Here is a 52,204-nt window from a genome sequence, read left to right on the forward strand (position 1 = left end):
ACTCCAAATCAACAAGGAAAAAAGGACACTTGTCATTCAGATTCCAGGGAGGAAAATGAATGGTCCTTGCGGCAGGAAACATGGCTTCTAGAAGGGGTACATGCGGCTGCTTTTTAGGGATAGGGCTTTGGCTTCTAGAAACCTAATTTGCAGTTATCCTAATGCCATTTAGATATCCTCCTTGCAGCTATAATTAAGGTTGAAAGAGATTAGGTTAGGATAAGATAAAATAAGGTGATAAGGTTGGATAAGATAAGGTTGTTTGGATAATGTTTCCTTCTTTATAGCTGATTCCTTATCTTCCAAGTCTTGAATTAATTCTTCCAGATGTTTAAGCACATTCCTAGCCTCTCTTGAACTTCAAATTTGTCCATCTACCTTGCTCCATGCATGTGCTATCCATTCCTAGCCCAAAACTGCTCTAGAATGCTCCAAATTGCACTTTCTTGCCAACTATACCAATTGGACCTACAAACACACGAAAATAGCTTAAATCACTATAATAAATAGAAACTAACTAAGTCAATGCAAGGAAATAGGCTAACAAAGTCGTATAAATATGCTCCTATCACACACATTTGAGTTTTTTTTTTGGAAGTGTTATTGGCACTCCAAAAATCTTATTCTACACTTCTCACAATTGTCATTTTCTTTCCAAATATAGAAAGTTTGGAGTGTAGAATAAGATTTTTGGAGTGACAATAACAATTCCTTTTTTTTTTTTTTTTTTTTTTTAGTACAATGATATATTTTACACTAAGGCGGAGGGGATGGAGGTTCGGCTAGGCCATACAATAGACAACTTAATTTGGTATCGAATTCGGCATCCACAAGATTCGAACCTAATACCTGACATTTGAGTATTGACTTTTAGGTACATTAATTCAATATACTATATTTCGGTACATACATTTCGGTACGCACATTTTGGTACATACATTTCGGTATTGACATTTAGGTACATTAATTCAATATAATACATTTCGGTACATACATTTAGGTTCATTATAATATATTTCGGTACAATCATGTAGGTACAAATATTTCGGTACAAAAAAGTCAATTTTATATATTTCAGCATAGTCATTTTTGTACACTTATGTATTTATATATTTTTGTATCACAAATTTCTTTTAATATTTTCTCATTTATGTCCATTTATAATTAAAGAACTAAATATGTGCATATTAATAAAATTAAAATTTAATGTGGAAAGATTAAATAAAAATACAGATTAAATAATAAAAATTGAATATAAATTTGGGATGTTTTGATATAGCCCCCTCGTTTTTAGGCTTCTTAGACTAAACATCTATTTGTTTTAACAATTTGATTAACCATTCTTTTACAATTTTGGTGCCATGTGTATCTTAATTTACCCATTTTGATGTACCTAAATTACATGACTTGCCATAGCTTTTAACAAATCAGATTTCGGTATCCAGTTTCTTCACGCCAAAAGAGAGGAGGTTCCTAAATTCTTGCTAAATGATGTATTAGATTTTTAATTTAAGAACAAAACTGATTGTTCAAGATAATAAGAATTTGAATTTAAAGATATTAATCTTGTAAATTTAAAGAATTACGTACACAAGTTCCTCATTTAATTTGTCGATTTGGAAAACTAAAATTAGAATTCACTATTGTTCACCTAGGCTATTAAGATGGTCGACAATGATAAACTTCTGAACCCAACACCCCTACAATCAACTCTAAATCATGAATGAATTGTTTTTCTGAACTCAACGTACTGTAAGTTTTAAACGCATTCTTTCATAACAAATTTGCAACGTACCAGGAGTTTGGTATATTAGTGAATCTTAGGTTGACACATATTGATTGTTGAGTTCATAAAATAATATGAATTTAGAACGTATCAGGCGTTTAGTACATAAAGTTTTTATTATTGAAATGTATCCTTCCAATGAAACGTTATACAATGTGCGTTTGAGACGTACCTATTGTTTGGCATGTCTCTATTTATTTCGACAAGTAATGATTTTTTGGTATTAAACTCCCAACTAATTGGTACGTTAATTAGTGTTATGTTAATACATATTGATCATTTGCTTCGTGAAATAATATTGATTTAGAAGGTACCAGACGTTTGTTATTTAAAATTAATTATTTTTGAAACATACCCGTCTGATGAAACTTGTGTGTTTGAAAAGTACCAATTATTTGGTATGTCATTTTACGTTATTTCAACGAATAATGATCATATGGTATTAAACTACCAACTAACTAGTACATTAATTCATGTTAATTTGACGCATAATGATCATATGGTTAATGAATAAGATTGATTTCCAATGTACCTGACTTTTGGTACATAACCATGCCTTATTTGGTAGCTCTTTTAACGTTATGTTAATTTAAAAGATACAAATCATTTGGTATATAAAGTGCACATCGCACCAAGTAAAAACATGGTACACTTTTGACAACAACTGGTACGTAAGGTGCACTTTTGACAACAATTGGTACGCAAGGTGCACATCTCTCCAAGTTTGTGAGCAAGAGAAATCTTTAATCTACCAGTGATGACATGAACAATACCAATTTTGTCCACCATCACCAAATCATCACTATGTACTTCAAATACAAACTCGCTTGACCGGCTAATATATGTGCCAATGTCTTCCGATCTCCAATAACTTATCCAATTGGTTCTCCATCTCAGGACATAATTAAGAGTTCCATTTCTCTGCAGCAATACATCTCTTCTTATTCACCACCATCAACTTAACTCCTATGCTTTCTACCAACTGGAATTGAATGACTCGGCAACGTTTGACCACTTCTCACCCTACTTGCCAAAAAAATATCAATCAAAACACTGCATAATCCTAACATTATGTTGTTCAATATTATACTTTTCATACTTAAAACTGAAAACCCCTAAAAACTATACTGTTCACTAAAAGCATAAAAAGAGAAGGGAAAAAAAATGAAGAAAATGAATAATGGTGGGACGGCAGGTCTTAAATCAAACCATGTACACAAGCACCTCTTACTTCTTCAAAATTCAACATAGCAACCGTACCTGGCACCTAAGAAGAATGCATCTGCATAGTTCTGTTTGGGCAAGTCCTCCAAGATTTGTCAATTAGTCCACCACCATTTTTTCTCAAAATCTGCATGTTTAGCTCAACTACTTCTGGAGTGGACTTGAATAATTTCACCATATTCTTACGAAATTTTGATAAAAGTTCACTTCAAGAGATTAAATTGAATATGTAATCCAGCATCAGTTTTTTTTTTTTTTTTTTTTAATTTTTAATTTTAATCTTTTACAAGGACTAATATTCAAAAATCCCTTAGGTTTTCCTAAAGTATGCTCCACCTGGACCCCCAATTTAGAATGTATATCAAACATGCAACTTGTCTATGGTATTCAGATCCAATCTAAACATGCAAGACTCATTAAGTTTTGTGAAAACCTTTTGAAACCATGCAACCATTAAGATGTGTTATTTATCTTAAGTGAAATTACAATTAAACCACAAGAAGCCTTCGTCAATTTCAGGGATTGCCCCTCCAACCAAAATTGCATCAAATTACTTTTCTAAATATCCTAATAGTCGCGAATCAATAAGACACTTAGATAGTTTAAAACAGTGATTAATAATTCAAAACCAGCATGCATAATATTAAAAGAAAATTGAAAAGAAACTACATATTCTTACTAAGGCTCGTGGCCTCACCCTAACAAAAGAGATTAGTTACGCATATTCATAATTAAAATCTAAAGGAATTTTATTGAAATAGAAAAAGATTGAAAACACCTTGATTGTAAAAGTCTGAAATTTCTAAGCTTTGGCCGAATTCCTTTCTCGAAAATCGCATAGACAAGAAGAAGATTAGGGCCAGCCAAAAGGCTTATTATACTACTTAGATTGTCAAATCCTTCCTCGAAAAGGTCTTAGAATAAAGTTGGGAAACAAAATAAATTAAAAGAAACTAGGAAACATCATCCATAGTTGACAAGGAGAATCTGCTAGCAGAGAAAACATCCATGTTTTGGTCCCTAGAATGCTTCAAAACAAGCCCAAAATATCTTATTTAAAAGCTGAAGACATTCTCAACATATCTTCAGAAGGGTCTGAACCCAAAATAGACCATCTTGGACATCAAAAAGTCCAAATAAGCCCAAAGATGTCACATTGGCTGCACTGCACGTTGGATCTTTATTTCATTGCAGTAAATGCTTAGTAGAAAAATCTGAAACTTGTACACGAACAATGTGAGAGACCCACAAACATCCTTCGATTGGAATCACTCCAAAATTTATCAGTTTGATCACTTTTCACTCAAGAGGAAGTTGCATATCCTACATTAAAAATAGATAATAAAGTATCAAAATTTCATCAAAATAATTACATAAACATATTAAAAATAGGATAAATATATAATATAAACTCGACTCATCAAAGATACAAGCAATATTTTGATTTCCTCATCTCCAATATCGCAATCAAAACAACATTTGCACTCAAAGTCACAATATCACTAGTTTGCGAGTCATCCCATTCCCGTTGGCGATGCATGCAAATTAACCGGGTAGTGCAGAGTCCATAAATATTATCACAGTCAACAATTTTTTATTTTGTCTGGCAGTCTGAGCTACCAATTTCAAAATCTTGATTAGTATTCAATTATAAACACTTTCAATATTTACGATCGAAAGTTAAGTCGTTATAGAAACTCAATTGACTTTGTATCATGCAATCGAAAGTTAAGTCGTTATAGAAACTTTAATATTTACAATCGAAAGCTATGAAGTTCGATTCCTCCAGCTGTACTCTCACAACATGTCCATAATGAATTATGTGTAGCATACATACCTAGAAAAAAAATAGATAAAGCCAGGATCGATGGTCATGTTTTTTAATTACGTGTAACATAAGTAATTATGTGCTAAATATAATTTGCACACTACTGCTAGGGCATTTAATTTTTAGATTTTGCTAACCAAACAAAAAACCCTACCCACCCCAACCAATCTGTCAACCTCCATTTTTTCTCAGGTAATGTGTTCATTCATCACCTAACACATGGATCGGAGTTTAGAGGAAACAGAAAATCTTGGAGAAAGGATATTGGGAGTAGAATTGGGACTAATTAAGGAGAAGTAAGAAAACCAGTGGTGGAGAACTCAAATCTATACATGACTCCGACCAAACCATAACAAGAGAGTTTTTCTCACCGTGACGAAATCTATATAACGAAGAAAAATATAATAAACTATTAGGCAAAGAGGCTCTCCGTAACACACCACCACCCCACGCCGCGCCGCCGCCCCCCCCCCCCCCAAAAAAAAAAACCAACAATCTCCTTTCTTGGGTAGGGCTTTTCAAGCAAGAATAAAATACAGGTTTATTTTTAGCTACACCCCTTATAACTTTATTTTGATTTCACTTTGCCTCCTATCACTCAACAGTCATCATTTTACTTCCTAAAACTCAAAATTCATTCCACTTTAACTTGTGGACTCTCTCTTGTCTCTGAAACTTATAGGTCGCCTTCTGAAAAATATGTAAGACCCAATACCCCATAAGACTACGCCACATGTGCAATAAATTGATTATAAATCTCCATTATGTGTTAATATTCAAGAATCAAATAATATTAAGTTTAAAAGAAATTGAAGAGATGAAAAAAAAAAAAATTTGATTAGCCTAACACACCCAAATCAAACCCACTTAAGAAATTAACACATCAAAGGCAATTTAGAGCGAATTTTGAGCTTTATAAAAACTACTTTCAAGTTTTAGGGGGCAAATGGAATCAAAATCCAGTTTCTAGGGGCCAGGGGGGGTGGTGGAAATATGAGCGAACAATGAGTTTCAAGAAGTAAAGATGTGATGTTTGAGTTTAAGGAGTTAAGTAAGATTAAAATCGCGCTCCTAGGGCGTAGCTAAAAATAAGCTTAATATATATATATATATATATATATATATAAGAAAATACGATACTCATTAATACGAAAAACACGTACAAAAGGATATGACACACCTCGATCGGAGTTGAGGTGTGCTAGCCGTCATGTGAAAGTGACGTAACCAAGAGTGCAAAGGAAGCAATTAAAAATGTGAACAAATTAAAACCAAAACTAAAATTTACTTAAACTAAAATTAAGTGAGTATGTGGAAGTGGTCAAACCCAAATCACAAGCATTCAGAGCATAGGTTATAATAAAGTGCAGTCGTACAGAAAAGAGCACAAAATACACAACTAGCTAACCCTGCATAATTTAGTGGAATGTTAAAACCCGTCGGGTAATCCTCGTGTGCCATACATAAGAACAGCCTATCTAGTACCTGGAAGGGCGAAAAACAAAAGGGTAAGCAGGCAAAAAATGTAAGTCAGGTGTGAATTAATCTAAACTATCATGCCAGTCGGAGTCACCTAATGTGACTTGTACGACTGGACCTATTGCTCATCAGTCTATGCTTGCACACGAGTCGGAGTCACCTAGTGTGACCCGTAGGGCTGTGTGTAAATATGTACGCTCTAGTGCTACTATTATGTGAAGGCTAGTGATAAATCACAGGGTTACCTACGAGTCAGAGTCACTTGATGTGACCTGTACGATAGGGCTAGCACCAAACTTGGATCCAAGGCGAGTATGTGGTGCGGGAGGTGAACATGACATGAAGGACTGGCCCTGGCCCAGGGTGGGAGTACTAACACCGGGATGCAGCAATGATGAACTTTAAATGAATTAATGCATGCCTATATAATGCAACCATTTCATTACATAACAATTCACTTGAACTTACCTGCGCCTCTTGTAGGATCATGTGGCATAATCACATACTCATAACAATGCAACATTCAAAATACAACACATTTAAACCATGGCATGCTATGCACAAATCAATTTAAAACATTTCTGGAAACAATAAAGTTTATATATACACACACACACACACACACACACATACGAAAACAAATGCCCACTCATTGATATATCGAAGGGTGTAACCCCTTAGCCTCACTTTTCTGCATTCATCCTCAGGGTAGGTCTTCCCTATATGCGAAACAACTACTTCCAATTAATTAAAATAGCACATAAACCAAAATCTAGGGTAAACTTCTCATAGTTTGCTTAAATGGAAGGTTTGAATATACGAAAATGATCTACTCACAGTCACAAACCCGTACATGAAAACCACTCGCTGGCTGGAGGCCGAACACGCCGTCCAACCCATGGCCATACGCACGTGCACGTGCCGACGGAACCTTAACAAACGTTAAGAATATTCGGTTAGAATAGACGGAATATTATGTTAAATAGTAATGGAGTTACCTGAGGCCGTCAGAATATTCCATCAACTTTGACGGAATATTCTCCTTCTTCTTCAGTGCGCTTCCCCGTTCGCCAATTTCTAGAAAATCTCACCGGATTCTAGGAAAATTTTCAAACCTTTATATCTTTGTCATTTCTCAACCAAAATCCATGAAATTTATAAGGATTTGAAGCTCTTGAGGAGTAAAACAAGTTCGTACCTCTTGAGAGTCTAAAATCAAATGGAAAATGTCTTGAAAATCCCTCGAAAGATTCGTCCAAAACTGAAACTTCTCGAACTCACTTGATCCGACGTCAACTCCACTCCAAACTTAGTCTACGGTCCTTATGGAGTTGAATATAAGCTTCCCCACGTGCTAAAACCTTGCAACCTTGCTGGGATCATGTAGGAGCAAATTGCATCGAATCGGAGCTTCTCAGCTGGCGAGTCAAAACTCGTCCGTTCGACAATCAAGTGGTGTGACTGGGTTCGTGAGGTCAAGATGAACACTACGGTGGTCTTTGCAGGTTCGATCTATGATGATTTGATGTAAGAGTGTGGTGGTGGTGGATCGGGTGCAAGAAGGAAGAAGAAGAAGAAGATACGAGAATGAGAGAGAGAGAGAGTTCCTGATTAAGCAGAAGAAAGAGAGAGATATAATCTGATTGGATTAGAGAAAATAGGAAATAAAATAATTGTTGGATAAGGATAGGCATGTCAATGTTTCAATGAGAAAAGCGATACAGTTTCTTAAAAACGTAATCTAGCTTACTCTATCCAAACCAGTGTCTCCAACACTAATTAATTAATGCACCCATGAAAATAATTCTACCTGTTTGCGCACTTTAATTATTCGTAGCTTTTTGTTACGACTTCAATTCGGGTCTAACTCGTATTGACGCACTCGTAACGTCGAGGCCAATTTAACAACGATAGCGAGAAAATAATTTAAAACTGCATATGTACATCCATGTCACTTAGCCAACCAGGGCATTAACGTCACTTTACACACTCGAGGAGAAAATTACAAAGAAAATAGGGGCGGGTCGTCACAAGATAGGGTGCTAAAATGGTCCTCAATAAAAACCTTGCTTGGGATTTCAACCCGATCTTAGGGAAAAAGATTGTCCTGCACAAATAGCCACCGTAACATAAACGGTTACACTTGATTCTGCTAAAACTCATTTGATGCTGTTAATTATAGGTCCCAATAATGAACAATCATCCTTGGAACGATTCATGGCTGCAAGCACATGGACAAGTCTGTCGTTATTAAGAATCATTTAACGAAGGAGAGAACATTAAGAAAAGACTATGGACAATTCTATGGTTGTTAAGAATTATTTAAGGGATTATAAAACATTAAGAAAAGACTAACTACATACATGGAGAAGTCTATGGTTGTTAAGAAACATTTAAGGAAGGAGAAACATTAAGAAAAGACTAATTATGGACAAGAAGAAGTTTGTCAACTCTACTAAGTCTTTGTTTTTAATTCCTAATTACATGTGAACAATGCAAGTTATAAAGTTAATTGAATCCGTGCAACGCTCTTTTCCATATTGGTTTCTAGCAGCTGGCTAAGAATCCTAATTTTTGTTTAAAAGTTAGAGTACCCTACTTCTCCAATCAATTCTGCCTTACGAGTTCTAGTTTGTTGATTGTTTTCGTTTCTTCTTTTCGTTTCATTATCTGGGAGTTGATTGGTTCAAACAGAGTACTAGAAACAAAAAAAATGAATATTAGTAATGAGGATCTGGAAGATCGCGACATTAAACTGAGGTTAGTTTCTCTGAATTTACTTTTTCTTTTCTTGCGGTGTCTCTTCTTCGTGAAACTTGATCCTCTCCAAGAATGTTTTTATGGTGATGTACTTATGTTAAAATTATGTTCATTTGAGAATTAGTATAAACCTCTCCACGAATTATTAATTTTTCCTTTTTTTTCGTTACATTGAAGGGTATCGAACTCTGCACTTTAAATACTCTCAGTATTCTACACTCATCCTCACTATTATAACTCCAATGACTTTGATTTTTGCCTTTTGTATATCAGCTTTCGACGAACCGTGAATTCTACTCTCACTGAGGAGAAAAACCATGAAGAAAATATTCCATGGATGAATATGATATTTGTAATTGCATGCATGGTTGCAATCTCAATAGATCCCTTGTTTTTGTACATTCCTATCATCGATGGCGAAAGTAAGTGCCTCGGAGTGGACAAGAAGTTGAGGATTTTAGCTCTTCTTTTCCGATCACTCATAGATATCACTTACATACTGCATATTACACTTCAAATTCGTCAAGCTATTAAATCAGCGTCACCAGACCACCAGTCTCATCCCAACGAACAAGCAATTACTTGGAAGTCGAAGTGTTTCGATTTATTTGAAAGTCTTCATAAAATATTTGAGAAGTTGTCATGGCCCTCCATCATAATTGACGTTCTCGCTGTTCTTCCAATCCCACAAGTAAGATTTTTATATCAGTAAGTGTGTCAAATTTGTAAGTTAAAAAGTAAAATCTAATTCATTATTTATTTGAGAATTTTAACGAAAAGCTTTCAGTACTGTTCACTTTAACAAAAAACCACATTTTTGCACTAAAAGGTCAATCTTGGTACTGTTTAGTTTACTCTTTATTTTGTCCTTATTGTTAAAACTCAAAATTTTCAAGTCATTTTCATTAGTTTGTCTTTTTTTTTTTTTTTTTTTTTTTTTTAGGTGTTAATGGGAGCTGTTTATTTCAAAATGGGTGGCTCTAGATATTTGGATAAGATAAAGATTGTGAATGTCTTGCTTCTTGTCCAATATTTGCCAATGTTCTATGGAATTTACCTGGTGGATAGGAAGTTTAGAAAAAACACTTCGGTGTGGATTAAAGGTGCTTTCTATTTTTTTCTGTACATCCTTGTTAGTCATGTAAGTTTCATCCATATCTCTTCTACTTTCTTCATTGTTTTAATGGCTTCTATTCTGGTTACTAATGCCTTGTTCAATTTTAAATGAAAAGTGCTGACCTAGTAATTTAGGGTCTTTGCTTTTTTTTTTTTTTTTTTTTAGGGTAAAAGATTGTTTACTACCCTCATGTTTTGTAGTTTTCAATATTTAGTACATCAAGTTTTCTTCGTTCTAGAGTCATACCTAAAGTGTAAATTTTAGGACAGTCTAATACATCTGTTAGTCAAACTGTTAAGTCTTCCGTTAACTGATGACATGGTGCCCAAGTGGACAATGACTGGGCAGCACGTATCAATAAGAGTCCCACATGGATATTAAAAATAATTAAAAATTAAAAAGTAAACATTAAACAAAAAAAAAAAGAAAAAGCTGTCTTCTTCCTCAACCCTTCTTCCATTCTCCCTCCCTTCTCCTCGGGAGCACCACCCAACCTTTGCACCTTTCACAACTCTCCTTCGTCCCTTCTTCCCCTCCCTTTGACTTAGCCATCGATTCCCTCAACTCGCCTGAGTTCCCCTTCTCCGACTCCATACCCACCGCTTCTTTAGCCACCGAATCGGAACTTCCATTGCACGAATCCTCCACCACCAGATTACTCGACTACTCGGCCGACCCGATCTCCCCACCGGCTGGTTCAACTGGTTTATTTGGCTCCAAACCATTAACCGTACCCACATATCTGGGTCCAAGTTCCTCGGGTTTCCGATTTGTCGTGTTCGACTCATCAAACGACTATCGTCGTGCACCAAGAAATCAGAGAGAATGGAGGGTGCTCTCAGATTTTTCTACAGAGGGGAATGGGCAGGTGTGCACTCACCCACAGCCACCTCTTCTTCCATATCAGAGTTGTCAGCGCCTAGTCATGTCCACGTGGGCGCCACATCATCATTTAATGACTAATTGAACAGCCAGACTAACAGATATATGAAACTGTCCTAAAATAAACACTTTAGGTATGACTCTGAAACAAAAAACTTCATGTACCAAATGTTGAAAACCACGAAACTTAAGGGTAGTAAACTGATATTTACCCTTTTTTTTAATACATCGATATTTTTACATTAAGGGTAGGCGGAGTTTGATTAAGCCACACAATGAACAGCTTAATTTGGTATCGAATTTGCCATGCACGAGATTTGAACCTAAAACCTTTCATTTCTAAGCAAAAAGAAATACCACTATACCGTAACACTGAATGTCAATTTAGAATCTTTACTATTAAATTACCAGAACCCCCATAATGGCCGGCATTTGCTTGCTGTCAGATATCACATGTTATCTTATGAATGGTCCACCAATCTCAGAAGCTTGCTGCATATGTCACATCTCATAAGATTGCTGTCATAAGCTTGATAAGAGCACCAACCACATGGTCCAACAATTAATCTCGATGTCATAAGCTTCATGTCACTGTTGTCACATGTTAGTTTTAGGAAGACAGATTTACACATTACAAATTACTTCTTTAACAATTTTTTAATTTTTTAATATTTTTTATATATTATTAACACTTGATAGAAAAATATTAAAAAATTAAAAAAATATGAGAGAAATAATTTAAGATATGTAAATATAATCTCCTTTTTATGAATGATTTAGCTTGGACTAGAATTCAAACATTTGTTAGCACTACAATTGAGAAATTTCAGATCTGATTTGTATAGACTGTGTGACAACAACTTATTATCAATGATCTATTATTTATAGCTTATTTCAAATTCTCAACCCTTAGGATAAATATCATAAAAAATATTTTGTACCATCCCACTATTTACTCTTTTTTTGCCGATTGGAGTATTGGATATCAATTTACCTAACTGATATTTTTTTTCTAAGCTTTATACCTTTCTTTTTCTTGATGATCTATTTTTGTTACTTTTCTCCTTCGGTGTGGTACACTTTTTATTGGTTAACCATATAGTTTGTTGGCGATTTTTTCAGATACTTGGAGCCTTTTGGTACCTTTTCTCTATTCAACGAGAAACAGATTGTTGGCACCAGGCATGCAGAAATACTGCAGGATGTAAACCAAGTTTCTATTGCGATGACAATGTTCCAATCAATATCACAACATTGCTTACTGAATTCTGTCCCACAAGTCCCATAAATTCTACGGTATTTGATTTTGGAATGTTTTCCAACGGAATTGAGTCTGGTAACACCGGACCGATAAATTTTTTGACAAAGCTCTTTTACTCTTGGTGATGGGGTCTCCTAAATCTAAGGTTTGCTTTTTGAGCTAACGAAAATTTTATGACGTTCCAGAGTATTCAATATAGTATTGATGTCTTGAGTAGCCCTAGTTTTTTTTTCCGTTTGGCAGTAATTTTGGCACCAGTCTGCAAACAAGTTCGTACGTTTGGGAGAGCCTCTTTGCAATTCTGATTTCCACTATTGGGTTGCTACTAATTTCTTATCTTATTGGAAACGTACAGGTTGGTTATCGATCGATTTCCCTACGTGAATTGTTTTTCCCGCTGAGGGACGCATAGGTAGGGTTAGAGTTGTGAAATTAGGGTTTTATTGACCCAAATTACGTATGTTCTTTTTATTGTGAAAACAGAATTGTCTACTGTGGGAGGAGGAAAAAAAAGTGCAAGAACCGAAGCTGAAGATCATAGAGGAAGGTCTAAGATTGTGGGCCTTCAAAAATAATCTCCCTCAACATTTGGAGAAAGAAGTCATAAAAAACATAAAACAAGCAATTGAACTAGACAAAGATGCAGATGTCGAGAATCTATTCTCTCTGCTTCCACGGCGTACCGGGCGAAATCTAAAGCGTTTTCTCTTCATGAATCGAATGATGGCAGTATGTTCCTCGATAAAACTCAAACTCGTCTCTCCTCTTTCTCTCTACACACACATATCTATAGGCAGGGAGTCTTTCTTAAGAGGGAAATCAAACCAAATAAAATTAAAAGAAGAAGGTGCCGCCTAATCAAGAAAAATGAACTTTTGTATGATATGATCATTCAAACGATTGTCCCTTGGCACCTCATGCATTGCCTTCTTAGTTCACACACACGCGCACGCACGCACATATTATTGATCAGTTTATTAATATTGTAAGCGCTACTATGCAGATACCAAGGCGTAAAAATATGGATGAGAAAGTTCTGAAAATGATATGTGACTATCTCAAGCCAGTGGTCTACCCTCAGGATAAAATCATCCGTCGGATGGGAGAACCATTTGATAGCATTCTCTTCGTTACTTAAGGCACTGTGTGGGTTTACTCGACTACTGACAGAAGTCAGCAGATCGGAAAGATGAAGCAATTCCTTCAGAAAGGTTATATTTATGGAGCCGAAGAACTTCTGAGTTGGGCAACATCCCACAGTAGCAGCCTCTCCTTTGTCGACCTTCCTTTCTCGACGGAAAATGTGAAATGTCACACAAAGGTACAAGGTTTTGCTCTCAGCGCTATGGACTTGCAAGCTATAGTTTCCAACTGCGGACATTTGTGGAGCCCTAGTAATTCTGATGAGGCGGAGGTACCTCATACCACTACTTTAGTGCTAGTGTAGATAGGAGCATTGGCCTCCTCCCATTCTGCAACAAAAGTTACAGAGTTAAGAAGCGTGTGACAAGTTTAATTTATTACCATTTCTCCTCAGTTTTCAATTTTTAAGTTAAAAAAAAAAAAACTATTTTACTTGTTTGTTTCTTTCTGTTTTTCTTAATTAATGTAATAATATTTTACATTAATAGTTTGAGCTAAGCACAAAATAGGTCAACTATGATAATTTAGTATCAAACACATCATTCACGAGAGTTTTTTTTTTTTGAACAAAAGATAGTTAATAGGGTGGGGGAGTTGGCAAAACCACACAATAGAATAACCATAATGATGTGGTTTAAATTCGTATTTGGCGAGAATCGAACCTAAGACCCCTCACTTACTAGTGAAGAGGAATACCACTAGACCGTAGTATTAAGTGGCCCCTCATTCACGAGAGTTAAACACAAGACTTTTCATTCAAAAGAAATATCACTAGATAATAGTGCGAGTTGAACTCTTCTGAATAGAAAATTTGACTTTTCTCCTCTAAGCTCAACTTTTTCACATAAAGCCAACAATGTTCTTTATATTGGCTAAAGCTTGGTGATTAGGATCCAACTAAACAAATTTCCTGATCAAACTTGGAAGTGTCAGATAGTATCGTGCCGTTTAGTTGGTGGATGATAACATTAGTAGCCCCTTTTGATCAGTAGCATATATACTCGATAAAGATACAACGCACTACCTACAGGTCAAGCTTATTAGGTTGATTTTTGTTAAGGTGAACAAAATCTACATGCGCAAAAATCTGATTGAGCATTAGGACATATGGTTATATGGACCATAAGTGGAAGGGCCTGAATTTGCGAGTGTAAATTTGAAACCCCATAAGGCATACGGTTGAGGAGGTAAACGGCAGTCACGATTGCATCACCCTAAGATTAATGTCCAGGACCATGGATTTCAATTATCAAAACTCTGACGATCTCTAGAATATGTATGCTCTTTTGTTGTACCACACCATTTTGTTGCGGTATATGTGGACTTCTTGTGGATAATGTTTGAATTTCCAATTCACATATTCACCACTGTTATTCAATTGGCGTACTTTATATGACTTGAGAATTGAGTACAGTAAACATCTTGTTCAAATATATGTAACTTGTTAACATACTTTGAGACTAATCACTACTACGTTTTACTATTTGCACGACGAACGAAACTTGGTCGCACAAAGTGCATTTTCGTCGCACAAACTTCAACGCGACATAAACTTCGTCGCACAAAATCCGTCGTGCAAAGATCGTGAAGAAAGACTTTGCACGACGAAAATAATCATTGGTCGCAAAAACACAGCACGACGGTTTACCCTTCGTTGCACAAAATGTTTAGGAACAAATGTTTTCGTCGCACAAAATACCAGGATACATACGTGGGATGACTATTGTTCGTCTCTCTAAACTTTGCACGGCGACAATTGATTATTGCGCGACGAAACCTTGTTTGTTGCTTGAGTTTTGAGGGACGAAGGATTTCGTCGCGCAAAAAAAAAAAAAAAAAAAGTTTTAAATTTAATTTTATGTTAATTTTTAAAAAAAATTTGTAATAAAAATAAATTGCTTTTTTTTTTCCGGTAATAAAATTAAATTGCAATTAAGAAATGTAATGAAGAGAAAAATAATATATTTAAAAAGTAATACAAATGTATGTACTATGTACAAGAAAAATGTTTAAAAAGTAAGGAAGTAAAAATCTAAGAAAATAATGCAACATAATCTACGTGGTCGTCTTGCAAAGGCGGCTGCAAAGTCTCGAGGTTGTCGACATGGGTAGAGGTCGAAGGGGCAGAGGTGTGGCCATGCTCGGGTTGGAGGGGCTCCGAGGTCGATAGGGGACGTCAATCCGGGTGACGAATGCCAAATTGACTGAGGGCCTGTACAAGCTGTGACATCTGGCTCCTATACGAGGCGAGTTTAGTCCTAAGGTTGGCCACCTTTGCTATCAAAGCTGTCACCTGACTATTTGACTGCCATGATGAAGGGGCTTTAAGTTTCCATCGCCGGGCATTCCCCATCCCCCTACAATATGTCCCTGGCCTTCGCTCGAGAGTTTGATCTAAGGTCTCCGTAAGGATTTGAAACATGCATCCTCTAGGGGATCCACAAACTCGAGCAAAGTATTAAGAGGAAGTTGGAGGCGAACTCCTGAAGAACCAGCTGCCTCTTCTCTATCATCGTCGTCTGTGTAATATAACATAAAATATTAATTAAAACATTCATATAATAACGATGAAACTTGAATGCGTAAGATAATAATTAAAATTAAAGAATAATTACATGAAGGGACTCGCCCAACTCATCCCCAGGATCGAACATAAATGTCGCTAAAGACATCGATCTCCGGGAAATTTGAACCCCCTGAATAGAACAAGAGAAGAAAAATGTTAGTACGAAAAAAAATAATAATATTAATGACATAAAATTGAATATAAAAAACTTTTATTATTACCCGGCCACCGCGCCTCCATCCTATATGAGAAGGGCCTCGAACCGGAATGGTGGAGAAGAGTCTTCTTGTCCCTATTGCTCTTGTTAGCTTTTGCCTTCTTCTGTTATACAAAAAATAAACGTATTAGTTCAAATTGAAATGAAATATAAAAAAAAAATCAATAAACATTAGTAAAAAAACATATAATAATTTTAAACTTAATATAAAAAAAATACCACATAGCCAAGCTCCTGAAAATAACCGCAGAGCCCCACCCAATTATCCTCCCAACCCTCAAACTCCTTCGGGCAACCCTCCTTAAGAGTGACCTGCGAATCATCAAATGTCTGAAAATATTGGTCCATGTCGCTCTTCCAGTGTTTGTACCGTTCAGGAAAGAGCCTGTTGATGTACAGCAATGACTCGTTGTTAATGTCCTTTAAATTGTAGTTCGTCTATAATGTAACAAATTAATTACATACATTAAGTAATATAAATATATAAAATTTAAAGGAAAAACAACTAAAAGGTAGGATACTTACCGACAACTGTGAGCGCACCTGCGTCCTCATCTTGTCTGACATCACCTTCCAAGACTTCCATTTCATAAGGCAATAGGTCTGAGTGACATGACCAATGTCGTGGCCCAATGTGCTATGCTACTCCGCTGTTGGTGCAGCCTGATGCCGCTTGTCGTATCCAATACTGATACGGTCGTTGTTCACCCGGGTGATCTTCGTTGTCTTTAACTGGCGACAAGGTCCCTGGGTGTTCCTCTTGGCTGCAAAGAAATATAAAATTAATGTTAACTCAAAACTAATAACAAATCCTACTAAAATTTCGGCATAACCTCCCTATAATTAAAACATTTCCTAAAACCTGAAAATAACATAAACAATATATAGTATCCAACAGAATGATCACAACTGTTTAATAAAAGGTTCATAACGATGATAACAATAAACAATATATATATAATAACTGTTTAATCCATAAATGAAATAACTTAACAAACTGAACCGAAAATAACAAAACTAAGTTAACCAAATTGTTATCATATTTCATATTTGGTATTCCTTATAAGGTTTGTACTTTTGCCGACATTGTATGCACTATTACAAAATGTAAATATAATCCAACTCCGCAATTTGCATAAGTAAACAACAATTACTTTTAGTTCAAGGAAGCATATGCATTTGAAAAGCACAATGATACGTCCGCTTTACACATTTTCTTTCTACTTACCTAAATAACTAACGATCGAACTTAGAGCAGTTGGAGGTCAAATTTTTGAACAAACTTAAACTAGTAAAACTCGGAATTAAGTAGAAAAATTGAACAAAAATTTTACCAAAACCCAAAGCAGTGTTATTTGTATTGAAAAGGAACTCTAGATTTGAACAAAATATTTATTTGTTTGTATATGAAAAACAAATAAATATTTTCACTATGAACAAAGATTCGTAGAAAAATTGGAATGGCAGGTTCTACTTTACGCCCATGTTTTGGTCCAAAGCAGCTACAGTTCAAGGAAATCTTTACCTTGATGTGACCCCGACACATCAGTAATGGATGTCGATGGTGTGTCGAGCGTGCGGGGGCGACGGTGACCACGTATGTTGCTTACAGGTAGCGCCATTGATGAGGTTAATTATGCCGGTGCCCGGGAGACCATAGGACCAACTAGCAAGTGGTTCATTTATGCAGGAGCAATGGTAGCTGACGGATGAGCCGGGTGAGGCGAACGGGGTGCAGTCGTCACCGCCTTATGACTTCTAATAAGGTTTGGTGTTTGCACAATTAGAAGAAAAAAAAATTCAATCAGTATCCATGAATCCCATCACATGCCAAATTATGTGGCATATCACTCACACTAACCCCACACATAACTAAATCAAGCATTTGAACCATATATATACCATTAAACATCAAATAGACAATTAAACCATAAAAGCATCTACACCTATATGCATTTCCTTAAAGGAGGAACAAAAACCAATCCACTTACCTATATGCATTTCATTCAAGGAGAAACCAAAAAGCAATCCACTTACCTATATGCATTTCATTAAAGGAGAAACAAAAAACCAATCCACTTACCTATATGCATTTCCCCATTCAATTAAACAACAAGAAAACAAAAGTATATAGGTACTAGGAGACAAAATAAATTTCGCTCATTGCACTACTTGAATCTGGATTCTAGACAGTTTTCCCTAGTGCACATTTTTCTTTAAATTTGTTTAGATGACCAAAATATTGATTGGGTTCATTAAGTTGGTATGAGACTCGGGAATCTGGTACTCAAAAAAAAAAAAAAAAAAAGAAGAAGAACTGAGAACTAAGATAAAATGTATATAAAGAGACCAAGATGGAAAACCTATTACGGAATTTTAGACACATCAAGGTGTCTGTTGTTCTTTTCTGCCAAGACTAATCTCAAAATCTGATAGAATAGAAGATAATCCATGGAATTATACACAACTCACAAGTGAAAAGCACCTTCAAAACCAACTTCATTCGCATATGTGCCCAGCCCTACCCCTACGTATAAGTAAGCAACACACATACCCTTGACCATGAAACTAACTCTTCCATTTTCTTTACTAGTAATATAGATTCATCCCAAGCCAAATTCATTCAAATAAAATAGGTTGATGCATCTTTTAAACTGCCATCCAAACTTTGCAATGCAAACAGAAACAACGGACATTTTCATGTGAACCCACACTTCAGTCACCACAATGAAACTGCATTTTGAACATGCACCCAAAACAGATTCAGCAAAAATTCTAGGATACTTCTAGTCGTTAGATCATAATTGCAATGATGGAGAAATCAAAGCGCATTAAGGACCCAATGCATGGGTGGGGTTTTTTGTACCCTCAATCTGTAGACTCTTGACAAATAAATGACCAAAAACTGCATATATATAGCATAATACCTTCCCAAGATATCCCAATAGTTAAATAGTCATGGCAATTGAAGAGAAAGACAGATGAAATGTGTTCATGCTCATAGCAATGCAGTTTTGACAAAAGCCAAAATGGAGTTTGATGATATCCAAAAACAGAGAAGGAGAGAGAGTCATTAAAGGCAATTCGCCGTTCTCAATCTTATCAAGAGTTTTCATATCCTTCCTACATTCACCCCACCCCATTCAATTAATCCCATAATTCTTCACCCATCTAACAAAATTATGTGGATTTGGTGGGATTGTTAGGACCACCGAATCCCCTAAAATATGAAAAATTGTAAACCCTAATCCCTAAAATGTAAACCCCAAAATCTGAAAAATTGGAAACCCTAATTCTCTAACCTAATGGTCTATAAACTGGAACCCCTAATTCCCCAAACAAAAATCGAAATAAATTAATAAAATTTGAAATATTTACCTTGTTAACGGCAGGGGCCCCCAGGGGGGTGGGTTGGGGGGGGGGGGGTGGGTTGGGGGGGGGTGAGGGGGACAGGTTGAGAGGCCGAGAGGTACGGTGAGGGTGTGTCAGGGGAGGAAGAAAGACTATGAGGGGGCGAGAGGAGGAGAGGGTGACAGAGAGAGAGGGTGTGTCGGAGGGAGTTTACCAAAGACGAAGAGGTGAGGGGAAAAGTGTCTGCAAATTCAGTTTAATCCCAACTTTCTTGCGCAACGAATACAAGATATTTGTCGCTCAATAAATTTAAATTTTCACCAAATTATTTTCATGTGCGCCCAATTTTCAGCTCATTGCACGACGAATGCTAATTAATTGTCGCGCAAATGCCACTAGCGCAATGAATAATATTTTCTTCGTCGTGCAATAAGCTGAAAATTTAATTTACCCAAGTAAATTTTTTAAAATTTATATTTATTCAAATAAAACCAAATTATATATGACATAAGATAATTAAATTACAAAAAAATTCATTTACTATGTTTTACATGGCAAGTCGTAAATAAATTGCATTATTCAACGTCTGAACTATAATAACTTTCGCTATCATCACTTTCGATCTCCCAATCCTCCTCTTCCATAACTACGTCACCGTCGTTGTTCGGGCCCACTGCAACATCGTATCGTAGAAGATCACCGAGGTCAATTGTAATTGACTGAATCGATATTTCGATTGTGGACACTCTTTGTATCTGAAACGGTTCTTGGATAAGATTTGTATCTCGAAGTGTTTCCGCATCATTTTCCATTAAAGATTCTAAACGTTGGTCAATGATGTTGTCGACGTTGCAGTCAGTTGGGTCTTGTTCTTGTATAGCATACACGTTCATCTGATCCATCATCTGAACAACTTTCCAACCTCTCTCGACTTTAGGGTCATCTAGATATACAATTTGTTTTGCCATGTTTGCCAAAATGTGAGGGTCGTCATCATACCAAGTTCTGTTAATGTTCATAGATAGTAAGCCATGGTCAATTTTAACACTTCCCTGCCTATTTGGGTTTGTATCAAACGATCGACACTTAAACATTATAACTTGGTATCGGTCTTTGTAAAGCAATTGCACTACAATTGTTAGTTTGCCATAGAAATCAATGTCCGTACTTTCGCCTCCACCTGGGACATGGACACCGCTGTTTTGCGTACACAACTTGTCATCTCGTGTAGTCACCAAAAACTTAACGCTGTTAACATGGCAACCCGAGAAAAATTCTGCGCGAATCGGGCTAAACGCCAAGTTATATAACTCTTCACTGTAAGTGGGGGAATTCGATGCTTTCAATTTATTCACCTAATATTATACAAAAACATTCACATATTAATTTCATAAATTAAATGCTACAATATATATGTCAAATACAAAACACTTATAACTTACATATTCAAGAAACCACTGTGGAAACAATTCTCGGTGTTTCTTGGCATAAAAATATGATGGATGTTCTTGCTTCATCATCTCTTCATGCTCATCTAAGTATGCCATTATCTCATCATAATTGCTCAGTACGGACCAATGCGTTACCTCCATGTCATTTTTGGAAAACGACTCTCTTCGTACAGGATCTCCAAAGGGTCATGCGTTTTGGGCAAAAACAAAAAGCTTCTCCTTTCTCACACTCTCGTCGAAATTGTACTGAGGATGATTGAAAGCCATCTCCACATGTTTTAAATACATTCCACGGAAAGTAAGAGACTCATATTGAACCCAAGCCTCTATAATTGATTATTCGGGCTTCGCCCTGTTGCGTACACATTTTGCAACTCCCCAAGAAGCTTGTCAAAATAAAACGATACAAATTAGCAAGTGTGGGCTAATGATGCATAAACAAATGATAAGGATTATATATCTTTCTATTAGATACATCTAGTGATAGTTGACAGGACCAATCAACAATGCCTCTTAGGGCAAGTGAACCATCACGTGGATCATACTTGTGAAGAAAGCTAAAGGGGATATCATCTCAAACTTGCATAGGACTTGGACAATGTCATGATGCAATTGATTAATGTCCGTCTTTCGCAACACTCTTGCCGTCAGTTGGGAAAAAAATCTGGACAACATGATTGGCTTCACTACATCTTCCGCCAATAGGTGTCGAATACCCACAGGAAGTAGGCATTGCATAAACACATGGCAGTGATGACTCTTTAGTCCAGCAAATTTACCCTTGTCAACATTCACGCAATGCGCGATATTAGAAGCATACCCATTGGGAAACTTTACAGACGATATAAACTTTAAAACTCTTTTTTGTCATTTGGTTTCATGGAAAAAAAACGCAAGATCCCTTCTAGCTTTACCACTGTCCTTATTCATCCATAAACTTCTTCGTATGCCCATTCTTTCCAAATCAAGACGAGCTTTGATCATGTCCTTTGTCTTACCCTTGATATCTAGAATCGTGCCCACCAATGTGTCAAAGACATTTTTCTCAACGTGCATAACATCGAGGTTGTGTCTCAATTTTAGTTTCGACCAATATGGGAGCTCAAAAAACATAGGCTTGTGCGTCTAGTTCATATGTGTAGAAGGTCTAGTCCGAGTCACTGTTTTCTCGAACAGAGCAAAATCTAAACGGTTAAGTTGTTCCAAAATCTGATCACTGGACCATTCTCTAGGTATGAGGCGATGTTATATGTTCCCGTCGAATTATTTTTCCTTTTCTTGCCACTCGTGGTCCCATGGCAACCATCTTCGATGACTAAGGTAACACACTTTTCTAGCATGCCAACCAGATGTTACATCATCCTTGCATACAGGGCATGCCATATAACCTGTAATGCTCCACCCAGAAGCCACTGCATATGCGGGAAAATCATTCACAGTCCACATAACTGCTGCCCTTAAAGTAAGCATCTTCCCTGTGGGCTTATCGTATATGCGCACACCGTTTGTCCATAAATCCTTTAGCTTATCAACCAACAACCTTAAGTAAACATTGATTGACCTACTAGGATCCTCAGTTATCAAAAGAGTCATCATAATATTTTTTTTTTTCATGCATTTCCAAGGCGGCAAATTATATGGGAATATGAAAATCGGCCAAGTGATGTGGTGTTGGTTTAGAACCCCGAACAGATTGAATCCGTCAATGGCAAGTCCCAATCTAACATTTCGGGGATCAGCAGCAAACTTGAGGAATGTTCAATCGAACTCTTTCCATGCCTCCCCATCTGCAGGATGCCACATCACATCGTCGTCTACCCATTTTTCCTTATGCCATCTCATGTCTGTGGCAGTATGCGTTGACATATACAATTGTTGCAACCTAGGTTTCAAGGGCTGTTAACGCATGTCTTTTTGTGGGATCTTAGTCGTTCTATTCTGAGATGTCATTTTGAACCTCGACTCATTGCATAAGGGTATTTATCCAATGTTTTATACTCGTTGTAGAATAAAATACAATTGTTTTTGCAAGCGTGAATTTTTCATAACCCAATCCAAGACCATTCAACACCTTTTGCGTGTGTTTATGGTCTTTCGGCAAACAATTGTCCTTCGAAAGCATTCTCTTGAAAACACCCAAAAAGTAATTGAAACACTGGTTCAACATACGATACTTTATTTTTTTCTGTGCATTAGTTCCACAATGGTCGTGAGAACGGATAAGCCCTCGCATCTTGGGTATAACTCTTGGTTGGCATTTTTTAATAGTTTTTCATATTGTTCGAACTCTGCATTGTCCATTGGTGTAGGCACGTCATGTTTCCCTTCCTGATAGGTGTTTGTCGATGCAAATGGAAAAGCATCATTTATAATATCCATGACTTGCTCATTAGGATCCATAATAGGTTCAACATTGTCCATTCTTGTGGCGTTTGAAGACGAAGCATTGTCAAATTGTTCCCCATAATGGTTCCAAGTATTATATGTCTTAATCATTCCATTCCTTACTAAATGAAATCGAACATTTTCAATTGTCTCCCTCAACGTGTTGTTACACCTCCTACAAGGACACCGGATCCTAGTTGCACCAGAGTTATGTGTATCTGCAAAGTCAATAAAATCCTCGATTCCATCCAAGCATTCATCCGCGCATTTATTCGAGTTCTGTATCCGCCTCATGTCCATAATTCTTGGAACCACAATCACAATACAACAATCACAACTTCATACAAAATCATAATGCCACCTTATGCCTTTGGTAAGGGCCCTATTCCATTCGGAAATGCATAGTCATTTAACGTAATTTATGGTTACATCATATTAGATTTCGACATGGATGAATTTCGTCAGTATCTCGATACAGTTCCTCAGGTGTACGACGTAGATATAAAAAACTTATGTACCACCCGAAGAACGTATAGAGATGACACCGAAATCTCCACAACCGAAACCTAATCCTTCAACCATATACTACGCGTCATAACTGTGCATTCCCAAATTGTCCAAATAATGGGACAATTCAAGAATTAATTGGACCGCAATCATGCTTTCGCATCCATGCGCGAAATCCAACGAATCCTCAAACGGGAAACTAAGTTTTACTAAAAATAAAAAACAAGTATAAAGTTAATTTCAATTAACTCCGTACATCACAAAACATATTTGTACGTCATGTACAAATTGAACAACATAATATAAATATAATTTCACAACACAATATAAACATAACAAACTAAGTTCAACATAATTTAATTAATTTTATATTTTTTAAAAATAAAATGAAGAAAATACCTTCTCAATCATTTTCCACCAGTCGCTAATCACACACAATATCCCTATAAACAAGGAAATTAATAACGTTAGTATGAATTTACATTAATACTTTTACAATAACGACAAAAAACGCTTACTAGACACACCGAAATAACTTGATCAACCTAGACAAGAAGATGGAGGGAGTATTAGATAATGAAATAGAGAGAAAATGAAAATGATGGATGTTGGATTGCGCAAAATCAAAGGGATGAGTGCAGAGGCATAATCTGCAATTTTTTTTGCAGTTTGCCTTTGCATATGTCTGAATCCAGATTAAAAAGTTCACTTTTGGATAAATGATTTTGCGTGACGAAGAAAGTCTTCGTCGTGCAAATATTATTTGCGTCACAAAATAAGAATCATTCGTCGCTGAAGTTTACCATTTTTTAATTTTATTTCCTTTACTTTACAATTTATTCTTTTCAACAAATTGCGCGACGAACAAGATCTTATCGTGCAAATGATATTTGTGTGACAAAAAAAAGAATTGTTCGTCGCGCAAGTTTACCATTTTTTATTTTATTTTCTTTGCTTTACAATTTATTCTTTTCAACAAATTGTGCGACGAAAACTTGTATTGTCGCGCAATGTATATTTTTTATTTTTTTTTTATTTTTTCTGTTTTATTTGTATGTATTATAAATTTTTACTTTATTATAAATTCAAAAACTCAAACCTAATTAAACATTAAATTAATTAACAAATTGACTATCTCAAATAGAAATTATAATTAATTTAGATATTAATACTAATCCATATAACATAAATTTATTTATTAAATTTAATATAAAGTCCACAAAATTTATTTATAAAAAAAAAAAAAAAAAAAAAGAAAAAAAAAACCCTCCTCAACCTCAATCCTCCCTTGCCCACAACATATCAAACTTCCACTACCAGAACCGCTGCTTGAAAAGCCCATCCATATAAATCTGTTGCTTCTCATCTATTTCATCAATATCCCAATGAACCTACATTAATGCCAATACAATAAATTAGTAATTTAAAAAATATTACGTTTTAACGAAAATAATTGTTCATTATTCACTACAAACTTACCGAAAACTCCTCCAGCATGAACTTCTTCAACTCCTCAGGGACCTTTTTCCAAGACTCAAACTCGGCAGAACAATCCCTCCAAACCAAATTCCCAATGTCATACACAAATTCGGCGTACGCCTCAGCCATATTTTTGCCTCCAAAGTACGGCACTTACTTCCGTCGATACTTCTTTGATTGCACTATAAGTTTTTTTGCCGGAACCTTCTCCAGAATTGGCCATTCTTTTTGAAACAATTTTTTTTTTTTTTTAAATCTTAGGGTTCTGAAAATGCGTTTATATAGCACTAGGATACCTTTGCACGACGAACCCATTCGTCGGGCAAATCTTATGTTCGTCGCGCAAATCCCATCATAAATGTGCAAGAAATGGGAAGGTTTGAGCGCAGTCTGATCGTCCTTTGCGAGACAAACACTTTGTGTTCGTTGCGCAATGACATCTTAAGCGACGAAAGTATCGTTGCACAAAATATTGCGCAACAAATGAAATGATTGTAATATAAAATTTACGTAAACATAGATAGATATCCATTTTTACGTAAACTTTATAATTACAAACAAATATTCACAAATTATTTAATACCTTAAATATTTATTCTAAAATTAATTAATACTTTAAATATTTATTCTATAAATAATTAATACCTGAAATCTTATTCTACAAATAGTTAATACCTTAAATATTTATTCTACAAATAATTAATTCCTTAATCCATACAATTATTTTTAGCATAAGTATGATATTCATTGAAGATTAAAACCACATATAAACTAAGGATAGCTACGGTGCTTACATTAGGTCTCAATAAAAAAACACAGTAGGAATTGAAACCTAATTAAGTCCAAATACATAAATTAAAAAAATTAAAAATTAAAAAATTTTTAAAGAAAACCTTAAATTTAATTATTGTCATACAAAACATAAATTTTAAACTACTATTTGGACGATCCTGGTCCATTCCACAAGACTTCATAACGCCACCGATTGTAACCTTCCTCCAACACATCCTCTAGCAACTTCATCAATTGTTCTTTCAGTTCATCATCAAAAACATACTTACACTGTTACACATATATGCAAACAATTAATTCCAACATATAACTAAAAATTTCACAACCTTAATTATTGATCCATCAACAATATACTTACTAATAGTTTATCCATCAGCCTTCTTCACATTCGGAGCACATCTTTCTAAGAACGCCACTCAGCAGTGGGACAATTATTTCCCATAGCTACAGCAATCGCATGAGCAAACTCAAAATGCTCCCTCAAATCATGCGGGTTAGCGTCGCGCACACTCTCATCGTTGTTTTTATTCACCATCTCAACACGAACAGAATTGTGAAGAATAAGGAAAACAGAATTGTGAAGAATAAGGATAGCATAAGCGCCTATTTATAGCAAAGTTAGGATCTTGGTGCGATGAAGGCTTTGTCGCACAAACATCTATATTAAATGTAGTGATAATTCCTCTTTGATTCACCTGATTCACCTGCATTAAATGGTCAAAACTGACTGGAACTTGTGTGACGAAGCATTGGTCACGCAAATGCCCCATTTTCATCATGCAGGTATTTCACACCAAATAAAATTACCCCGCGTTTTCTTGCTGACTTTAAGTGACGACAACTATTATTCGTCACGCCAAGTATTCTTCCGCGACGAATATTTTCGTCGTGCAAGGTTTTTATTTTTATTTTTTTTATATAACTATCCTTTCTATTTTGTACGACAAATGTTGTTTTCCGTCATGCAAGTGCGTCTTGTGCGACGAATTATCATTTGTCGGGCAAAATATCGTCGCGCTAGCTATTTTTTTCTACTAGTGAATGGAAGCTGATTTTTGGTTGGTTGTGTTAAAACAAAATCATGGATATAAACCGAATCTTTTTTTTCAATTTTCTTAAATTAATATGTGAAAATTCACATGCATACCAGTTCAAGTAAGTTATTGTGTTTGGTTCACAATTCTTAAGAATTGAGGGAATTTAATCCTTGATGGCTGCTTGCAACTTGCAAGTCTATGAAAAGATTGATGTATTTTCTCCTCTATCGATTTCTTTTTCTTTCTCTCGCAAACTTTGATATCGGCATGTGATTGTGAAGTGATGGTACATGTTAATTAGGATCCATGCAGCTAGCTGAGGCATAATTTCTCATTTCTATGTTTAATTACATTAACTGACACACTCATACCACATTCATAAATAACTACAAGGGCCTTTCAATTTTGTCACTAAAATTGTAATTAAAAATAGTCTTCACCCCTCTAGGACTTCAAAAGTTTGAGGTTGATTGATTTATAAGGGACAATATAAAGCACACATATGTATACATGTAGTTGCATATATACGAATGACTTGAACATGTTGAGTGTTATTCTTCAGTTGTGCAGGCAGGAAGGTGCATGCGTCAGACATGGCCTTCTTTGAGCATTACAATGGGTCTCTTGACCGAACTTGAACATTAGTGTCATCAATATCGTATTGGGTAATGTTAGTGGGATCAAATTTTTATACCAAATTTTGTAAACCAAATTATATGGATGCTGATAATTAGATTATTACTTAAGTGTTGATTAACATGTTTATTTCCTATTGGCGACACATCATTTGGTTAGCAAATTTAGTTTAACAATTTGGTCTCTCTAGCACTATCATTTGTATTTGTTTTCCACAATTTTCTAACTTCATATCTGTTAAAATCTATAGAGAATCCTAATTGTAGTCGATGTTGTGAGAAGAATTGTTGATTACAGTAGCCAATAGGGATCCCTTGATTTTCTTTCTTTCCTCCACTTGTATCCAGCTGGTATGCAACACCCTTTGGTACGTTTTGAATACGCTTCTTCATTTTACTTGATAGCCAAGAAACAATAATCTTTACATTTATACAGATTGGGGAAAACCACTTTTTATTTTCTTTGATTTTGTAGTATATACTTTATAACGCTTAGGAGGGTGCAATTATTAGTTACCTGACACATGCTGCGGCAACCATTTGGGTAACTTGGTGGGAAATGTGAGTTTTCTTTGGCCGCAAGCAATGTGGGTTGAATATGCCAATCCATAGAAAGTGAATAATATTTATTTGAAAAGAAGTGGTAAAGGGACTCTCTTAAAGTAAGATTCTTCATAGATTCTTTTGCACTTCACATGTTAACGTTAATTTATGTGCTAACATTATAAAACATTGTGTAAAAAACATAATTATAGTGTCAAAGAGTCCATGAAAAGTCCTAATTTTCAGAAAGTCTCACGTTCATTTCTCTTATTTGAATGTAAAGATGATTTTAGCTGGAATTAACAAGTGGTTTCCTTCATGCTCAAGTAATAGCCATTTTACTAGCCGTCTACATCAAAATTAAGCAATCAATATGTCCACTCTAGCATCTACAAAAAGTTGAGAGTGCAAATGTGTTTTATCAACCACTTATATTTTGAAAGCATATTCTAAATATATTTACAAGGTTATTTGTGACACGCCCCAACTTGGAATGTCAATTAGAACTCCGAATCGAGTTGTGCTGATCTACACCTGCAAAGTGACAAAATCATAAAGTGTAGTGATGTGGAAAATGTGAATAAATTTAATCTTAAAAGTGCCTAATTATAAGAGTGCGCTGTGAGTGGGCATGAACCCATTTCACACGTGATTACAGAGCATAAGTAAAGTACAATAAAGTAAGATAAGGATTATACCATCATAGGTAGCCACCTATACTGAGATATGCCAAGAATCCTCGTCAATATAGAAGCTTAACTACTAAAACCTAGAGGGGCGAAAAACAGAAAGGTTAGTGGGCAAAAACAAAGCTTTAGAAAACACATTTCTCTTTTCTGAAAGTAATAACCCCTCACTGTAAAACCCGTATAGTTTTCAGAAAAATAATACTACGTATATACATACGAATACCAATGCACAAGGCCAGTAAAAATTGAAGTATGCCATGCCATAACGTTTTCGCGCTAAAAGATGTAAGCCAAGTGAAATCAATACAAAATAATATGCGAGTCGAAGTCACCTAATGTGACCTGTACGATTGGACATGTAGCTCGTCAATATATGCCAGCACACGAGTCGGAATCATCTATTGTGGTTTGTACTACAGGGCTGGATGTAAATATGTACACTCAAGTGCTATGATCACGTGAAGGCTATACGAATAATCGCGGGTCACCTACGAGTCGAAACCACCTATTGTGGACTGTACGACAAGGCTATCACCAAACTTGGATCTGAGTTGAGCGTGCTATGCGGGAGGTGAACATCACGTGAAAGACCGTGCCCTGGCCTCGGGCGGGAGCACTAACGCGGGGGTGTAGCAATGATGAGATCTAAATGCATCTATGTATTACAATGTGCCATGCAACCAATACCATCACAATATACCACGTGAAGCTTACCTGAGCCTCCGCAGCATCAAACGATATAATTCACGATTTATAATAATGCAATACTTAAAATGTAACTCATTTATGACATGGCAAGCAAAGCATAATTCCATAAAAAACGTTTTTGGAAACTAAAAGTATATATATTTATATATAGAAAATAAATGCCCAATCACCTGAGGTTCGCGCTACAACTCTCTAACACGAATACAGAGGCGTCTCGAACAATCGACGCTTAGAACAAAAAATCAAATCACGTCTCAGAATTCTTATCAATAGAACACATAACTTACATAAAACACATCCCCAAGGACGTTCTACAATGATTTAAGACCCATTGACCAAAAGTCAACCGTTGGTCAAAGATCAATGGTAGGGTCCACAACCCTACGTAACTCGATTAGGAAGATCTGCATCTCAGATTTTTTTTTTATTCGTAACTTCCAAAGATTCACATTATGTTTCTAGAACAACATCCTAAAGTTTCAAAACGATTCAACGGTCGGATCTCCGCCAATTGCTAAAATTAAGTAGCGACCGACGTTTTATTTTGCGAGCTTACAAATCCAATTCGAGAAGATCCGTATGTCAGATTCCCGATCCATAAGTTCCTATTGTCCTCAAATATTACATACTATAATGTATTTAAGTTTGGTGACGATCCAAAGGTCGGATTGTCAATTCATATAAGGATCAAGTGGCGATCTCAACCAAAACTATGTTCAAACGATGAGATTTCATCAATCAAACTTCACATATAAAATTGGGGTATCAAATTTATCCTAGGAAGGTCAGGAGGGGTCTCGGCCCATGCGTCACCGTACACAGCGGTTGGCCGTCCTGACTCGCTAGAAAAATCAACTATTTCTAAAAATTCTCAAACTTCACAAAAATGAAGATCTCAATGAGTAGAGAAAATTTCATACTTGTGACTAAGGCCAATTTGGCTGGGAAAAGCCTCGAATCGCCATGAACCCGTTGGAAACCCTTGAATTTGGGTGTTCTTAATTTGACTCCAAAACAACTTCGACGCCCTAACTAATGCATGGGCTTTGTTCTTGTAGTTGAGGGAAGATTTTTGGTGGTGGTGGTTGACAAGATTACCTTTGGATTTGAGGGATTGCCACCCCGAAGCTCCTCGCACCCATCGGTGCATTTCTCCATAATCACGAACCCAATCTCCTCGAATTTGGTGTGGAAAAGGTAGAGGAAGGGTCGAGATGATAATTGGAGTGGTAGATCGTCTCAATTCGTTGGAGAAACTCATAGGTCACCACTAGGTCACAGGTCAAGGGGAAACCAGTTTGGTTCCCCTCCTTCTCATCTTCCTTCATTTTTCCTTCTTTCCTATTTTCCCATTGGTTCTCCTCCTTTTCTCCTTTTCCTCATCGGTTCGGTTCCTCCCTCCTTTCTCTCCTTTATTTTCCATCTCCACCGCCCAACTTTTCTTCTCTTTTAATCTAGGCCACACACATAGCTTTCTAGATTTTGCTCCAAAAATAATAAATTTACAATTTTACCCTCGACTTCATTCGTTAATAACTCCTTCATTATAACTCCAAATTACATTCCGTTTATGCCCACGTGTTCGTAGCGACGAGCACTTCGAAGGTACGCCAAGAAAATGGATCTTACGTGACTCGACAAGGCGGTCAACAAAAGTCAATGCATTTGCCTCGAAGGGTATTTTCAAAATTTCACATTTTTAAATTATAAAAACCGTAATTTTTTGGGACAGGTCGCTACAATTTGCTACCTTTGTAATTTACTTTTTAAGTAAAATCATAGAAAACAAATACAAGGGTCTACCATTACAAAAATGCAAAACCTTCCTTTGCGTTATTTGATAACCATTTTGTTTATAATTTTCGGTTTTTTTTTTTTTTTTGAAAACTATGAACTGAAAACTTATTTGATAATTAATTTCAATTTTCAGACTATAAATAAAAAATTGAAAATTACTTTTTTGGCTTTTCAAAATTTAGCTTTCAGTAGTTTTTAGCTGCCAAACAAGTTTTTTATTTTTTTTAATAAAAATACAATATTTTTTTTTTGAACAAATGATATTATCTACACTAAAGGATGGGGGAGTGGGCTAAGCCTCACAATGGGTTAGTACTACGATCTAGTATTATTCCTCTTCACTTGTAAGTGAGAGATCTTAGTTTCGATTATCGCTAAAGGTGAATTTGAACCAGATTTTTGTTAGCGCATTGTGAGGATTAGCTCACTCCCTCACCCTTTTAGAGTAAATAATATCGTTTGTTAAAAAAAATATATATATTTGGCTCTCGTGATCCAGAAGGAAAAGAAAAATGATTGTTTTTAGGGCACCGGTTAAACGAAGTCCCTTGATACTCTCAATGCTACTATGTTTAATTAAAATGAGTGGGAGATTTGTGTTAAGTTTCACAATAAATCAACGATAATAATTGAGCATCAAATTTGTCATCTAAATAACTCGAACTAAGATTTCCAAGTTACAAAGTAGGGAAAATATCACTACATCATAGTGCTAGTGATTACACAGTTAATAGTATTTAAGTGTTAATTACTTTTTCGTGTGTTAATTACATTTGTTTGGCCCTTAATTATAATCTTTATCTTTTAAAATGTAACAAAAACAAACTCTAAAGTTACAAAGTATTTGCACTATTGGCTCTTCCGTCAAGCATAACCTTTGCTTGTGTGACAAGTGAATCAACAGGTGTAATAGGAACAACAAACAACTCTTGACCAAGTGTTGACGGATGGTAACAACAAGACCACTCTATTACTTGGCAAACCGCAACTAATTGGTATTATAATAAGTAATTGGCTTTATAACTAAAATAATTTTTAAGATTGTATAACTTCTCATTTAGTTTTTGAGATTAAAAATCGATAGAACTGGTTTCTGAATTTGTCCACCACAACTATTTTGGTTATTCCGTAAAAAATCTTCGTTAAATAAGGAGAACAAGATAAAAATACCTTAATTTTTGTCAAATCATTATGGTCCTCTGTTTATTAAATTAAGAGTATTTTTTGATATTTTTGTCCTTATTTAATTAATAGAGAGTTTTCACGGAATGACTAAAATGATTGATGATGGACAAATATAAAAACAATTTATGTCGATTTCAAATTTAAAGAATCAAAATTAGGAATTATGTTAATCTCATGTACCACTTCTACTAATTTTTAACATGTTCTAAAGTGAAGGAACACATTGTACATGCCCTCAACCAAATAGGCATAAATATATAATCCAGTGAGATTATATTCACACATCCTAAATTACTTCTCCTACATTCTTTTAATTTTTTAATATTTTTTTATCAAGTGTTAGTGGTACGTAGAAAATATTAAAAAATTAAAAATATGTAAGAGAAGCAACTTGGGATTTAAGAATATAATCTCTCTATAATCCATATTCCATACCCCGACTATTAATGTTCGAACTGTACAAGCACGAAGGCAGGAGCCGACAGCACAATAAAAACAGACCACCCTCAAATCTCAAGACTGTTCAGTTTCTTTCCTTTCCATGTCTTTCTCGTCTCTGCCATATTTATTGCTTGACCCCTCCACAGTGGAGGCTAACTCACTCCCTAGAAATCTAACATTACACTCTCTCTAGCCAGTACATACCAGGCCACCGCCCAGTACTACCGAGAAAAACAAGTAACATTTTCACATGAAATTAACATGAAACAAAAAAGGAGCAAACAAACATTAATAATATATGCATCTTATTTACTGCTACCCTCAATGTGTCGTTTTACATTTGTGTTCTTATCCACCTATGTTTATCACCCATTACAATTGTTTTCTTAAAAGAAGCTATGATTATCGGTTGTGTATAACCATGTGCATGTTTATCCCTATTGTTGGACTCATCACATGACTTATTGATTAAGATTTTAGCTCTAATCGTATGTGTAATCACGTGTTTATCACTCATACACATAACATATCAGTTAGGCTACATTTGGGAAAGACTTCTAGATCCTAAGGGGTTGAGGCAAGTTAATCATCAACATATTACAAAATGTTAGAAATGAAAATTAGAAATGCAGGCCACATGAGCATACAAAGGTATTTTAGACTACAGGGATTTGTAATGATTACAAAGACCTATGTGAGAGGAATTTGTAAATAATTTCTTAAAAAGTCATTGGCAAATCATTTTTACATACCTTTGTAATGGTGATGCAGTGCATTTTTAATGTCTCATATCTAATGTTTTGTAGTGCATATTATACTTCTTCACTTGAAAATCCCTTGTCGAAATAGTAGCCTTATGATTAAGTCTTTGTGGTTGTATATAATTATCTAGGTGTCTATATATCGTACTATACTCATCACATAACATATAACGAAAGAGACAGAAACATAATCTTACACAGCCTATAATTTTATCAAGTCTTGCCTACGTTACTTATGTTGTGTACACTTTACTTGGACTACTCATTTGTCATCGATCTCAAGTATTTATGTAGTGGTATAAATGTTTGAAGCATATGAAGAGTAGAAATAAATGTTTATCGCAATGAACTACAGAAGTTCCTAAATGCATGCTGGGAGGATCCAAGACTTGCACCACGCCATGTAGATTTTATCGCAGCATATTTACATGAACATGTACAGCTGATCACATTTAGTGGAAAAATGTTTTATTGTTGTTTTATATTTATATGAACATGTCACATGACTCTCACGTATGCATTTTCTGTCCAAATTCAAAAACCTTCTTCTTCTTTTTCTAAATGAAAAGAAAAAATAGAGTTCGGTTATAAGGTACATACAAATACTAACAAATGGTATGAGTTTTGTAGATGTAAATTTCCGACATATTCTCATTTGATAAAAATGCACCTACAAAATAATAATGGTAAAGTACAAAAAACTACCTCAACTATTGGTGTCACGACACTTTCATACCTCATCTTACGAATTTGTGTTAATATCAAACCTCCGTCAGTTTTTCTGTTAGTTTTTTTATTAAATGCTGACGTGGCTTAAGATGGGCTCCACTCCTTAGTCCAACTGGATTAAAAAATAATTAAATATATTTTTAATAACTAAATATTAAAAAATTAAAAATAAAATTATTTTTTTATATTAAATTGTGGGATCCACCTCTCTTTCTAGCCTCTCTCTCTTCTCTCTCTCTCTCTGGGCAACCCTTCCCTCCCATCCCCCAACCTTCCCCCTCTCGTCTTCCCCAAACCCAAACACCCCAAACCCAGATCTTATCCTGCTCCCGTCTTCTATGCGCCGATAACTACCGCCATTCTTCGTTTGACCTCCCCCGTCACTTCAACCTCCCTCGCCACTCTCCCTTCGACCTCCCCAGCCACTATCGCTTCGACCCATCCCCAAAATCCTGAAAACCCTTCCCACCCATCCCCCCAACCTTCCTCCACCACCCTCTTTCTCTCTCTCTCTCTCATCTCTCTCACTCTCACTTCTCTCTCTCTCTTCTCTCTCTCTGGGCAACCTTTCCCACCCATCCCCCCCTAACCTTTCCCTTCTCGTCTTCCCTAACCCAAACACCCCAAACCTAAATCCCATGAGGAAGATCGATGCCTTCAAGCGCGAGCTTCCTCTCTGCATGTTCCTATTGAATGATGGTTCGTTTTTGTTTCCCCTGGAAAAAAAAAATTTAAAGCTTTGATTTCAAGTACATATTTTCCTGGCTTTTCACAGCTTTTTGAAAAATTTCGGGATATGGGTTTTGGATTTCTGATGATTTCGATTGATGGGTATCCAGACATTATTTAATTTAATTCGATTTCATTTATGGGTTTTTGGTGTCAATTGGTTTTGGATGATGGGTTTTGAGTGGCGGTAGTGATCGGGGCAGAGAAGACGGGAGCGGCGGGGGAGGTCGAAGCGGTTGATCAATGGTAGAAAAGTCAAAGAGGGGAAGAAATTCCGTGAGGGACGGCGATGGGGGATGACGATGGTGTAGAATGGAGATGAGAAAGAAAATAGAGAAGTGTCCGGAGATGGAGAAGATGCCTCTGGTTGTTTTGTTTGGGGATGTGACCGTCACCTCTGGTTGTTCTGTTTGGGGATGTCGCAGCAGCTGCGAGTGAGGTAAGGGTTTTGACACTAAAGGCGTCATGCTGAAGGCGGAGGTGGAAGAGTTAGGTGGGGGTTTTGTTAAGCGTCATGGCGTCGATGTGGTGTAACTCTACGGAGAGAGAGTTTGGGGTTGTGGCGATGGTGGAAGAGGAGGATTGTGGGGCTGTTTGGTTACAGATTTTAATTTGGTGAGGGTGATGAATTTGTAGGGGATAAAAATATTAAATAGAAATATTATTTAATTTTTTAATATTTTATTAATTTTTTTAGTCCAGTTGAACCAAGGAGTAGAGCCCATCTTAAGCCACGTCAGCATTTAACAGAAAAATTAACAAAAAAACTGACGGAGGTCTGATATTAACACAAATTCGTAAGATGAGGTATGATATTGTCAATTTTAAAAAATGAGATATGAAAGCGTCGTGACACCAATAGTTGAGGTAGTTTTTTGTACTTTACCCAAATAATAACATCTAAGATTGAGGCCAAAAGCCTCACACACCCACGATGAATGGGAAGGGGGCTTTGGCCTAAGAATCTCTGATGTCAAAGTTATAATTAATAAAAAAATGTGTTTAGGTGTTTATGGGTAGCAAATGACTTTGCTTTTTAATGGGATAATAGAGCTATTTATAGGGGAGTTGCCGTCCCTATTTGGAGAATAGTGGCCGGCCATATATGGTGTAATTGGGTAAATAATTGCAAGATATTATGTGAAATAATATCTTGCAATTAACATGACAATTAATCCTAAATTAAATAAGAAATTTGGGAGTTACCTTTTGAATAAGGATTTGATGAGGAGTGATGAAAGATATTTGAATAAATACCATTTTAATCACCTTTGACTTTTCCTTGATTAAGCTGTTATTATCCGTTGCATGCGCGTGAGAATTCCGGTGTGTGTCGAAGGTAATTTTGTCCTTTTAATCCAAAATTTTATGTGTCACCTCCATAATTTTCTTAATTATTTTTTGCTGCACAAATTTTATTCAAAACTTAACAGTTGACTTTTTAAATCAGGATAATTAACATGAAAGAAAAACTGGAATAAAATGAAGTAAAAGATCATAAAAAAATTGGAATGAAAACACAGCAGTAAGCATGCATCATGGACCATGGTTCCAGTGCAAACCAGACCAAAGAGTAGGAAGAGTATTGGTTGAGTAACATGGAGCGTTGGCAGAAACTTGACTTTGAAAGTTTTCATTTCATCATCACATTTATTAGATTTAGACTGAATAGAGACTCTGCACTACTTTTACCAATTTTGACTTCTCTCTGATTCTCCTCTGCTTCCTCAAAACCACAACCAAACAACAGATATATATGGAAATTTATTCAGTTACATTTTACAGTGGGACTTTATATGCTAAAATATATATTATTCTAGTAGTAATTATGTAAATGGAAATTATAAGTAGTGGAAAAGATGTACGACTGATTTAGTGCATTTCAGATCAGTGAATTCCTGCATGAATTGGATTCTGGCACGAATAGCGTTTTGTACGACCTCAGAAATCTTTCTTAAATGGAATGATAAGTTTGATTCATGTCATCATTTTTACTACTTAAGACGAATTTCAAGCGTTAGAGATCGTTCAATGGGGTCAAAAATAGATTTTAATTATTTTGGGTATTATGTACGTTCCCGTTTTATTTCCTTGTGTTGTTAGAGTTTTGTGAAACTATTTAAACAATTGTATTTCAATTATCTTTTCATTCTATTATCAATAAAATTGAGAATTTTTTTCACAATTTTTAGATATTCCAGAACTTTATCCAAGCGATGCAAATAGTTTCAATCTTTCCTTCCTATATATCTCTACTGAGCTAGATGGTTTTTTGCACACCTTTGGAGGGGACTCGAGTGATGGGTTTTAAGATTCTGGTCCCAACCTTTATGACCTTGAGTTAATTGAAATTTTGTTCCTTTTTTATTAATTTCTCTTGTATTCTTTTCAGTTAAAATTAAATAAAATATACCAAATAAGTAAGATATTATTATATGCAATTAGTATTACGATCTAATAATATTTTTCTTCATTTGTAAGTGAGAGGTTTTAGATTTGATTCTCACCAAAAGGGAATTGAAACCAAATTATTGTTAGTCTATTATGTGTTTAGCTTACCATTTTCTTTTAGTATAGATAATATCACTTCTTAAAAAAAAAGAACTTTAACGAAAAGCTCCCGTACTGTTTACTTTAACGAAAAACCACATTTTTACACTAAAAAGTCAATTCTAGTACTATTCAATTTACCCTTTATTTTGTCCTTATCATTAAAATTCAAAATTTTCAAACCCTTCTTATTAATTTTCCTAAAAAAATATCGATTACAATATTGAGATGCCATATTAAGAAAAGTGAAAATTGACCAAATAGAGAGTTGAATTCTACGTTCTTATTATGACGTGTGAGCATAGAGTTCTCCGCGTCAAGTTGCTATCTTTACATGCATTGCCAATATAAAACCTAACAAGCCTTCATGCACGTGCTCACGCACATGTAGAAGATATTTTTTTAATCACGGCATGTTATACACGACTTACACATTTTAAATGTATTTATATGCGTGAATTGACAAAAGAAAAGTCAAATATTTAAAGTAAATGAATAATCTTAGATCATACTAAAAAAACCCCTCACAAACCAATCAAAATAGCTGAATTCACATAATAAAATCGGTCTCTCAATTTTCATCTACATTCTGTTGAATTTAAATTAAGAATAGAGAAAATAATAGTTAATAAACAACTAATTGAATCAGATTATTGCTAGCCTATTATAAGGCTAAGCTCACCCCTCCTCCTTAGTCTAGATAATATTGTTTGTTTAAAAAAAAAAAACATTTGACAACTAATTTAATCACATTATTATGTGCATGCGAAAGACCTTTTTCTTATAACCAGCATTACACGCCTCTTAAGATGTTTTGAACGTGTTTAAAAATAAAGAAAATAATATTTAATGAACAACTGATTGAATCGTATTATTGCTAACCTATTGTGAGGATTGTGAGGTACTAATTAAAAAAAATGTACAAAAAGAATTAATTATTAAAATAACACTGTTAAAATGACGAAAATACCATTGTATTATTTGGTACATTATTTTGAGTTGCTTTTGAAATTTTTTTGTTTTGGGACATTTTTGTCCAAAACTTTTTTGGTGAAACCTATGACCCCAAAAGGGGTTGTTAGTTATACATATAAAGATTATTACGTACGATCACGTATTGATCTTTTAAACCCATGCAATTATTCATGGGAGACAACTATGCAAATCACTTAGTTAATTTCTTCTTCTCCTTCCACTTTCTCAAGTTTTCTATCCGACTAAACGAAGAACAAAATGATTTGAAGTTCTTCTATGTTAACTAATCTTCCTAACAAGATACCAAGATGATGCATTTTCCTCTATATTATTTTCGTCTTAGACTATTTTTAAAGGAAATATCAAATTATAATAGTCAAATTAAAATTGATGGCTAATGTGACAATCTTAAGTTGTTGGGGTACTTTTAGGTCAAGCTAGACTTGGGCTTTGAGAACGTCTTCATGTCTTCCTTGGTGAAGATTCATACCAGTCCCGAGATATCTCAAAAGAGTTAGCCTGTCTTAGGAAATACCCCGGTAACATCAACGGCTCGAATATAACATGCTTAATCAAGATAATGGCTTACTCAAGTGGAACGTCGTGTGAAGCTAGAAGGTTATCATTTTAACATGAGAGAAAAGGAATTTGCATGGTTGGATGGCATTCTTGGCTAGTTAATTTGGGCTTTCCTAGGGTGATGCTTGAGGCTTGAAGTATTGTCACATCCCGGCCCGGGGCGAATCACTTCCCGGATCCGCTTCACTACCGTAGCACGATATTGTCCGCTTTGGGCTTACCATTTCCTCATAGTTTTGTTTTTAGGAACTCACGAGCAACTTCCCAGTGGGTCACCCATCATGGGATTGCTCTAGCCCCCTTCTCGCTTAACTTCGGAGTTCTGATGGAACCCGAAGCCAGTGAGCTCCCAAAAGACCTCATGCTAGGTAGGGATGGGAATATACATATAAAGATCACTCCCCTAGGAAATGTGGGATCTTACAATCCACCCCCCTTAGGGGCCCAATGTCCTCGTCAGCACACCACGACCAGGGTTAGGCTCTGATACCAATTGTCACATCCCGGCCCGGGGCGGATCACTTCCCGGGCCCGCTTCACCACCGTAGCACAATATTGTCCGCTTTGGGCTTACCAATTGTCACGACCAGGGTTAGGCTCTGATACCAATTGTCACATCCCGGCCCAGGGAGGATCACTTCCCGGGCCCGTTTCACCACCGTAGCACGATATTGTCCGCTTTAGGCTTACCATTCCCTCACGATTTTGTTTTTGGGAACTCACAAGCAACTTCCCAATGGGTCACCCATCATGGGATTGCTCTAGCCCCCTTCTCGCTTAACTTCGAAGTTCCGATGGAACCCGAAGCCAGTGAGCTCCCAAAAGGCCTCGTGCTAGGTAGGGATGGGAATATACATATAAGGATCACTCCCCTGGACGATGTGGGATCTTACAAGTATGCTTCTGGGCTAAATGGAATTCTCTAAGGTTGCTTCCTGGGTGGTTTTATCTCCCTGTGTTTCTTCTATCTCTCTTTGTGTTACCTTCTATGTGTTCTCCCCCCTCCCAAAAATATGTAATGGTTTCTCCCTCCTTATGTAAGTGAAGGGTTCATCTCTAGGTTTCAAGGGAATCTCCCTTTGTGGCTTGGTCTTCCCCTCATTTCTCCCTTTCACTACTATTATTCCCGTTTTGGAGTAAGGTAGTTGCACTGTTGAAACCTGCAATTTGCTTCTTCTCGAGTCGCGGCCTTCCCAGGGCGGCCTTCTGTAGACTCTACTTCTGGTAGCGTGCTTCATGGCTTTCGCTCGTTGGTTGTCTGTGTAAGCTGGGAAAAGAAAGTCAACATTTAATGCCTGACTTGCTAGGCTTAGTATACATTAAATGCATGAATCTAGTTTAGTTCTAACTAAGGGGGTTGGCTTGCTAGGGAAAGAGGTAAACTAGGCTAGTTCTCTCTCAATGATGCCTACATGAAATGCAAAGGGTATGGGTTTGGATCTTTGGGCTCCCAAGTAGCCCAAAGTCTTCCATGACCCCGATTCCACGTAAGCCCAATAACCTTCTGTAACCATCACACCATAATCCACTTGATAAGCCCCAAATATGTGACTTAGGCTTATCATGAATAATGACTAGCATGAGGAAGCATGGCATGATGAATAAGCATGAGCATGGCGTGATATCCGGTTTAATCACCGTGGCATGGCTTGTTTGTAAATATATTCCTCGTCGATCTCGTGCCTTGACATGTGTTTGGGCTTGAATGTAGGCTTTACATGACAATTAGCTTTTGAGACTTGGTTGGATTAGTGTGTGACATTTTTGGGCCCCAACAGAAGTCTTATGTCAAATTTTATACTTCTCCAACCAAGTTGTCAAATGTTATTTTCTTATTAAAATAGTGCTTTAAATGGTTGTAATTATTGCAAAAAATGTTGAAACAAAATTTTTATTGGTTGGAATGTTAGTGGAATAAATGACTCACCATTAAAATTAATCAAAAATAAATTTGACATTGATGTTAAATTTGACTCCTAATCACGAAGTCTTTTAATTCAGTCAGCAAATAACACTTTAGTTAGAAAGATTTTTTATATTAAATATGCACAATATCTCAAATTAAATTGTTATTTTAACATCTCCCTTGGTACTTTAACATCTTTTAAATTTTTTAGCTCCACCCAATCTGTCAAATTAAATTATTATTTTAATACATTATTTTCTTTTCTTTATTTCTATTTTATATTTTAAAGAAACATTATATTTTTTTTTCTATGAAATTAATAGAAAAAAATAGTAGTTTGAAGCAAAAGGAACACCTTCTGCAAAAATAACAGCAACATTGCCTTTTGCATATTTCACCAGAGCAAATACTGTTCGAGCTAGATCTGTTCCTCGCACAACTCCCCTGGATCTTGCCTGTCGGGCAAAGTTTGCTGCTTGGTGTACTGCAATATGAGTTTGTTATTAGTTTGAATGATGCCTTTGTGGGGCCTTTTTTAGGCATTGAGGCTCACAAGCAAAACTATATGGGTTTGATCATGCCACCGTTATCTTTGTATAACAGATTGCTTTTTTGGTTATTAAATGGGTTGATTACTTGCACCACAAGTTATTTAGACTTCCTAGTTCAATTGGATTGTTTACAGATAGGTTACTTTGAGAGGGAGTTTACTATGGTCAGTGCAGTGTTTGTATAAAGTTCTTTTTCTTGCCTTGTAAACAAGGACTATTACTCATACTAGCATATGTCCAATTAAAGGGAGTTCAAGGCCCTTCCAATTATTTCTTTGGTTTTGGTTAACACTAAAGCAGTAAGGTTAATTAGTTCAGCAAGATTAATCATAGATGAAACTTTGAACAAAAAGCAGTCGAAAATGATATAGGATACAATGAAAGATGCATAAAACAATAGATCTACTTTATGTAAGTATAAACAAAAGAGACTCGAGCAAGATCATGACCTTTGTCAGGCAATGTTCGTCTTCTTGCAACCACTTCTCTTTGTGTTTTACAAGGGTTGTAATCTTTGGAGAATGAAAATATAAATAGGGTTTACTAAAGGGATTTGATACTACAATACAAGGGGAAGATAGCAAAGCTTCAAAAACTTGACAAAAGATGGCTTTCTATGTTGGACATGCGACTAAAGGGTAAAGTTTGAACAAACTAAAGCTTTCTGGTTTCTTGACTGTTGGAGTGCAAAGTTGGATGTCTTTTGATTGATTGGTTGAGTATCCTTCTTCCTTGTATCATTTGTTGCTTTTATAGACTTTCTAGCCCGACTGTCCAAGCCTTCCCTTTTTGGTGATGGCCTCCGGAGTATGGTGAGTCACCATTTATTTACCTATACATGCCCTTGAAAAGTACTTTTTGTTAGGGGTGAGCTACCCTCTGTATGTCATTTCTCATATAGGCTTGTTGCCTATTTCTTGGCTAGAAATGATTTTCAATTCTTTCTGGGTTGCCAACTGTCCGAGCCCAATCCTCCTTCTACTTTTTGCTTTCTAGGGCCTCCAATCACACTAAACCCAACATTAAATATCCACTCAAACAAATATTCTTTGAGTTTTTTGTGCGAGATCAAATTCTCAATTGGATTCTAGGTCACGCTCTAGTTGCACTCTATAAAATTCGCCTCCACCACTGCTGTTGTTGCTTCTACCTGGATACTCTTCGAGTTTTTGTATGATATCGAGTTCCCAATTGGATTCTAGGTCACGCTCTGCTTGCACTCTATGAAATCCGCCTCCACCATCGCCGTTATTGCTTCCACCTGGTTCGTCTTTGGTGTTAGTCATCTTTTGTGAGTTGGATTGGGCATTCGCGCATTATGGAGGTGCTGGATTCACATTTGGTAGAGACTAGGGTTTTTTTTTTTTTTTTTTTTTTTTTTTTTAGTTTTGAGGTTTTCTGAAAGTGATGAATTTTAGTCGAAATTGTGCCACAGAGTGTGATAGATGGAAAATCAAGATTTTCTTTGTGATTGCAAATTGTGAGCTTGGTTTTGGTTCGGCAAAAAGATGGATAGAGCAGGATAGGTCAAAAAATTTAATAAAAATAATTTGAAGCTGCTGTCAAATGTTACAACAACCCATTCCGTTCTTTCTATGTCATGCCACATAGGATTTGACATTATAGTGCTGTTTTTTACTGTTATTGATGATGTGGACCTTTTGACATCTCATTTGGAGGGAATAGGATCCTCTCCTGATCTTCTTTGTGAGGATTCGGATGATCAATCAATCATGTTCGTTCATCGTACATCGTGCGGTTAAAAATTATTTTAAATTTAAAATTGAATACAGATACCTAATCAAAACTGACCACATAATGTACGATGAACAAATACAATTAATTGATCTTCAAATCCTCACAAAAAGAAGTCGGAGATGATCCTTGTCCTATTTGGAGATGCTCGTGGGCATCAATTTGCATTAAGACGCCTAGAGGGTTTGTTTTTTCTTTTTTAAATTTCTTATAAATTGAGAAAAAAAAATATAGAGGTAAATGCAAATCCAGGAGTCATATCATGCATGTCCGTACTCTGCAGACTGCATGTCAATGTCTTTGACATTAATGCCGACCAAGTCCTCTCTCTCTAAAATAAATGGATCACACTGTCTTTCTGTGTGAGAATCCAACATAAATGTTTTCACCATCATCTTCCCTGCATTTGGCTTTTCTCTCTTTCCAGTTGAGTGTAAATGCAAACCTCAAAAGGAGAAATCCCACCATTAAATTCTGCTGCTTAATTTCACTGTCTGGGGCCAATGTCTCTCACTATCAATGATCATCTTTCTCTCTCTCTCTCCACCAAACGCCAGGAATTTAATGTGAAGACAGCTTGAAGCTCGCTGAGCTTGTACTTTCCCTTGCCTTTCAGACAACCCATATTCATAATTTTATAAATTTTTATTAGAACATCACTTTTCCCCTTCTCCTTCTCCAGATAGAGACCAAACCCCTCCAGCATTAACTCTCTCTCTCTCTCTCTCTCTCTCTCTCTCTCACATCAAAGATCAAGTCTTTTGTGGGGGGCTTTAAATTCGGTTTTTCTTATTCTTGGGACCTTTATTGTTGGTGTTTGGTGAGTGGCGCACTGGTGGCGGTGGTGGTTGGTGGTTGTTTCTCTCTCTACCCCTCTCTCTCTCTTGTTGGGAATTAAAAGGGTGTGAGAGATATGGGAAGGACTCCATGTTGTGACAACAAGAAGGACTTGAAGAAAGGGCCATGGTCGCCTGAGGAAGATGAGCTTCTTCTGAACTACATCAGCAAGAACCATGGCCACGGAAGCTGGCGTTCTCTTCCCAAGCTTGCAGGTTCATTTGGGTTTTTCTTACTTTTCTTCTAAATTTTAAACCAAAACCAAATGATATGGAGTTTACAACCAAAAAAAAACAAATGATATGGTTAATGATAATTAAATTATCAAATGTTGATTAATGTAGTTATTTTTTTAGTAAAACACTATTTGATTTGCAAATTTTGTATAAGAAAATTTTCTTCTTAACGTTTTCCTTTTAAAAAATATACTGCCTTTTGAGCGCAAAGTTTCTTGCCTTTTTGAAACCCAAAAGCCAAAAGTTGGTTTTGTTTGATTTTGTTGCTTTCTCAAGTCAAAGAAACGTGCTTTTGTTTTCGTGTGAAGCAAATAGTGCCTCTCTTTTCTTCCTATATAATCTCTACCGAGCCAGATAGTTTATTTGTTCAGCTTTAGAGGGACTGTGAGTGATGGGTTTTAAGATTCTGGTCCCAACCCCTTTCGCCTCTTGAGCTAATTGAAATTTTGTTCCACTTTGATAAGTTGGTAGCATCTGTAATAAAAAAATTTCTTACTTTTATCCATGTTCTTTTCTTCTTTTCCTCATGAGTTAAAATTGTGCTTATTTTCCTCTTACATGCTGAATCTGAACATTTCCCCCCTTTCTAACACTATTGAGAAAAAAAAATACAGATATAATCCTTCTAAAAGGAGAGAAAAATGTCTAGTGGTTTTGGAGCATGCCACTGCTAACATTTTATATGGTTTGCAGAAGAAAAAAAGTGTATTATAATGCTAATTTTTCTTGGATATTATGCTTTAAACATCCTAGGAAGTGGGAAAATTCATGTTACCCAATCTACCGTGGTTTTTTTTTTTCAATAGGTCTTCAACGCTGTGGGAAGAGCTGCCGGCTAAGGTGGATAAATTATCTCAGGCCGGAAATCAAACGAGGCCCCTTCAACAAGGACGAAGAGCAACTCATCATACAGCTTCATGGCATGCTCGGAAACAGGTGGTATATTGTGCTTCTCTGCTTCCTTTTTAGCCGTGAGACACTGTTTTCGGAGATTTAAAACTGATTTACTCTTTATTAACTGTGTTGAACCACACGGGACATTAAGTCCACAAAGAAAATCAAACCTGCGTTACTTCTGTAAACAGATGAAAATGTCTTATATGCAGTTAATCTGTTGTAGAAACTTTGTCCTGTTTCTAACTCTTTTTTCACTTGTATCGAACAATTTTCAGGTGGGCTACCATAGCTTCTCAGTTGCCTGGAAGAACTGACAATGAGATCAAGAACTTATGGAACACGCACCTGAGGAAGCGCCTTATCGCCATGGGGATTGATCCACAGACACATGAGCTTCTTGCCTCTAACTGCTTAAATCACAACGCATCTGCTTCCGCGGCCACTCGTCACATGGCACAATGGGAGAGTGCCAGGCTTGAAGCTGAGGCTAGGCTTTCCAGGGAGTCATCACTCTTCAGCCATGCTCCAGAGAAATCTGAGTCTGACCATTTTCTGCGCTTGTGGAACTCCAATGTTGGAAAATCATTCAGAAAGCTTACGTCGGATAAATTTGTGTGCCAAAGCCCCATTTCTCAGGCATCTTCGTCGACCAAATGTGGATTGCTGTCAGCCGTGACAACAGAAGTTGGCAACAACTTAACAGGGTCACCAACCATGGCAGGCAATCAAAATGAAGATTTGGCATACAGACCTTTCTTGATCAACACTGAAGATGTAGAATATAAACCCTTCCAGTTCAACACTGAAGAGGAAGGGTACAAACTCTTCCAGTCCAACACCGAAGCAGGGGAATTCAAGATCTGCCAGTCTAACACTGAAGACAGGATGGCGGGGTCTGTCTCCTCGTGCTCAAATGATTTGGAGAACTCATCGGATACTGCACTACAGCTGCTCCTGGATTACCCAATTAACGATGACATGAGCTTCTTAGAAAACAATGCGGATGACTACGCAACAACCCCTGCGAGGTTGGCGCCCAATTCTTTCATTTGCCCCCTCTGAATCAGGCGTCGAAACTTCCTTGTATTCGAACTGCTGCTCGAATTTTTGGTGGTGGTTTTGTATAAGCCGTCGATTTAGTTAGAGAGCTAAGATGAAGGGTCCTGTGCTTAATTTTTGGCTTACAGTTAGCGGCAGTGCTGTTACCAGTTAGTAGGGTTTCCACAACAAACCTAGTTTGTTCAGGATCCAGTATATATAGTACATAGAGATTCCTCAGTCGTTTGAGACATAATTAACTAGTTAAATCTTGCTTACTTCGTCTCTAATGGCATATGTAATTTAGATGCTAATATGTACTGCGTTCCATGTTTTTTTGTTATTCTGTAATCTGCAACATCATCATACCATTCAATGGTCTAAGAGCACACTAGAGCTCGAGAAAAACTTGCCTACACTCGTGTCTCTTGCACATAAGCTCACTTGCCACTCGCAAGGTAGAGCATATGTGAGACTCGTTCCCATTGCCTACGCGGACATGTGAGAGATTCATTGCATGAAAAGATGTAAGCAAGTATTTTCTCCATGTACTCAGCCTTAAATTCTTTGATTCCTTTTATAAGCTTGTTATTTCTCACTTGGTGTTTGGCCAACTAATATTCTGACCTGGTCTGTTATATGTGTTCCGCCTGATTCTGAGTTTGGATCCGCTAGCAACTTAGTGTAAACTGCAGAATCCAGTGGTTTAAGTTTTAAGAAAAACACAGTTCATAAACAGTTTTAGGGATGAATGTAAATCTTCCGACTTACCGCACAAGAAAATTGTAGATCCATCAGCGCTGCCAAGAGCTAGTACAAAGATCTTATAAAACAGAAAGAAATCCGTAAACAATCAGCAGAGTGAAACAAAGATCTTATAAAACATGAAGAAAATACAAGGTAAGAATATGAAAGATGAATAGTGTGGAATTATCCCATTACTAGAAAAAGCTTTCTGAAACAAATAACAAACTTGGAATTCACAAGTCAAATAGACTTCCTATACACACACAGACGAGTAAGAACAGTTGCTGATTTTGTATCGGTTTTCATATAATTTAAAGAACACAATGAACAAATCAACTCGAACCCCAAAATGCAAAAAGAGCAAACTAGAAAGATATACACATGACAAAACCCAGAAGTTACATAGAAACCGGCTCAAAGCACTACTTCAAAAGCAACTGAGGAACTTCTTTGGAATGCTTCCGGTTGCACGGTACTTAGCAGCGGTCTCTTCAGCCTTGAGAAGTTCTTCCCCTTTCTGGGCTAAAACCATTGCTCTCTTTTCATCTGCTTGTTTCTGAAGTAAGGCAACTTTGTTTTTCATTTTTTCTGCATACTGTGCCTTTTTCTTCTCCAATTGTTCCTGAATACCAATTGACCATTGACATTGGTAAAGTTGAATTAAACTGAAATGCCTTGTTTCATGGAGTAAAGAGAATGTGCTTCTTGCTCTTTTTTTTTTTAAACTACGGGGAGCGGGATCCGAACTTGCAAAACAGAACTTAATTTTAAGTGTGTATAATTTTCAGGTTAAGAAATTGTCCTCAGGAAATCAATAAAAATAGCAAACCATCCCACGTTCCAGCATTCTAATCAAGAAATAATATTAAAAATGGGGTGTTGGATGGACCATAAAATCCAACATTCCACGGATATACCCAGAACAAAGTGCAAAAACAAATGGTCTACCTCGATGCTTCTGAGTTTGGCTTCCACAGCTGCTTTCCTGCTGCTTTCCCATGCAGTAACATCAGAAAGCTTCTTTTGGGCCCTGCATTCACAGTTTTATAAGCCACTGGAAGAAAAGGATCGCCCACAAAACAACATCATCAAACTTATCACAAGATGCAGCTCTTCTTTTGAAGAAGCATTGACACAATGTTTTTTTTTTTTTGAAAACACGATAGTATGGACGCTAAGAGGGTGAGGGAGTGGGCTAAGCCTTACGATAGGCTTGTCATAATAACGTGGTTCAACTTCGTTTTTGGCGAGAATCGAACTTAAGACCTTTCAACTTCGTCTTTTGCGGGAATCAAATTTAAGACCTCTCACTTACCAGTGAAGAGAAATACCACTGAATCATAGTAGTAAGTGGCCCAATATCTTCATATATAAAGAATAAAGAATTCACTTCCCGTCTTTTCTAAGGTGATATTCTATTCTAAACTACTCTAATTTAGAAGAATTCGAACTTTGGTGCCAGCGGCAGACACAACCCTAGACTAACAAGCGACTGCAAGAATTTATTTCCGGTTAACTAGACAGTTTTTATTTATGTTCCTCAAATTAATTAGTACAATTCAACCATATTCTAAATCCAATTATCCCACTTGACTTATAGGAATCCAAAATCATGGCATACATATTTTGTGGGTAGAAAGACATTAACGCATATAAAAAAAATCATTAACAAAAACAGCAGTGATATCCAACATCTATTTTTATTTCTCACACGCCCTCTAAAGGTGAGTGAGAAATTAACGCTTACTTGTTCTCTGCCTTAGACTTTTCACTTTCTTCCCATGCCCTGATAAAAGACATACTCTTTTCTTTCTCCAGTCCTGCAAGTGCTATATCTGAAATTTAAAACAAATTGACATGAAATTTTTAGTTGTGACGATCAGCGTTACTAATTCAAGTGTTATAATAGTCGAGGACATAATCAAACTTCAGATGGAACATCAATTCACAACTTCAAATTAACATCAATTACTCACCTCTGTCAATTGATCCTCCTGATGCCTTTTTCACCAGAGTTTCCGGAACCTCTGTTAAAAAAGTAAAAACATTTCACCACAAATGCGCTACAAAAGTTTTTACCTTTTACTGTTCACTGCTTTAACTAAGGAGAGAAACGCAGAGACTTCACTTACTGTTAACTACGGCGAGAGCCTTGACATCATCACCGCCCTTAACATCCACATCACTCGGCGGGACCACAGCCGCCTTCTCCGCAACCGCGACGTCGCTAGGGGCCGAAGCCAGCGGAGGCTCAACCGCTAGAGGCGGCTCCACCGGCAGAGACGGTTCTGCCTCCTCCTTCTTCAGCTGCTCCTCCATCGTTCCTCCCATTATTTCTTCTGAAAAAAAATCTTTAACGGATAACACTCAAAGAGTTCACAATCGCAAGACGCAACATCACGCCTAGCGGTGTCCACCATTTATAAGTGAGCTAGAGACTAGAGTCCTCATTGGAAACGAGTATTATTAGCCGTTGATTTAGTAGACAGTTGGATCCGACAGTGAGTGTGCGTTTTGTGTAAATTCTATAGTTCGTGCCGACGGGTAGATTAACTGACACGGAGATGCCACGTATGCGCTGTTGAGATATGATCATGTCGGCAAAGGCGGGGAGAGGAACCGACAACGTTTTGGGTCGGGTTGTCCGTTTCTTTTTCCTTTTTCTTACTTTTACCTTAGTCAATTTCCATAATTTCGTACTTTTCCAAATTTCCCAAAATTCGTTTGGCTATGTATTGAGTCCAATTAGTAATTACAACGGTTCATGAAAACTCAACCTCCACTAGATTTTGAAAAGATTTCCAACCCTAACCAAAATAGTGCGTAAGGTTCTAAAAAACGATAGACGTTAGTCGAGCAACGAACCAAAGTCTAGCGTTTAGGCGGTTGGGCAGGGCTTAACCGGAGAATTAGGCAGATTTAAGTAAATTTATTATATATTGTATGAATAAATATCTATTTATACTTGAAAAACACACATAATTATATTAAGATACATAAATTGCAAAAAATATGACATATAAATTATAAAGTATTAGAACTTGTTGAAAACATGGGGAATAAGTATGTAATGAGTGTTTATCCATGAATTCAACAAATCTCTTACATTTTATTGAAAAAATTAAAATGCAAAATGAAAGTTATCGATTTTTTATCTAAGTTAGAATCGTGACATAAGCGGGCTAGGCAGAGCCTAAGTAAGTGTATGCCCACTTTTTTAATTTTCAAACGCCTAGAGACTAATTGGGCCAGTGGCTAGCCGGAATTTTTCAAACAATGGTGATGAATCTTAAGTATAACTTAAAATCACAGTTAGCAATGAGTAATTATTTTGCATAAGAGCATCTCTAAAGAAGATGTCAAAATGTCCAAATAAGCAATAACGATAAAAAAAGACAACGTCAATATTTTTCAAACTAAAAAGCCAATTATGAGGTGGCATGACATGGAATGGCATCTCTCCCCTTGCTGCCAAATTTGACAGAAACTTTATTTTTTTAATTAATTATTAAATACTTTTTATTGGTTTAAAGTCTTGCCTTTTAATTTCTTTTCATTACCAATGCAATGTTTAAATATTTTTATACCTTTTAGTTCGTTTTCTTTCATTAGAAATGCAAAGAAAATAAATATGAAATTTTATATTATGTTTAAAATTTGACCTATCGAATGAAGAGCAAAACTTTAAAAAAAATGTCAAAATACCACATATCTGTCAAATTTAAATTTATGTTTAAAATTTAACATCTCCAATATGACAACCCGTCCCAAATTTTACATTTTTATTAATTTTAGATGCGTAAATTTATGAAAATACCCTAGAGGCAAAGACTTTGACTTCCATTGATCATCGGTTAGAGCGACATATGATTTATTCTTTTAGCATATCCTTGTAGTACTTTTCACTACGAACGTATAGGCGAAAGTCGTTGGCGAGTCCGAATTATAACGGTGTAATTACAGATGTTTAAAGTTGGTTATTTAAAGGTAGTTAAATTATTTGAACTCCCACCTTGCGGGAAGACTAACTAATCAGTCTTAAGTAAAGAGGAAAAGGGACCAATCAAATTAAAAGGGGTGGAGGACCAATGAGAAATCAAAAAAAAAGGAAGAAAAGAAGAGAAAAACAAAAAAAAAAAGGGGGGGAAAAGCTGGGAGCTTTACCAGTGGGTTATGTTCGTACACCTTTCTGACCATCCATCTTTCAAGGCAGATTCCGGCCAATTCCGCTGGAATTTTTCGATGCCATCACCACCATCTTGAAGCTCTCATTCCCCTCTACAAAACTCACCCAAGAACCACCTTGATTAACCATGGTACGTGGCGGTTGGAGGCCACGAAAGTTGACAAAAATCAATAGTGCTCCGGCCACCCTTTTCGATTTTCCGGCAAATCTGCAAAGCAATGGCCGATGCCACCACTTGGGCTTTGTAGCCCATCATCCCAGAAGCAAAACCCAACCAACCTTGACCCCATTGGACCACCGTAGACGACGAATCGACGTCGGGAAGTTTTAGTTACCTGCCGGCTTTGTGGGAAAAATTGACCATCTTCCGTCCACTTTTGGACTTCATGGAAGGTATGAAAGTTGCTCCACTCACTGAGATCTTCATTTCTGTGAAGTTTGAGAATTTTTGGAAATAGTTGGATT

The 52,204-nt window shown here is 36.3% G+C and overlaps 2 protein-coding genes and 1 long non-coding RNA gene across 6 annotated transcripts; 2 read left to right on the forward strand and 1 right to left on the reverse strand.

Annotated features, from left to right (window-relative positions):
- Positions 1–11,327: 11,327 nt before the first annotated feature.
- Positions 11,328–13,888, forward strand: LOC125468968. The gene is made up of 4 exons (XR_007251306.1): positions 11,328–12,482; positions 12,581–12,692; positions 12,821–13,066; positions 13,341–13,888. It is a non-coding gene; the product is annotated as an uncharacterized LOC125468968 (long non-coding RNA).
- Positions 13,889–44,204: 30,316 nt separating this feature from the next.
- LOC125468879 (transcription factor MYB17-like) lies at positions 44,205–47,149 on the forward strand. Of its 4 annotated transcripts, none has more exons than XM_048565518.1 (3): positions 44,205–44,850; positions 45,678–45,810; positions 46,044–47,149. In XM_048565518.1, exons 1-3 carry the CDS (start codon positions 44,712–44,714, stop codon positions 46,828–46,830), a joined length of 1,059 nt encoding a protein of 352 aa, XP_048421475.1. In that variant the 5' UTR covers positions 44,205–44,711; the 3' UTR covers positions 46,831–47,149. The 4 variants fall into 4 exon arrangements, with proteins under 4 accessions (XP_048421475.1, XP_048421476.1, XP_048421473.1 ...); XM_048565519.1 differs by having other exon boundaries at positions 44,211–44,850; positions 45,678–45,807; XM_048565516.1 differs by lacking the exon at positions 44,205–44,850 and having other exon boundaries at positions 44,952–45,810.
- A 566-nt stretch (positions 47,150–47,715) lies between these two features.
- LOC125468880 (remorin-like) lies at positions 47,716–49,901 on the reverse strand. Its single transcript, XM_048565520.1, has 5 exons — positions 49,686–49,901; positions 49,530–49,580; positions 49,301–49,388; positions 48,502–48,583; positions 47,716–48,175 (listed from the first exon to the last, which is right to left on the reverse strand). Exons 1-5 carry the CDS (start codon positions 49,882–49,884, stop codon positions 47,981–47,983), a joined length of 615 nt encoding a protein of 204 aa, XP_048421477.1. The 5' UTR covers positions 49,885–49,901; the 3' UTR covers positions 47,716–47,980.
- Positions 49,902–52,204: the final 2,303 nt, after the last annotated feature.

This window comes from the organism of the source record quoted next, unplaced genomic scaffold (assembly GCF_019419815.1).
Source record: "Pyrus x bretschneideri cultivar Hongxiangsu unplaced genomic scaffold, Pyrus_bretschneideri_v1 Contig4, whole genome shotgun sequence".
Classification (NCBI taxonomy): Eukaryota; Viridiplantae; Streptophyta; class Magnoliopsida; order Rosales; family Rosaceae; genus Pyrus; species Pyrus x bretschneideri.

What these genes read in the sequence shown, in the direction of transcription:
- LOC125468880 (XM_048565520.1), bottom strand. Translation starts at nt 49,884, where the DNA reads ATGGGAGGAACGATGGAGGAGCAGCTGAAGAAGGAGGAGGCAGAACCG. An exon ending in AGGAGGATCAATTGACAGAG is followed by an intron (nt 49,389 to 49,529) that starts GTGAGTAATTGA and finishes TTTAAATTTCAG; the next exon opens with ATATAGCACTTGCAGGACTG. An exon ending in CCAAACTCAGAAGCATCGAG is followed by an intron (nt 48,176 to 48,501) that starts GTAGACCATTTG and finishes ATTGGTATTCAG; the next exon opens with GAACAATTGGAGAAGAAAAA.
- LOC125468879 (XM_048565516.1), top strand. Translation starts at nt 45,533, where the DNA reads ATGCCACTGCTAACATTTTATATGGTTTGCAGAAGAAAAAAAGTGTAT. An exon ending in GGCATGCTCGGAAACAGGTG is followed by an intron (nt 45,811 to 46,043) that starts GTATATTGTGCT and finishes AACAATTTTCAG; the next exon opens with GTGGGCTACCATAGCTTCTC.